This window comes from Pinus tabuliformis, chromosome 3_1 (assembly GCF_031772625.1).
Source record: "Pinus tabuliformis cultivar Carrire ecotype Pingquan chromosome 3_1, CPIR1, whole genome shotgun sequence".
Lineage (NCBI taxonomy): Eukaryota > Viridiplantae > Streptophyta > Pinopsida > Pinales > Pinaceae > Pinus > Pinus tabuliformis.
In genome coordinates this window covers 288,020,454-288,092,542 of record NC_142301.1, presented here as the reverse complement: position 1 = coordinate 288,092,542, position 72,089 = coordinate 288,020,454, and positions in this window count along the sequence as shown.

Sequence of the window (72,089 nt, the reverse complement as noted above, 5' to 3'; positions counted from 1 at the left end):
GTTCCCTAGCCACGACTTTCTTAACCCATTTTCAATTACCGATAAGGTATGAAACGGGAACAGAAATATTAACCAACTTCAAACAGACAACTGCCACCCATATATCTGATCATATACATGAGTGGCGTCGTCTTCGTAGGATGGTGAAGACATACGTTCCCGATCAGCTGTTAGCTGAATGGTTTATAAAGTCGTTACTTCCGGCTATAACGGAAGATGTGGCAAAGGGGGGAGTCGTAACAGAGGAGCAAGTTATCGCTCGTGCGCAGTATTTGGACTTAGTTTATACTCAGTCCGGCACGCTCTACGACAAAATACCTGACGCCCCTAGACCGGAATTTTCAATTCCTCCCCCTCCTAAATCCAATAGTGACTCTCATGCCGGTGATGGCGTGATTGGCACGACAAACGTGAAATCGATAAAGGCTTCGTCAAAGAAAGCCCGTAAGAATTCGGATCAAAATGCAAAAGAAGAAATTCTTGCTTCGGAAGTAAATGCCGTATCAGTAGATAAGGGCAAAGAAACCAATCAACCAGGAAGCAAGAAGAAGAAAAACAAAGGGAAGAAGAAGAAACAGGGTGAGTCATCTCCTAGGAAAAATTCTTCAAACCCTCATGGGCAAGGGAAACAAATTTATCCATGTCAAATATGTGATGAAGAGGATCATTACACAAAGAATTGCCCATTCAAAGCTGAGTTAAAGAGGTTCTTTAAAAGTTCCCAAACCTCAGCTGTGTTAACTGATCCATTTCCCAACCCAGGTCAAAATCTGGTTGATAGTGGAAATGCTTCCCTGTCTCAAGTGCTTATGTTGTCAGTTTCAAAACAGCAGAATGATGCTTTGATTTCTACAAGGAACAAAGATTATGGGAATCCTCAGCTGTCGAACGAAAAAGGTAAAGATCAACCAAGTAGTTCGACAACAACTTCGACAGAAGTTGTACCGCCCATCATTCCTGAATTAACAATAAAACCGCCAAAGGGTGTAGTACACAAGTCGACATTTAATCCTCGCGCCAGAGCGGCGCAGCATTATAACATAGTGGAAGATTTGGCACAATCGCCATCCGCTATGTCGACTCTTGAAGTATTACAAAATTGTCCATCCCAAAGGCAGGCATTGTTATCAGCAATTGGTGGGGTTGATCCTAAGGATTCCAATCTTGTATCCTTTGATCACAAAGGATACGATCCTCAGTTACCAGCTCAATTAGCTTTCCTTATTCAAGTGAAAGCCCTCAACAAAATTGTTCACAGAACGATTATTGATGAGGGAGCATCGACATGTATTATGTCGATGAGCTGCTGGAAAACGTTAGGATCTCCAACCTTGTCGCGATCTTCGACAACATTAAAAGCTTTCGACGGAAGGACTTATACCCCATACGGTATCCTTAATAACTTGAAAGTTGAACTAGGAGGAAAAACAGTAGAAATTGATGTTGAGGTCATTGATGGAAATCTTGACTATAACATCCTACTGGGTAGACCATGGATTTATGCCATGGCAGCTGTCATGTCGACTTATTTTAGGAAGATCGCATTCCCGTTTGAAGGAGGGATTACGGTCGTCGACCAACAGAACTTCCTCCCTAATGGTTCACAAGTTACAGGAAGCATCCCCATGATCCATGAGAGCAACCATTCGCTTCAAGATATCGGAGTAGGATTATTGAAAGACCCCACATTGATGGGAACTTTCGCGCTACCACCTCCTATTTATACAGGAAATGTACCGTTTGTAGCAACCTGCAACATGATATCTTCCACGAAGGTCGCAAAAGACAATGTCAACATGGATCATACAATGGTTTTGCCCCCAAGCTCTTTAGAAATATTGTAGCAATCAATGTTTCAAGCATGGGAGGCCAACCCAAATCAATGCTCGTCAAGCGTTTGGGTAGATAGGTCTAGAGAATATGGAACCCCATTAGATCATTCGTCGAAAGTACATGGGACTGACGAAGGAATCTTACAATCAATGTTGATTGAGGGGGCACCATGGAATGATCACCACCATCGTTCCCTTGTTCCGAAGTATGAAGAAGATACTCGAAGTGACCTTTATCACCCTTCAGTATTTGAATTCCTAACAAATACTGTAAATACGGTGGATTCTGAGCGAAACCTATCCAATATTGAAGAGACTATAGCCATAAATATCTCAACTAAAACAGATGTTGTAGAGAATATTTATGTCGGCAAAGGTTGTTCCCCTTCAGAACTGGAAATATATAACGCTCTTTTTCGCGAATTCAGAGATGTCTTTGCTTGGTCATATGACGAAATGCCAGGCATTGACTCGAGTATCGTTGAACATGAAATTAAAATGTATCCTGATGTCAAACCAGTAAGACAACGGCTTCGACAGGTGCACCCCAAGAAAGCCGCGGCCATTAAGGCGGAAGTTGAAAAACTTCTCCATGCTGGATTCATCTACCCGGTTCCTCTAACCGATTGGGTATCGAATATTGTCCCTGTTATGAAGAAACAAGGGACGATTAGAGTGTGTGTCAATTATAGGGATGTAAACCAAGCTTGTCCGAAGGACAACTAACCTACACCCTTCATCGACCAGATAATTGATGAATGCGCCGGATGTGAAATCTTTTCATTTATGGATGGATTTTCCGGGTATAATCAAATAAATATCCACCCACAGGACCAGTCAAAGACTGCATTTATTGTCCATGGGGCACATTCGCTTATCGAAAATTACCCTTTGGTTTGAAGAACGTAGGGGTGACATTTTAGAGGGCAATGAATTATGCCTTCCATGACATCAAGAACATCGTTCAACCTTATCTCGACGATCTTCCGGCTCATTCGCGAAAGTGGACTGATCATCCGCAGCATTTAAGAGCGATATTTCTACGTTGCCGACACTACAATATAAGACTCAATCCGCACAAATGTGTGTTTTGCGTCAGTTCTGGTTGTTTACTTGGCTTTGTAGTCTCTAAGGACGAGATTCGTCTCGACCCCTGCAAGGTTCAGGCAATCATCAATTTGCCTCCACCTTCAAATTTTCTTCAGATTCAGAAACTCCAAGGGAAAGCAAACTTTCTAAGGAGGTTCATTCCAAATTACGCAGAACTTGCTAAAGGTTATACTCGTCTTTTGAAAAAGGATGTACCTTTCGTCTGGGACTAGGTGGCGCAAGCTTCCTTTGATGCTCTGAAAGATTGTCTAGTAAAAGCATCATTAATGTACGCCCCGGACTATCAAAGAGATTTTAACCTGTATCTGGCTGCAGCGGATACGACCATTGCAATGGTTTTGGTTCAAGAAGTTGATGGAATTGAACATCCGATCTATTATTTAAGTAAAAACTTAAATGATACAGAAAGTAAATATTCTTATGTTGAAAAACTAGCGCTTGCAGCTGTTCAAGCGATTCAAAGGTTTCGACATTATGTCCTCTTTAGGAAAACTACCATCTTGTCAGATTGCAACCCCATGACTTATATACTGTCGCGACAGTTGTTGGGGGGCAAATATTCAAAATGGATAGCAATCCTTCAAGAGCTTGATCTGGAATTTGTAAAATCCAAATCAAAGAAAGCTCTAGTTTTCGCGGAATTATTATGTGATTTCCCATCATCGTCCAACGATGAAACCTCGGAAGAGTCAATCGTGGACGAAAGTTTGTTTCTGATATCTGTAAGCAATGAATGGTATGGAGATATCATAGTTTATCTCCAAACCCAAAAATTCAGGCCTAACACCTCTCGCTCCGAACAAAAACGTATACGATACCAAGCAAAAGACTACATGATCGTCGGTGATACACTTTACCGTCGTGGTATCGATACAGTTCTGAGGAGGTGCCTTACCCATGAGGAGGCCGAAAAAGCCCTGAATGAGTGTCATTCAGGCGCGTGTGGGGGGCATCAATCTGGATATGCAACAACACAAAAAATCTTACGAGCAGGATACTTCTGGCCAACCATGTTCAAAGATTGCATAACCGCAGTCAGAAGTTGCCATGCTTGTCAAATTTTTGATAGCAAAACCAGACGACCACCCGCACCTTTACAGCCGATAGTTGCTGTTGGGCCCTTCGCCAAGTGGGGCATCGATTTCATGCAATTTAACCCCACCTCGACTGGGGGGCATGGGTATATTATAGTCGCTGTTGACTATTTTACCAAATGGGCCGAGGCGATGCCTACATTGGATAACACTGGTGAAACAGCTGCCCTTTTCTTTTTCAATCATGTAGTCGCCAGGTTCGGCGTACCACAGGCTATAGTTACAGATCATGGATCGCATTTCCGCAATCACATGATGGTTGAATTAGCTGCCAAGCTAGGGCTATCTCACGACATCTCTACCCCGTATTATCCGCAAGCCAATGGACAAGTTGAAGCAATCAACAAGGTCCTGAAGCGTATGTTGCAAAGGATGATCGGAGTTCATAAAAGAAGGTGGCACGTAATCCTGTACTCAGCCTTGTGGGCTTACCGAACGTCGGTAAAGAACGCAACCGGGTTCACACCTTTTCAACTGGTGTATGGCCTGGAAGCAGTCTTGCTGATCCAGTGTGAAATTTCGTCGCTTAAACTCGCAATCGATCTTCTCCCCGGAACTTCAGAAGAAGAGGCTCGTTTCTTGGAACTAATCCAATTGGATGAAACCCGTCGTGATGCCACTTTGGCTAACGAAGCCCATAAGAAACGAGTCAAGGCTCAGTTCGACAAAAGTGTCAAACCCCGTGTCTTCTCAGAAGGTGATTTGGTCTTGCTTTATGACCAAGAATCCGATAAATTGGGAGCAGGTAAATTCAAATCCTTGTGGATGGGCCCCTATATTGTTAGAAGGGTGTTAGCAAAAGGAGCCTACGAGTTAATGGATTATGACGGAATTCCACTGGCGCAGCCCCGTAACGGGCTGTACCTTAAGCGTTACTATGCTTAAATAGTAACCTTCATGCTTTTGTTGTATTTTGTTTTCGATAAAGTATTTGTTCTGGTCGAGTGATCCACCTTTTTCATTTGTGGCAGATGTCAAACCTTCTGGAGACATGTGTTGGATACGCTGACGAAGCGAGTCGTAGTTCGCGGAACCTATCCTCCGCAGCCTGGGCCATTTTTGATCCAAGCGGCGAGTTAATAAGTTTCAGAGGTGTGTGTATTGGGAAATCAACGAATAACATCGCTAAGTATAACGCGTTGATAGAACTACTCTCTGATGCCATCACACGTGTCATATGCCGACTAATTGTCAGGCTAGACTCACAGCTCGTAATACTACAACTCAATGGTATATATTCTGTTCGCAATCCAGCTATTTATCGCATGTTCCTAAGGGTTAAGATCTTGGAAAGATAATTTGATTCAATTCAATATCAACATATTTCAAGAAATTTAAACACATTAACTGACTCATTAGCAAACTATGTGTTAGATAGACATTTGCAACATTTATAAAAAGGACGCATCATCAAAGATTGTACATATGGATCATATAACTCAAACAGAATAAAACTCGAAAATCAAAATATATATAAGCTGTTTATAGTTCATACATAATGTTCTGTAACCAAGACAAAATTGGTCATATGACCCAAAACTCAAAAAGTGCTAGGGGGCATCCTAGCCTAGTGGTGCTCATGATAGCACGTCACGGCCTGTGCAATCATGCGCAAGAGACGAGTCCATCGTCTAGGCACACCAGTGGTGTGTCGCTGCAGCTGTAAAGGTAACTCATCAATCCTCACATCGGGAATGCCGAGAGTAAGGCTCTCAACCTGCTCCTGCACGACTGTAAGGGTCTCAGTATCGTCAAGGTCGCGAAGGATAGCTCTCCTAGCAGGCTCCACTGCCGGGGCAGCAACGGGTGGTCTCGGACGAACTGCTGGACGGACAGGACCAACATGCACCCAAGAGTATGATTAAAAGTCTTGATAGAATAAATCACAACAACATTATGAATAAGAACAATAAACAATGATATGGTCAAAAAGTTTACCAATAGCGCCCCACTATTCGCCATCCGGTAGCACCAAATCCGGATCACCTCAGAAATCCATACCCACATATGGATACTCGGAGAAGACCATCTCCTAGCGCTCGAACCACCTGAAGAAGGCATCAGTAAAAGTAATCTGAGGTTGACCAGCATGCCTAGACATGTGATCGACCCACCTCTGCATGCGTGGCTCGGTCGGAGGAGGCAAGTCGAGTATAATATACTGAGGCTGCATCAGTGGGATTTTCTCCAAGGAGAAGGCAGTCAGAATAGAACCAAATCCAAAGTTCTTCAGCTTCCCATCCTTTACCTTGGTCAACTGAATTTTCATCTGAACAAGTACTGCATCACACCAGTTGAATACTTTCGGTTGGAGACACTCCAAGGCGTGCTACATATAAGATCTGTTGGCAACATGTAGAGATGCGCTACCGGCCATCCTACCTATGGTATACAGAATAGACCTGAGAGACCTGTCAGTAATCTCACGGATAACAATCTTGCCGTCTCTGCTCGGCTGGGAACCTTCCCTGCAATACTGACGGACATAATCTCTGGTGGAATCAGTCCCCCGGGCCGTACCTGACAAGGAAATGGGGGCACCTCGCCTTGACAATCCAGTCAAGAAGTACATGTCCTCTATGGTCAAGGGGATGGACTTTCCCCTAATCTGGAATACTTGGTTAATAGGATCCCAAGCATCAAGCATATACTGCAGCAAAGTGATCTGTGCTCTCATGCTAGAGATACGGAAAAAACTTCAGCAGGCCACAGTTCCGCAGCGCGTTCACCATGACCGGGTCATGGAGGGAAAATCATGTCCTCCTCTTCATGTTCTCGTTCTCGCCATGTAAGGGACATTTTGTTCAGAGTTCCCTGCAAAGCAAACAAGAGAAGGAGTAAGTTCCTGATTTTGATGAAAAACTGGCGAAAATTCATCAAAAAATGAGATGGAAACTCAGTTTTCTGAGCCCAATGCAGGCAGAGAGTGTCCCACCTGCGCTGAAGGTCAGGCTGCCCGGAGGCCAACCCAAATCAACGCTCGTCAAGCATTTGGGTAGATAGGTCTAAAGAATATGGAACCCCATTAGATCCTTGGTCGAAAGTATAACAATACACCATTGAGACACATGCATATAGAAGAACCTCAAATGCTTTATTAATGGAAGAAGTAAAGTTCAGGAAGTGATACAACCATAAAAGGCCCAATCCAGCATCACCTCCTAGCAGAAAGAAATCTCCTTTTCACCTCCTTCAAAGCAAATCACCCCCAATAGTTCTAAACTCAAACCAACAACACTTCCTTACATTCACAAGATTCCAGCCCCCCTAGACCTCATGAGAGAGCTCTATATATAGGAGTTTTGGAGAAATGATGAGTCAGCTTGAGGCTGGCATGAAGCTGACTAGTGTCCTCTCCCACTTCAGTTATTCTTCAGTTCTTGAGTCCACTTGGAGGTTCTTGCTTCCACTTGGAGATCTAGACCCTCTTACTCATCACCAGTCGAATTCCCTGATCCAAGTGTCATTTTGGAAGCTTCCTGGGCATTGACACCTTGAGGAATGACTGTGCCACTTGGCCAAACTCGCCCAGCGCAGGTAGCCTTCTTTGCAGTTGACATTCAGCGCAGGTACACAGTGGAGTAGTTGACATTCAGCGCAGATTCTCAGTGGAGCAGTTGACATGATCCAGAATTAGCTTGTTTTTGAGTGTTTTCAGGTGGAGAACTGATATTCAGTGCTGTGGTTTGCTGACCTTGTTCCTCTAGGGGTAGGAACAACATGTTTAGGGACTTTGGATCCCTTAGATTATGGACATTTCATGCTTCATGCTGTAAGGCACAAAAATGTCTATAACAGTTGCCCCCTCAAGTATGAGGTCGTTTATTGGGTGAAATGCTTTATCAGGAGGATCCGAAGTTCATTCAATCGCTGAGAGGTGACCTGTAATAAAATACAATACAATACATTATTTTTCATTCTGCTTTCATGATCTAGCTGAGGCGGGCATTCCCATGCTCAGCTTTATAAATTCATTTTAGTACATAGAACAGACGATCGTCTGATGGTAGACTGATAATTCTCTGCTGAAATTATCATCCATTGAGTAGGATGATCATCTGCTGCAATGATGTACATGTCAAATGTCTTTATATTTCCTGAATATATATCGCAGCCCGGATGGATGAAACTAGATCCGGGGTCTTCAAACTCGTTCGATCTTCACTCTAAGTACAAGTCGATCCATGTGAGAATTGCGCTGAAGTCGAACATGGAAAGACATCGCTTGATTACCGGTCAATGATGTAAACCGTTAACAAGCGCGAGAGGAATCACCGATAATGATAATGACCCTCAAGGTACTGCAGTACAATTCACGTGGTGTGAATAAAGGACTTGGTGTCGAACACCATGCAAAATCTTCTGGTCGAAGGTCATTGATGTATACCTGTCGCCGGAAGTGAGAAACTTGCCATTGAGGCATGCAAGCTTCAAAGTACTGAGGGGGGTGTTCCTAGATCAACTTCTTGGATAATGAGCTGAAGTCGACAAGAAGCGATCCATCAAAGGAGGGCCTTAATGAATCCCACATCAGTGACACGGAACGAAGCTAATGATTTTAGTGGAGGTGGAAACAATCTGTGACATATGATTCAGGGTGGCGATCATGGATGGATGAAGGATAATGTATGGCAGTGGATGGGACACGGTTGAATCTTTTTGAACAACATCTCTTGAACATATAACGACACTGATGTGATGGATCGGTAGCATTACCCCAAATGTGGATGGTTTGGCGAGACCATGGTGATGAGACCGGTGAATGAAACAACCCAACCCGATGTGGTATGGAGGAAAAGTGTCATGTTCAAGAGCGACTTGCTACCATTAAAGCTTTGAGGTTCTCCCAATTTTTCCCCAGTCATTTCTGACCAGTACCTCTTTATTTTTGTCAAGCTTGAGGAGGATAACATATGCTTGTTCTATAACCTGCCCTTCGGGCAAGCCCATCGCTATGTTTTAACGAGCTTAGCGATAGGGAAACTCGTTCTCGTCTAAAGACAAGTTTGTCGCTATTTAATCATTTTAACGAGTCTAACGACAAAGAAAACTCGGTCCTTTTCATTTTTAGAGAGTTTGAAAAGGTACAGAAAGTTAACTCCAAAATTCCTTTTTCGTCATCTAATCCCTTGAGTCCAAAAAAGTATAAAACAATACAGAAGGGATGAGTTTTCGATAATTTTAATGAGCCGAATAAAACAAGCGCTCGACCTTTTTGTGCAATAATCCCTCAGGTCCAAAAAGATTAAAATCTAGAGGAGGGATAGCTCTTCCGGTCTTTTAACGAGCTGGAAGGCCAAAACTCGGCAAACTTTTCATATTTTACGAGTCAGATGAAAAGAGCTCAAAGAAGACTCGTCTTTTGAGGAACGAGTGATAAATAGGGATAGCAGTAGATTCCAGGTACAGGTTGGAATTTTTCCAATCACGGCAGTGTCACAAGGATGGCTAGGTGAAATCACTCTTCGCAGCTGTTCCTCAAAATGGGTAAACAATCATATGGAGGTGAACGATCGGCCAAATGGAATGGAGTTGGCAGGTGCAAAACACGACCAAGGCTTTTTATGGCTGATAAATTTACGATCACAATGGTTATTTACCGGGATAGGTTCATTTTTTATTTAATGAGCTTGAATACGCCAAAACACTGCTCAATCTTATGTTTATTTTTTAACGAGCATGAACTATGTGCTAAAACTGCTCGAATCTCGCTTTTCTATTTTTTAACGAGCATAAATTCCACGGTAAAACTGCTCGATATACTAGTCATAAGATAAGAAATGTCCCCTGTAAGATCCCATTTTTTATAGAGCTCGCGCCTTACCAAAGCTATGCTCCCTCTCATCCTTTCTTTATGCAAGTTCGGACACGGCTAATCCCAAAAACAGATAAATAACCGCTCTTAGCTTGCACTCCAAAAGGTTTGCATGCCCCCGGGTATAAAGTACAATTTCAAGGCTGCCCCTACTTATTCGTTAAAACATTTGTTTTAAAGGGTGAGGCTTGCCTCTTTCTGGTTACCCAAAGATTGTCTTGTTAACTTCTTCAAACGAAAACATTTCCTCGGCACTGTCTACCGAAGTAGACAATGGTGAATGACCTTTATCAAACACGTAACCTTGACAAAAGAATCCTATTCTAGAACAACCCCTCTTCCATCCACGGACGGGGTACGGACTAGTCATATTCTCTCGCGGAAATTCTACCTTATACCCAAGGTTTCTTCTGCCCGAAGCAGACCAGGATGCATGCCCCCTGGGTTCCAGTCCCATCTTTCCGAATCACTCGCACTCATCGGGAAGGAGGACTGGGGGTGGAGACATTTCTTGATTGAATAGACCATTCAGGGTTGGTATGTGACTATTTGCGATGCGTGATCCCGGAAATGAAAAGTTGGTCTACGAGCTTGACCATTCTTCCTTCGTGTGGAAAACACATTACTCTAAAGAGTGAGGAGACTATTGCGCCCATGCAATATATATAGTCTCGTCCAAGGAGTAGGTTATAATCTAAGGGTCCTTGAATGACCATCACGTTCATTTGAACGGTCTTCCCTTTCAATGTAACAGGTACATTGGGGAGGATCCCTAATGGTCGACTGGTTCCTTTATCGAAACCCGAGAGATTTCTTATCTCAGGCAAAAGCGCCGGGGAACCCAGTGCTTTCCAAGCAACAGAGGAAAGGATACTCACAGATGCCCCTTCATCAATGATAGTGCGAGCCATTACCATTCTGTAAATTTGGACTATGATTCTGAATGGTATACTGGCTGGCAACCGGGGTCTGCCTAGTTGGTTCCAATCAAAGGACACAACCAGGTTGCTTGGTGGTGGGACCGAATACACGGCCGGATATGACCCTGACAATGTTCCTTCCTGCGATAAAGGAATGGGCGCATTGCCTTGATGCTCGTCAGAGTCTGTGTTGATGAAAAGAATCTGGATGGTGTCATCCTTATTCTCTTCAGTGAGGGTGTCATTTGAAGACGAATCTTCATTGACGGTGTCATTTGAAGATGAAACCTCTGAAGGCAGAACCGGGTCAACTGCCGTTTCGACCTTTAGACTTTCGTCTGGTCTGGATTCAGTAGGTTCATTTTCAATGACTGACGCTTCAGCTGACCACTTGAGCGGGCCAGCTGTATTTTCAACCAACGAAGGACTTGGCACGAGTTTTTTGTATCCAGGAGGAAGTCTCAACGGTGAAACCGGGCGATCTTCCAAAACTCTCTTCGCTTCGTCTAAGAAGGGACAGCGGTGGATGGCGTGATCGCCTTCACACAGTCTGTAGGGGGACCTTGTTCCCCCTCTTTGTCTTGAACCTTCACTTTCGCTGGTTGACGGTAAGCATTCAACATGGCTATCAGAGGTTGATGCCCCTGAATTGTGCAAACGAGGGGATCAGTCCCTTAGTATCCGGGGAATACAGGGACAATCTCTATGGAAGTGGTCTCCTCTACATATGACACATGGCGATTTAGGCCCGGTCTGTGCTGTGTGTGGATTTTTGTCAGATGTCTTTTGCTTGCCCCCAGTCGCCTTAGGCTCCTTCTTCTTCTTCTCTCTCTTCTTCTTCTCCTTCTTCTCCATGGGAGCTTGGCTTTTGCCGGCTCTACCTTACGAAGATGAAGGATTGGAGGAAGAGTTATAGGAAGTAGAAGGCTGGTGGGCAGCTTTAGACTGATCTAACTGTTGACTCGACTGTTCAGGAACCATGGTGTTCTGAACTACATTGGTTGAGAATAGCCAAATTGGCAGGCCAATTGTCAGTCCTGGAAGCGACAATGTGGCCATGTGGGGCGCACCAACTTCTCCCCAAGAGGAGAAAGGACTAGGATTTCCATCATGTGGAATTCCTTGGTTGGGGCGTTCCATGTTCTCAACCTACAGATCAACGCAGGAATAGGAGGTGATTATGTTCCGTTTAAAATAATTTTATAACGACGCTTTAGACACAACTTGCTTTTCACTTTTTAAGAGTCGAGGAAAAGCTAAAGATGACTCTAGTCTCCTTCGATGTTTTAACGAGCCCGAAGTGACAAATGCTCGGATGGACTTTTTCAGTTATAGAGTTTGAAAAAGGCCAAAAGAAACTACTCTGGAGTTCTAGGCAGAGGGTGTGCCAAACTTTTCGCAAAACCACAGAATACGTTTTACGGTACGAGTGGTCGATCTTCGTGAATGCTGTGTTCACTGCATTGCAATCAGTAGGGCGGGCGACACGGTTTCCTATGGATAAAGGCTTTGTTCCTATAAGGGTCTCCCAATATATACGCGACGGTACATGGGAGCACAAGTCCGTATTGATACTTATCGCTTCACCGTGGAGAATCACCCAACCACTCAACGCTAAGATATCACGTTTAACGACGCCGGAACACGTCTCTAGCTTAGACCTCTATGTGTTTGCGTTATGTTTCAATGCGTTGTTATGTAAATTCAATTTATTTTAAGGTTGATCTTGTTTAGCAGTTTGCCTTTATGGATCACCACGAGATGTATGATAACACTCCTAAATGCAGTCTAAGATGATAAGCAAGCTTTTCAATCTTTCAACTTTGAAAATCTTAACTACTGAGGAAAAGAAAAGACATCATCTTTTCACACAGATCATAGAGCACACACTAATGCACTTTTTCCTAAATCAACATGCAAACTGTCAAAATGCACATGCACAATGCAGGTATTTCTTTTCTCTTTCTTAATGTTGATGTAATACAAAAAGAAAGTTGTTGTATAACTTTGAATTCAATTTCAAGTGAAAGCAAACAAGCTTGTCCAAAATCAAAAGACACCTTAAGATTTACTTGTTTCGACACTAGAAATATATAAATTCAAACCATATGACGAAAGCAAAATCTCAATCAGCTATGAACAGCAAAAAAACTAACTCTTAAGATCAAAACGACACTTATCACAGGTCTAGATCTAAGAGGTCACAGCAAGACTAGTTCACTTTCGTTATGGGAAACTGCAAATGATGTAAGAAATACACAAAGAACAAATACAGTTTCTTTATACAATTGAGGCGGATTAGTGGCAAGGAAAGTTGGTTTCAGATAGGTACATTGACTGATAACAGGCTGCAAAAACAAGGATGAAAACAGGGCAATAAACAACAGGGAACCCCAGTAGCACAAGGCAAAACTGGTTCAGTGCAGGTGGTACACTGTCAGTTTGACATTCAGCGCAGGTAGCCCCTTCGGGATCTGTGCTGAAATGCAGACTGCCTTCACAGTGCCTGCACTGAAGAGATAAACTTTCGTTTTTCTCAGTTTCCGGGTCACAGATTGCTAAAAAATTCACAGTTTTTGGCCAAATCAGAAGCTATCAATCAAGTACACACTAAGGGATGAAAAGGAGGATGAAAAGCTATCACTAAGAGCTGTTCAGAGTCCTTGTGGATCAGCTCTTCAAATCATAAACATGCCCAGAGACTGAGCTAGAGTAGCTGCCCTCTACTTTGCATTTGAAAGATCCAAATGCAGTTCGATTCGGTACTCCCTGTGTTTATGAAAAGAATAGCAAAAACACAAACAACCAAAAAGATACGATCCCCAGTGGAGTCGCCAATTTGTTGTTGGGAAAAGTATCCAATACGGAATGACCCTATCCCACTCTAAGGGTGATAGTACCTCAGCAACAATCAAGCAAAGCTATTCGAGATTACTTCTTTATGAGATGTAAAAGAGGGGAGAAAAAGAGATCCACTAACCGATGTCTTCCGCTAATGATTGATCCAATCTTCTCTCCTTGCTGCTTGCTCCCAGCTCCTTGCTCTTTCACTGGCCCAGCTACACCAAGATCCTGCAAAATGGCAAGAGAGGGAAACTACAAGAAGCATACATTCATAATGATTCAAGGATTAGAATAAAACAAATACACAAGTATAACAATACACCATTGAGACACATGCATATAGAAGAACCTCAAATGCTTTATTAATGGAAGAAGTAAAGTTCAGGAAGTGATACAACCATAAAAGGCCCAATCCAGTATCACCTCCCAACAGAAAGAAATCTCCTCTTCACCTCCTTCAAAGCAAATCACCCAATAGTTCTATACTCAAACCAACAACACTTCCTTACATTCACAAGATTCCAGCCTCCCAAGACCCCATGAGAGAGCTCTATATATAGGAGTTTTGGAGAAAGGATGAGTCAGCTTGAGGCTGGCATGAAGCTGACTAGTGTCCTCTCCCACTTCAGTTATTCTTCAGTTCTTGAGTCCACTTGGAGGTTCTTGCTTCCACTTGGAGATCTAGACCCTTTTACTCATCACCAGTCGAATCCCCGGATCCAAGTGTCATTTTGGAAGCTTCCTGGGCATTGACACCTTGAGGAATGACTATGCCACTTGGCCAAACTCGCCCAGCGCGGGTAGCCTTCTTTGCAGTTGACATTCAGCGCAGGTACACAGTGGAGCAGTTGACATTCAGCGCAGATGCTCAGTGGAGCAGTTGACATGATCCAGAATTAGCTTGTTTTTGAGTGTTTTCAGGTGGAGAACTGATATTCAGTGCTGTGGTTTGCTGACCTTGTTCCTCTAGGGGTAGGAACAACATGTTTAGGGACTTTGGATCCCTTAGATTATGGACATTTCATGCTTCATGCTGTAAGGCACAAAAATGTCTATAACAGTTGCCCCCTAAAGTATGAGGTCGTTTATCGGGTGAAATGCTTTATCAGGAGGATCTGAAGTTCATTCAATCGCTGAGAGGTGACCTGTAATAAAATACAATACAATACGTTATTTTTCATTCTGCTTTCATGATCTAGCTGAGGCGGGCATTCCCATGCTCAGCTTTATAAATTCATTTTGGTACATAGAACAGACGATCGTCTGATGGTAGACTGATAATTCTCTGCTGAAATTATCATCCTTTGAGTAGGATGATCATCTGTTGCAATGATGTACATGTCAAATGTTTTTATATTTCCTGAATATATATCGCAGCCCGGATGGATGAAACTAGATCCGGGGTCTTCAACTCGTTCGATCTTCACTCTAAGTACAAGTCGATCCATGTGAGAATTGCGCTGAAGTCGAACATGGAAAGACATCGCTTGATTACCGGTCAATGATGTAAACTGTTAACAAGCGCGAGAGGAATCACCGATAATGATAATGACCCTCAAGGTACTGCAGTACAATTCACGTGGTGTGAATAAAGGACTTGGCGTCGAACACCACGCAAAATCTTCTGGTCGAAGGTCATTGATGTATACCTGTTGCCGGAAGTGAGAAACTTGCCATTGAGGCATGCAAGCTTCAAAGTACTGAGGGGGGTGTTCCCAGATCAACTTCTTGGATAATGAGTTGAAGTCGACAAGAAGCGATCCGTCAAAGGAGGGCCTTAATGAATCCCACATCAGTGACACGGAACGGAGCTAATGATTTTAGTGGAGGTGAAAACAATCTGTGACATATGATTCAGGGTGGCGATCATGGGTGGATGAAGGATAATGTATGGCAGTGGATGGGACACGGTTGAATCTTTCTGAACAACATCTCTTGAACATATAACGACACTGATGCGATGGATCGGTAGCATTACCCCAAATGTGGATGGTTTGGCGAAGACCATGGTGATGAGACCGGTGAATGAAACAACCCAACCCGATGTGATACGGAGGAAAAGTGTCATGTTCAAGAGCGACTTGCTACCATTAAAGCTTTGAGGTTCTCCCAATTTTTCCCCAGTCATTTCTGACCAGTACCTCTTTATTTTTGTCAAGCTTGAGGAGGATAACATATGCTTGTTCTATAACCTGCCCTTCGGGCAAGCCCATCGCTATGTTTTAACGAGCCTAGCGATAGGGAAACTCGTTCTCGTCTAAAGACAAGTTTGTCGCTATTTAATCATTTTAACGAGTCTAACGACAAAGAAAACTCGGTCCTTTTCATTTTTAGAGAGTCTGAAAAGGTACAGAAAGTTAACTCCAAAATTCCTTTTTCGTCATCTAATCCCTTGAGTCCGAAAAAGTATAAAACAATACAGAAGGGATGAGTTTTCGATAATTTTAACGAGCCGAATAAAACAAGTGCTCGACCTTTTTGTGCAATAATCCCTCAGGTCCAAAAAGATTAAAATCTAGAGGAGGGATAGCTCTTCCGGTCATTTTAACGAGCTGGAAGGCCAAAACTCGGCAAACTTTTCATATTTTACGAGTCAGATGAAAAGAGCTCAAAGAAGACTCGTCTTTTGAGGAACGAGTGATAAACAGGGATAGCAGTAGATTCCAGGTACAGGTTGGAATTTTTCCAATCACGGCAGCGTCACAAGGATGGCTAGGTGAAATCACTCTTCGCAGCTGTTCCTCAAAATGGGTAAACAATCATATGGAGGTGAACGATCGGCCAAATGGAATGGAGGTGGCAGGTGCAAAACACGACCAAGGCTTTTTATGGCTGATAAATTTACGATCACAGTGGTTATTTACCGGGATAGGTTCATTTTTTATTTAACGAGCTTGAATTCGCCAAAACACTGCTCAATCTTATGTTTATTTTTTAACGAGCATGAACTATGTGCTAAAACTGCTCGAATCTCGCTTTTCTATTTTTTAACGAGCATAAATTCCACGGTAAAACTGCTCGATATACCAGTCATAAGATAAGAAATGTCCCCTGTAAGATCCCATTTTTTATAGAGCTCAAGCCTTACCAAAGCTATGCTCCCTCTCATCCTTTCTTTATGCAAGTTTGGACACGGCTAATCCCAAAAACAGATAAATAACCGCTCTTAGCTTGCACTCCAAAAGGTTTGCATGCCCCCGGGTATAAAGTACAATTTCAAGGCTACCCCTACTTATCCGTTAAAACATTTGTTTTAAAGGGTGAGGCTTGCCTCTTTCTGGTTACCCAAAGATTGTCTTGTTAACTTCTTCAAACGAAAACATTTCCTCGGCACTGTCTACCGAAGTAGACAATGGTGAATGACCTTTGTCAAACACGTAACCGTGACAAAAGAATCCTATTCTAGAACAACCCCTCTTCCATCCACGGACGGGGTACGGACTAGTCATATTCTCTCGCGGAAATTCTACCTTATACCCAAGGTTTCTTCTGCCCGAAGCAGACCAGGATGCATGCCCCTGGGTTCAGTCCCATCTTTCCGAATCACTCGCACTCATCGGGAAGGAGGACTGGGGGTGGAGACATTTCTTGATTGAATAGACCATTCAGGGTTGGTATGTGACTATTTGCGATGCGTGATCCCGGAAATGAAAGTTGGTCTATGAGCTTGACCATTCTTCCTTCGTGTGGAAAACACATTACTCTAAAGAGTGAGGAGACTATTGCTCCCATGCAATATATATAGTCTCGTCCAAGGAGTAGGTTATAATCTAAGGGTCCTTGAATGACCATCACGTTCATTTGAACGGTCTTCCCTTTCAATGTAACAGGTACATTGGGGAGGATCCCTAATGGTCGACTGGTTCCTTTATCGAAACCCGAGAGATTTCTTATCTCAGGCAAAAGCGCCGGGGAACCCAGTGCTTTCCAAGCAACAGAGGAAAGGATACTCACAGATGCCCCTTCATCAATGATAGTGCGAGCCATTACCATTCTGTAAATTTGGACTATGATTCTGAATGGTATACTGGCTGGCAATCGGGGTCTGCCTAGTTGGTTCCAATCAAAGGACACAACCAGGTTGCTTGGTGGTGGGACCGAATACACGGCCGGATATGACCCTGACGATGTTCCTTCCTGCGATAAAGGAATGGGCGCATTGCCCTGATGCTCGTCAGAGTCGGTGTTGATGAAAAGAATCTGGATGGTGTCATCCTTATTCTCTTCAGTGAGGGTGTCATTTGAAGATGAATCTTCATTGACGGGGTCATTTGAAGATGAAACCTCTGAAGGCAGAACGGGTCAACTGCCGTTTCGACCTTTAGACTTTCGTCTGGTCTGGATTCAGTAGGTTCATTTTCAATGACTGACGCTTCAGCTAACCACTTGAGCGGGCCAGCTGTATTTTCAACCAACGAAGGACTTGGCACGAGTTTTTTGTATCCAGGAGGAAGTCTCAAAGGTGAACCGGGCGATCTTCCAAAACTCTCTTTGCTTCGTCTAAGAAGGGACAACGGTGGATGGCGTGATCGCCTTCACACAGTCTGCAGGGGGACCTTGCTCCCCCTCTTTGTCTTGAACCTTCAGTTTCGCTGGTTGACGGTAAGCATTCAACATGGCTATCAGAGGTTGATGCCCCCGAATTGTGCAAACGAGGGGACCAGTCCTTAGTATCCGGGGAATACAGGACAATCTCTATGGAAGTGGTCTCCTCTACATACGACACATGGCGATTTAGGCCCGGTCTGTGCTGTGTGTGGATTTTTGTCAGATGTCTTTTGCTTGCCCCCAGTCGCCTTAGGCTCCTTCTTCTTCTTCTCTCTCTTCTTCTTCTCCTTCTTCTCCATGGGAGCTTGGCTTTTTCCGACTCTACCTTGCGAAGATGAAGGATTGGAGGAAGAGTTATAGGAAGTAGAAGGCTGGTGATGAGACCGGTGAATGAAACAACCCAACCTGATGTGATACGGAGGAAAAGTGTCATGTTCAAGAGCGACTTGCTACCATTAAAGCTTTGAGGTTCTCCCAATTTTTCCCCAGTCATTTCTGACCAGTACCTCTTTATTTTTGTCAAGCTTGAGGAGGATAACATATGCTTGTTATATAACCTGCCCTTTGGGCAAGCCCATGGCTATGTTTTAACGAGCTTAGCGATAGGGAAACTCGTTCTCGTCTAAAGACAAGTTTGTCGCTATTTAATCATTTTAACAAGTCTAACGACAAAGAAAACTCGGTCCTTTTCATTTTTAGAGAGTCTGAAAAGGTACAGAAAGTTAACTCCAAACTTCCTTTTCGTCATCTAATCCCTTGAGTCCGAAAAAGTATAAAACAATACAGAAGGGATGAGTTTTTCGATAATTTTAACGAGCCGAATAAAACAAGCGCTCGACCTTTTTGTGCAATAATCCCTCAGGTCCAAAAAGATTAAAATCTAGAGGAGGGATAACTCTTCGGTCATTTTAACGAGCTGGAAGGCCAAAACTCGGCAAACTTTTCATATTTTACGAGTTAGATGAAAATAGCTCAAAGAAGACTCATCTTTTGAGGAACGAGTGATAAACAGGGATAGCAGCAGATTCCAGGTACAGGTTGGAATTTTTCCAATCACGGCAGTGTCACAAGGATGGCTAGGTGAAATCACTCTTCGCAGCTGTTCCTCAAAATGGGTAAACAATCATATGGAGGTGAACGATCGGCCAAATGGAATGGAGGTGGCAGGTGCAAAACACGACCAAGGCTTTTTATGGCTGATAAATTTACGATCACAGTGGTTATTTACCGGGATAGGTTCATTTTTTATTTAACGAGCTTGAATGCGCCAAAACATTGCTCAGTCGTACGTTTATTTTTCTATTTTTTAACGAGCATAAATTCGCGGTAAAGCTGCTCGATTGTATAGTCAAATTTTGATTTTTTACCATTACTAGCTTTTCTCTTTTCAAGGATAGTACCGCATTCTCAATTGCTGCAACAAACTTTGTTAGAAATGAATAATATTTGCATGAAAATGAGATTATAACCCTAATATTTCACTTTGAACTACGTAAAAAGCCATTAAAAGGTGTTTTTACCTCTCATTTACCATTTCATTTGCATTTGGTTTGTTGGAGTTCTGGAGGTGCCTCTTCCCCCTGATTTTCACTAGCTGATTCCGGGAGATTCTGCAGACGATTTTCGGTGCCGTCTGGACCAGGTAGGAGCTAAACCCTAGCTCTTTCTTTTCATGGTTTTCTTTTCCAGTTTCATGCCCGTTTTCCAGTCTTTCTGAGCCTCAGGGGTTTTGCCAGGGCGCCCTAACTTCAGCGCAGGTTCCCCATTTGAAACCTGCGCTGAATGTCAAGCTGCCTTAAGGCAGCCTGACCTTCAGCACAGGTGGGACACTTTTTGCCTGCGCTGGGCTCAGAAAACTGGGTTTCCAGCTCATTTTTTGATGAACTTTCGCCAGTTTTTCATCAAAATCAGGAACTTACTCCTTCTCTCGTTTGCTTTGCAGGGAACTTTGAACAAAATGTCCCTTACATGGCGAGAATGAGAACATGAAGAGGAGGACATGATTGCCCTCCATGACCCGGTCACGGTGAACGTGCTGCGGAACTGTGGCCTGCTGAAGTGTTTTCGTATCTCTAGCATGAGAGCACAGATCACTTTGCTGCAGTATATGCTTGATGCTTGGGATCCTATTAACCAAGTATTCCAGATTAGGGGAAAGTCCATCCCCTTGACCATAGAGGACATGTACTTCTTGACTGGATTGTCAAGGCGAGGTGCCCCATTTCCTTGTCAGGTACAGCCTGGGGACTGATTCCACCAGAGATTATGTCTGTCAGTATTGCAGGGAAGGTTCCCAGCCGAGCAGAGACAGCAAGATTGTTATCCGTGAGATTACTAACAGGTCTCTCAGGTCTATTCTGTATACCATAGGTAGGATGGCCGGTAGGGCATCTCTACATGTTGCCAACAGATCTTATATGCAGCACGCCTTGGAGTGTCTCCAACCGAAAGTATTCAACTGGTGTGATGCAGTACTTGTTCAGATGAAAAGTCAGTTGACCAAGGTAAAGGACGGGAAGCTGAAGAACTTTGGATTTGGTTCTATTCTGACTGCCTTTGCCTTGGAGAAAATCCCACTGATGCAGCCGCAGTATTTTATACTCGACTTGCCTCCTCCGACCGAGCCATGCATGCAGAGGTGGGTCGATCACATGTCTAGGCATGCTGGTCAACCTCAGATTACTTTTATGGATGCCTTCTTCAGGTGGTTCGAGCGCTAGGAGATGGTATTCTCCGAGTATCCATATGTGGGTATGGATTTCCGAGGTGATCCAGATTTGGTGCTACCGGATGGCGAACAGTGGGGCGCTATTGGTAAACTTTTTGACCATATCACTGTTTATTGTTCTTATTCATAATGTTGCTGTGCTTTATTCTATCAAGACTTTTAATCATACTCTTGGGTGCATGCAGATGTTGGTCCTGTCTGTCCAGCAGTTCGTCCGAGTTCGTCGCCCGTTGCTGCCCCGGCAGTGGAGCCTGCTAGGAGAGCTATTATTCGCTACCTTGACGATACTGAGACCTTTACAGCTGTGCAGGAGCAGGTTGAGAGCCTTACTCTCGGCATTCCTGATGTGAGGATTGATGAGTTACCTTTACACCTGCAGCGACACACTACTGGCGTGCCTAGACGATGGACTCGTCTCTTGCGCATGATTGCACAGGCCGTGACGTGCTATCATGAGCACCACTAGGCTAGGGTGCCCCCTAGCACTTTTTGAGTTTTGGGTCATATGACCAATTTTGTCTTGGTTACAGAACATTATGTATGAACTATAAACAACTTATATATATTTTGATTTTCGAGTTTTATTCTGCTTGAGTTATATGATCCATATGTACAATCTTTGATGATGTGTCCTTTTTATAAATGTTGCAAATGTCTATCTAACACATAGTTTGCTAATGAGTCAGTTAATGTGTTTAAATTTCTGGAAATATGTTGATATTGAATTGAATCAAATCGTCTTTCCAAGATCTTAACCCTTAGGAACATGCGATAAATAGCTGGATTGCGAACATAATATATACCATTGAGTTGTAGTATTACGAGCTGTGAGTCTAGCCTGACAATTAGTCGGCGTATGCCACGTGTGATGGCATCAGAGAGTAGTTCTATGAACGCGCTATACTCAGCGATGTTATTCGTTGATTGCCCAATACACACACCTCTGAAACTTACTAACTCGCCGCTTGGATCAAAAATGGCCCAGGCGCGGAGGATAGGTTCTGCGAACTACGACTCGCTCCGTCGGCATAACCAACACATGTCTCCAGAAGGTTCGACATCTGCAACAAATGAAAAAGGTGGATCACTCGACCAGAACAAACACTTTAGCGAAAACAAAATACAACAAAAGCATGAAGGTTACTATTTAAGCATAGTAACGCTTGAGGTACAGCCCGTTGCGGGGCTGCGCCAGTGGAATTCCGTCATAATCCATTAACTCGTAGGCTCCTTTTGCTAACACCCTTTTAACAATATAGGGGCCCATCCACAAGGACTTGAATTTACCTGCTCCCAATTTATCGGATTCTTGGTCATAAAGCAAGACCAAATCACCTTCTGAGAAGACACGGGGTTTGACATTTTTGTCGAACTGAGCCTTGACTCGTTTCTTATGGGCCTCGTTAGCCAAAGCGGCATCACGACGGGTTTCATCCAATTGGATTAATTCCAAGAAACGAGCCTCTTCTTCTGAAGTTCCGAGGAGAAGATCGATTACGAGTTTAAGCGACGAAATTTCGCACTGGATCGGCAAGACTGCCTCCAGGCCATACACCAGTTGAAAAGGCGTAAACCCGGTTGCGTTCTTTACCGACGTTCGGTAAGCCCACAAGGCTGAGTACAAGATTAGGTGCCACCTTCTTTTATGAACCCCGATCATCCCTTGCAACATACGCTTCAGGACCTTGTTGATTGCTTCAACTTGTCCGTTGGCTTGCGGATAATATGGGGTAGAGCTATCGTGAGATAGCCCTAGCTTGGCAGCTAATTCGACCATCATGTGATTGCGAAAATGCGACCCATGATCTGTAACTATAGCCTGTGGTACGCCGAACCTGGTGACTACATGATTGAAAAAGAAAAGGGTAGCTGTTTCACCAGTGTTATCCAATGTAGGCATCGCCTCGGCCCATTTGGTAAAATAGTCAACAGCGACTATAATATACCCATGCCCCCCGGTCGAGGTGGGGTTACATTGCATGAAATCGATGCCCCACTTGGCGAAGGGCCCAACAGCAACTATCGGCTGTAAAGGTGCGGGTGGTCGTCTGGTTTTGCTATCAAAAATTTAACAAGCATGGCAACTTCTGACTGCGATTATGCAATCTTTGAACATGGTTGGCCAGAAGTATCCTGCTCGTAATATTTTTTGTGCTGTTGCATATCCAGATTGATGCCCCCCACACGCGCCTGAATGACACTCATTCAGGGCTTTTTTGGCCTCCTCATGGGTAAGGCACCTCCTCAGAACTGTATCGATACCACGACGGTAAAGTGTATCACCGATGATCATGTAGTCTTTTGCTTGGTATCGTATACGTTTTTGTTCGGAGTGAGAGGTGTTAGGCCTGAATTTTTGGGTTTGGAGATAAACTATGATATCTCCATACCACTCATCGCTTACAGATATCAGAAACAAACTTTCGTCCACGATTGACTCTTCTGATGTTTCAAATTGGCGACTTCGCTGGGGATCGTATCTTGTTGGTTGTTTGTGTTTTTGCTATTCTTTTCATAAACACAGGGAGTACCGAATCGAACTGCATTTGGATCTTTCAAATGCAAAGTAGAGGGCAGCTACTCTAGCTCAGTCTCTGGGCATGTTTATGATTTGAAGAGCTGATCCACAAGGACTCTGAATAGCTCTTAGTGATAGCTTTTCATCCTCCTTTTCATCCCTTAGTGTGTACTTGATTGATAGCTTCTGATTTGGCCAAAAACTGTGAATTTTTGAGCAATCTGTGACCCGGAAACCGAGAAAAACGAAAGTTTATCTCTTCAGTGCAGGCACTGTGAAGGCAGTCTGCATTTTAGCGCAGATCCCGAAGGGGCTACCTGCGCTGAATGTCAAACTGACAGTGTACTACCTGCGCTGAACCAGTTTTGCCTTGTGCTACTGGAGTTCCCTGCTGTTTATTGCCCTGTTTTCATCCTTGTTTTTGCAGCCTGTTATCAGTCAATGTGCCTATCTGAAACCAACTTTCCTTGCCACTATTCCGCCTCGGTTGTATAAAGAAACTGTATTTGTTCTTTGTGTATTTCTTATATCATTTGCAGTTTCCCATAACGAAAAGTGAACTAGTCTTGCTGTGGCCTCTTAGATCTAGACCTGTGATAAGTGTCGTTTTGATCTTAAGAGTTAGTTTGTTTGCTGTTCATAGCTGATTGAGCTTTTGCTTTCGTCATATGGTTTGAATTTATATATTTCTAGTGTCGAAACAAGTAAATCTTAAGGTGTCTTTTGATTTTGGACAAGCTTGTTTGCTTTCACTTGAAATTGAATTCAAAGTTATACAACAGCTTTCTTTTTGTATCACATCAACATTAAGAAAGAGAAAAGAAATACCTGCATTGTGCATGTGCATTTTGACAGTTTGCATGTTGATTTAGGGAAAAGTGCATTAGTGAGTGCTCTTTGATTTGTGTGAAAAGATGATGTCTTTCTTTTCCCTCAGTAGTTAAGATTTTCATAAGTCGAAAAGATTGAAAAAGCTTGCTTCTCATCTTAGACTGCATTTAGGAATTTGTATCAAACATCTCGTGGTGAACCTTGAAAGGAAAACTTTAAAAAGATCAACTTAAAATATATTGAATGAACATAACAACGCTTTGAAACATAACGCAAACACATAGAGGTCTAAGCTAGAGATGTGTTCCGGCGTCGTTAAACGTAGTGACTGTCGATCTCGAAGAAGGTGGGTGATTCCTCCTGAGAGTCGGTGGCACTAATACGGACTTGTGCTCCCACGTACCGTCGCGTATATATTGGGAGACCCCTATAGGCATATATCTTTTATCCTTAGGAAGCCGTGTCGGCCGCCCTACTGATCGCAATGCAGTGAACACAGCGTTCACGAAGATCGACCACTCGTACCGTAAAACGTATTCTGTGGTTTTGCGAAAAGTTTGGCACACCCTCTGCCTAGAACTCCAGAGTAGTTTCTTTTAGCCTTTTTCAAACTCTATAACTGAAAAAGTCCATCCGAGCATTTGTCACTTCGGGCTCGTTAAAACATCGAAGGAGACTAGAGTCATCTTTAGCTTTTTCTCGACTCTTAAAAAGTGAAAAAGCAAGTTGTGTCTAAAAGCGTCTAATAAAATTCATTCAATTCGGAAACACAAATTTCCCCTTTTTATATTTTGGTTGATCGAGTAATCCGCAATCGTGGAAGAAAGTCAATTGAAACCCCGTCGTTCGCGGAGGCTTACGAGTCAACCGTCTTTGTCTCCGGAATCGAAAACAGTACGGACAAAGCGAACTCGTTTAACCGGTTCAAAATCTCCTATAAAAGTTAGAACAAGTGTTCCAACTGCATCTGAGGTTCCGGTTACTCCAAACATTTCTGGAAACCCTGCCTCTATAGAAGAAGTTCAACAGCCACAGAAGGACAGTAATACTGATCCTAGTCTGGGGGCAAATACTTGTATAACTAAACCAGTTCCATCTGTAACCGGTCCAGAGAGTTTTGTTCCTCAAACAACTGTCGCTGTCGAAACAACCACTTCTTCGGCACCAGAAATATATTACGGACCTGACGGTCTTCCTCTTCCATCGGGTTTGATTGCGATAGTGGAAATTGCAGAGGATCCGCAAGCAAGTACTCCAACCCATTTTGGAGTCGGGGTCACTCTATTTCCTTCATCAGAAGTTAATCCACCACAAGTGGAGGTTCCTGTAGAATCGCTAGGCAATCTATTGGATAGACTTAAAATGTCTGAACAACCGTCATCATCTAGGACTGTGTCAAATGACACAGCGACAACAGAAGCCCCTGCCGTCACTTCGACAATGTTTGCCGGCATACCAGCTGTCCCGACTAGCTCTCAACAGCTAGAAGGAGTCCACCAAGGGACTATTTCGACAGTATGGTCTGTTCCAGTTTGTTCATCCGGAGTAATATCCGGCAACTCTTACGTTGAAACTCGACAGATTGATCCTCATGGAGGTCAATTTGGGCCATCCAGTCCTCAAGGACTAACAATCCCTCTGAGTTCCGGATTGCTACCGTATGGGGGGCAGTATGCCCTTTCATTACCTCCTCTGGGAGGATATCCATATGGCAGTTCTCAACAGTATTCAGGTTATACTGGAATTGCATCAAGTAGTTGGGTACCTATGCTACCTCAACAACCAAGGGTTGTATATTCTATGCAACAGTGTGTACCTGTGACGAACATCCCAACCACGCCGGCTATTGTAACTATGTCACAAGTTCAAGCGATACCTGTTACATGTCAACCTCAGATTTCTCAGGTTGTAATGCAACAGCCTCTTGAACATGGGTCACAACCACAATCGCCAACTGGTGGGGCGACACAGGTCCAAACGGGTACAATTACCCCACACCTTGGTCCAACGATTAGCATAGCACAACAGAACATGGCTTCACAACCATGGCTAGTGCAATACCAACAACCACAATTCCAGCAAGTGTACCAAGGTTCTGAGCAGCAGATCTTTGCGAACAGTGGACAACCATATATCCAAAACGGTCAAAACCAACCACTTTACAGTGGTCAAGTCCACCAACCGTATCAGTCATACCAACATCAATTACATTATTCTGGTATGCAAAGGCCCACTGCTCAAGCGATTCCATCATACCCTGGTTATGCTTCGCCTAACCTGAATCAACAGTTACCATTCGTGGCGACTTTAGAGTTACCCGATTTACATCGGCTAACCAACGATCCGATTGCTTATGCCCCTTGGTGGCCAGCAATTCCTCATAAACTTCCATCTGACATTCCTAAATTCAATGGAAATCCAGGTGAAGACCCATCGAATCACGTGATGACTTTTCATCTGTGGTGTTCGTCGAACACCCTAAACAACGATTCGATAAGGCTTCGCCTTTTTCAGAGGAAATTGACAGGTCCAGCAGCTAAATGGTATATTGAATTACCTAGAGCCTCTTTCGACAATTTTAGCTCCCTAGCCACGACTTTCTTAACACATTTTCAATTACCGATAAGGTATGAAACGGGAACAGAAATATTAACCAACTTCAAGCAGACAACTGCCACCCATATATCTGATCATATACATGAGTGGCGTCGTCGTCGTAGGATGGTGAAAACATACGTTCCCGATCAGCTGTTAGCTGAATGGTTTATAAAGTCGTTACTTCCTGCTATAACGGAAGATGTGGCCAAGGGGGGAGTCGTAACAGAGGAGCAAGTTATCGCTCGTGCACAGTATTTGGACTTAGTTTATACTCAGTCCGGCACGCTCTACGACAAGATACCTGACGCCCCTAGACCGGAATTTTCAATTCCTCCCCCTCCTAAATCCAATAGTCACTCTCATGCCGATGATGGCATGATTGGCACGGAAAGTGCGAAATCGATAAAGGCTTCATCAAAGAAAGCCCGTAAGAATTCGGATCAAAATGCAAAAGAAGAAATTCTTGCTTCGGAAGTAAATGCCGTATCAACAGATAAAGGCAAAGAAACCAATCAACCAGGAAGCAAGAAGAAGCAAAACAAAGGGAACAAAAAAGAACAAGGAGAATCATCTCCTAAAAGATCTTCTTCAAACCCTCCTGGGAAAGGAAAACCAAAAAGTCCATGTTTTATATGTGACGAGGATCATTGGACAGCAGACTATCCATACAAAGCTGAGTTGAAAAGATTCTTAATGAATTCACAAACCCCAGCTGTGTTAACTGATCCGTTTCCGAATCCAGGTCAAAATCTGGTTGATAGTGGAAATGCTTCCCCGTGCCAGGTGCTGATGTTGTCGACCTCCAAGCAACAGAATGATGCTTTGATTTCGACAAGAAACAAAGATTACGGGAATCCGCAGTTGTCGAACGGCAAGGAAAAAGATCAACCAAGCAGTTCGACGACAACTTCAACAGAAGTTGTGCCACCATTTATGACGGGAAGCATTCCAATGATCCATGGAAGCAATCATTCCCTCCAAAATATCGGAGTAATTTTCCTAAAAGACCCCACTTTAATGGTACTTTCGCCCTACCGCCTCCCAGTAATCCGGCGGAAATGGCCACAGTGGAATATGAAACCTTCTATTTTTGATGGATCTAAAACTTCGAGGATAGTTCCTATCTCATGTCAACCTCGTTAAAAAATGAAATAAGGAATCAAGAGGATAGTTCTTTACTGTGTCAACCTCATTAAAAAATGAAACGACCCCCTGGAGTCTAGGGGGCATATGCCTTGTCTGCATTATTATGCTGGGGGCATGCAAAATTAATCGAGCAATTTTACCGCAGAATTTATGCTCGTTAAAAAATAGAAAAGCGAGATCCGAGCAGTTTTAGCACATAGTTCATGCTCGTTAAAAAATAAAAATAAGATTGAGCAGTGTTTTGGCGCATTCAAGCTCATTAAAAAAAAATGAACCTATCCCGGTAAATAACCATTGTGATCGTAAATTTATTAGCCATAAAAAGCCTTGGTCGTGTTTGCACCTGCCACCTCCATTCCATTTGGCCGATCGTTCACCTCCATATGATTGTTTACCCATTTTGAGGAACAGCTGCGAAGAGTGATTTCACCTATCCATCCTTGTGACACTGCCGTGATTGGAAAAATTCCAACCTGTACCTGGAATCTACTGCTATCCCTGTTTATCACTCGTTCCTCGAAAGACGAGTCTTCTTTGAGCTCTTTTCATCTGACTCGTAAAATATGAAAAGTTTGCCGAGTTTTGGCCTTCCAGCTCGTTAAAATGACCGGAAGAGCTATCCCTCCTCTAGATTTTAATCTTTTTGGACCTGAGGGATTATTGCACAAAAAGGTCGAGCGCTTGTTTTATTCGGCTCGTTAAAATTATCGAAAACTCATCCCTTCTGTATTGTTTTATACTTTTTCGGACTCAAGGGATTAGATGACGAAAAAGGAATTTTGGAGTTAACTTTCTGTACCTTTTCAGACTCTCTAAAAATGAAAAGGACCGAGTTTTCTTTGTCGTTAGACTCGTTAAAATGATTAAATAGCGACAAACTTGTCTTTAGACGAGAACGAGTTTCCCTATCGCTAAGCTCGTTAAAACATAGCGATGGGCTTGCCTGAAGGGCAGGTTATAGAACAAGCATATGTTATCCTCCTCAAGCTTGACAAAAATAAAGAGGTACTGGTCAGAAATGACTGGGGAAAAATTGGGAGAACCTCAAAGCTTTAATGGTAGCAAGTCGCTCTTGAACATGACACTTTTCCTCCGTATCACATCGGGTTGGGTTGTTTCATTCACCGGTCTCATCACCATGGTCTTCGCCAAACCATCCACATTTGGGGTAATGCTACCGATCCATCGCATCAGTGTCGTTATATGTTCAAGAGATGTTGTTCAGAAAGAGTCAACCGTGTCCCATCCACTGCCATACATTATCCTTCATCCACCCATGATCGCCACCCTGAATCATATGTCACAGATTGTTTTCACCTCCACTAAAATCATTAGCTCCGTTCCGTGTCACTGATGTGGGATTCATTAAGGCCCTCCTTTGACGGATCGCTTCTTGTCGACTTCAACTCATTATCCAAGAAGTTGATCTAGGAACACCCCCCTCAGTACTTTGAAGCTTGCATGCCTCAATGGCAAGTTTCTCACTTCCGGCGACAGGTATACATCAATGACCTTCGACCAGAAGATTTTGCGTGGTGTTCGACGCCAAGTCCTTTATTCACACCACGTGAATTGTACTACAGTACCTTGAGGGTCATTATCATTATCGGTGATTCCTCTCGCGCTTGTTAACGGTTTACATCATTGACCGGTAATCAAGCGATGTCTTTCCATGTTCGACTTCAGCGCAATTCTCACATGGATCGACTTGTACTTAGAGTGAAGATCGAACGAGTTTGAAGACCCCGGATCTAGTTTCATCTATCCGGGCTGCGATATATATTCAGGAAATATAAAAACATTTGACATGTACATCATTGCAACAGATGATCATCCTACTCAAAGGATGATAATTTCAGCAGAGAATTATCAGTCTACCATCAGACGATCGTCTGTTCTATGTACCAAAATGAATTTATAAAGCTGAGCATGGGAATGCCCGCCTCAGCTAGATCATGAAAGCAGAATGAAAAATAACGTATTGTATTGTATTTTATTACAGGTCACCTCTCAGTGATTGAATGAACTTCGGATCCTCCTGATAAAGCATTTCACCCGATAAATGACCTCATACTTTAGGGGGCAACTGTTATAGACATTTTTGTGCCTTACATCATGAAGCATGAAATGTCCATAATCTAAGGGATCCAAAGTCCCTAAACATGTTGTTCCTACCCCTAGAGGAACAAGGTCAGCAAACCACAGCACTGAATATCAGTTCTCCACCTGAAAACACTCAAAAACAAGCTAATTCTGGATCATGTCAACTGCTCCACTGAGCATCTGCGCTGAATGTCAACTGCTCCACTGTGTACCTGCGCTGAATGTCAACTGCAAAGAAGGCTACCTGCGTTGGGCGAGTTTGGCCAAGTGGCACAGTCATTCCTCAAGGTGTCAATGCCCAGGAAGCTTCCAAAATGACACTTGGATCAGGGAATTCGATTGGTGATGAGTAAGAGGGTCTAGATCTCCAAGTGGAAGCAAGAACCTCCAAGTGGAAGCAAGAACCTCCAAGTGGACTCAAGAACTGAAGAATAACTGAAGTGGGAGAGGACACTAGTCAGCTTCATGCCAGCCTCAAGCTGACTCATCCTTTCTCCAAAACTCCTATATATAGAGCTCTCTCATGGGGTCTAGGGAGGCTGGAATCTTGTGAATGTAAGGAAGTGCTGTTGGTTTGAGTATAGAACTATTGGGTGATTTGCTTTGAAGGAGGTGAAGAGGAGATTTCTTTCTGCTGGGAGGTGATGCTGGATTGGGCCTTTTATGGTTGTATCACTTCCTGAACTTTACTTCTTCCATTAATAAAGCATTTGAGGTTCTTCTATATGCATGTGTCTCAATGGTGTATTGTTATACTTGTGTATTTGATTTATTCTAATCCTTGAATCAATTATGAATGTATGCTTCTTGTAGTTTCCCTCTCTTGCCATTTTGCAGGATCTTGGTGTAGCTGGGCCAGTGAAAGAGAAAAGAGCTGGGGGCAAGCAGCAAGGAGAGAAGATTGGATCAATCATTAGCGGAAGACATCGGTTAGTGGATCTCTTTCTCCCCTCTTGTACATCTCATAAAAAAGTAATCTCGAATAGCTTTGCTTTGATTGTTGTTGTTGGGAAAAGTATCCAATACGGAATGACCCTATCCCACTCTAAGGGTGATAGTACCTCAGCAACAATCAAAGCAAAGCTATTTGAGATTACTTCTTTATGAGATGTAAAAGAGGGGAGAAAGAGATCCACTAACCGATGTCTTTCGCTAATGATTGATCCAATCTTCTCTCTTTGTTGCTTGCTCCCAGCTCCTTGCTCTTTCACTGGCCCAGCTACAACAAGATCATGCAAAATGGCAAGAGAGGGAAACTACAAGAAGCATACATTCATAATTGATTCAAGGATTAGAATAAATCAAATACACAAGTATAGCAACACATCATTGAGACACATGTATATAGAAGAACCTCAAATGCTTTATTAATGGAAGAAGTAAAGTTCAGGAAGTGATACAACCATAAGAGGCCCAATCCAGCATCACCTCCCAGCAGAAAGAAATCTCCTCTTCACCTCCTTCAAGCAAATCACCCAATAGTTCTAAACTCAAACCAACAGCACTTCCTTACATTCACAAGATTCCAGCCCCCTTAGACCTCATGAGAGAGCTCTATATATAGGAGTTTTGGAGAAAGGATGAGTCAGCTTGAGGCTGGCATGAAGCTGACTAGTGTCCTCTCCCACTTCAGTTATTCTTCAGTTCTTGAGTCCACTTGGAGGTTCTTGCTTCCACTTGGAGATCTAGACCCTCTTACTCATCACCAGTCGAATTCCCTGATCCAAGTGTCATTTTGGAAGCTTCCTGGGCATTGACACCTTGAGGAATGACTGTGCCACTTGGCCAAACTCGCCCAGCGCAGGTAGCCTTCTTTGCAGTTGACATTTAGCGCAGGTACACAGTGGAGCAGTTGACATTCAGCGCAGATGCTCAGTGGAGCAGTTGACATGATCCAGAATTAGCTTGTTTTTGAGTGTTTTCAGGTGGAGAACTGATATTCAGTGCTGTGGTTTGCTGACCTTGTTCCTCTAGGGGTAGGAACAACATGTTTAGGGACTTTAGATCCCTTAGATTATGGACATTTCATGCTTCATGCTGTAAGGCACAAAAATGTCTATAACAGTTGCCCCCTAAAGTATGAGGCCGTTTATCGGGTGAAATGCTTTATCAGGAGGATCCGAAGTTCATTCAATCGCTGAGAGGTGACCTGTAATAAAATACAATACAATACATTATTTTTCATTCTGCTTTCATGATCTAGCTGAGGTGGGCATTCCCATGCTCAGCTTTATAAGTTCATTTTGGTACATAGAACAGACAATCGTCTGATGATAGACTGATAATTCTCTGCTGAAATTATCATCCTTTGAGTAGGATGATCATCTGCTGCAATGATGTACATGTCAAATGTCTTTATATTTCCTGAATATATATCGCAGCCCGGATGGATGAAACTAGATCCGGGGTCTTCAAACTCGTTCGATCTTCACTCTAAGTACAAGTCGATCCATGTGAGAATTGCGCTGAAGTCGAACATGGAAAGACATCGCTTGATTACCGGTCAATGATGTAAACCGTTAACAAGCGCGAGAGGAATCACCGATAATGATAATGACCCTCAAGGTACTGCAGTACAATTCACGTGGTGTGAATAAAGGACTTGGCGTCGAACACCACGCAAAATCTTCTGGTCGAAGGTCATTGATTTATACCTGTCGCCGGAAGTGAGAAACTTGCCATTGAGGCATGCAAGCTTCAAAGTACTGAGGGGGGTGTTCCTAGATCAACTTCTTGGATAATGAGTTGAAGTCGACAAGAAGCGATCCGTCAAAGGATGGCCTTAATCAATCCCACATCAGTGACACGGAACGGAGCTAATGATTTTAGTGGAGGTGAAAACAATCTGTGACATATGATTCAGGGTGGCGATCATGGGTGGATGAAGGATAATGTATGGCAGTGGATGGGACACGGTTGACTCTTTCTGAACAACATCTCTTGAACATATAACGACACTGATGCGATGGATCGGTAGCATTACCCCAAATGTGGATGGTTTGGCGAAGACCATGGTGATGAGACCGGTGAATGAAACAACCCAACCCGATGTGATACGGAGGAAAAGTGTCATGTTCAAGAGCGACTTGCTACCATTAAAGATCTGAGGTTCTCCCAATTTTTCCCCAGTCATTTCTGACTAGTATCTCTTTATTTTTGTCAAGCTTGAGGAGGATAACATATGCTTGTTCTATAACCTGCCCTTCGGGCAAGCCGGTCGCTATGTTTTAACGAGCTTAGCGATAGGGGAACTCGTTCTCGTCTAAAGACAAGTTTGTCGCTATTTAATCATTTTAACGAGTCTAACGACAAAGAAAACTCGGTCCTTTTCATTTTTAGAGAGTCTGAAAAGGTACAGAAAGTTAACTCCAAAATTCCTTTTTCGTCATCTAATCCCTTGAGTCCGAAAAAGTATAAAACAATACAGAAGGGATGAGTTTTCGATAATTTTAACGAGCCGAATAAAACAAGCGCTCGACCTTTTTGTGCAATAATCCCTCAGGTCCAAAAAGATTAAAATCTAGAGGAGGGATAACTCTTCCGGTCATTTTAACGAGCTGGAAGGCCAAAACTCGGCAAACTTTTCATATTTTACGAGTCAGATGAAAAGAGCTCAAAGAAGACTCGTCTTTTGAGGAAAGAGTGATAAACAGGGATAGCAGCAGATTCCGGGTACAGGTTGGAATTTTTCCAATCACGGCAGTGTCACAAGGATGGCTAGGTGAAATCACTTTTCGCAGCTGTTCCTCAAAATGGGTAAACAATCATATGGAGGTGAACGATCGGCCAAATGGAATGGAGGTGGCAGGTGCAAAACACGACCAAGGCTTTTTATGGCTGATAAATTTACGATCACAGTGGTTATTTACCGGGATAGGTTCATTTTTTATTTAACGAGCTTGAATGCGCCAAAACACTGCTCAATCTTATGTTTATTTTTTAACGAGCATGAACTATGTGCTAAAACTCCTCGGATCTCGCTTTTCTATTTTTTAACGAGCATAAATTCCGCGGTAAAACTGCTCGATTATACCAGTCATAAGATAAGAAATGTCTCCTGTGAGATCTCTATTTTTTATAGAGCTTCATCTTCACTAAGCTTTGCTCCTTCTCATCCTTTCTTTATGCAAGTTCGGAAACGGCTAACCCCAAAAACAAATAAATAACCGCTCTTAGCTCGCACTCCAAAAGGTTTGCATGCCCCCGGGTATAAAGTACAATTTCAAGGCTGCCCCTACTTATCCGATAAAACATTTGTTTTAAAGGGTGAGGCTTGCCTCTTTCTGGTTACCCAAAGATTGTCTTGTTAACTTCTTCAAACGAAAACATTTCCTCGGCACTGTCTACCGAAGTAGACAATGGTGAATGACCTTTGTCAAACACGTAACCTTGACAAAAGAATCCTATTCTAGAACAACCCCTCTTCCATCCACGGACGGGGTACGGACTAGTCATATTCTCTCGCGGAAATTCTACCTTATACCCAAGGTTTCTTCTGCCCGAAGCAGACCAGGATGCATGCCCCCTGGGTTCCAGTCCCATCTTTCCGAATCACTCGCACTCATCGGGAAGGAGGACTGGGGGTGGAGACATTTCTTGATTGAATAGACCATTCAGGGTTGGTATGTGACTATTTGCGATGCGTGATCCCGGAAATGAAAGTTGGTCTACGAGCTTGACCATTCTTCCTTCGTGTGGAAAACACATTACTCTAAAGAGTGAGGAGACTATTGCTCCCATGCAATATATATAGTCTCGTCCAAGGAGAAGGTTATAATCCAAGGGTCCTTGAACGACCATCACGTTCATTTGAACGGTCTTCCCTTTCAATGTAACAGGCACATTGGGGAGGATCCCTAATGGTCGACTGGTTCCTTTATCGAAGCCCGAGAGATTTCTTATCTCAGGCAAAAGTGCCGGGGAACCCAGTGCTTTCCAAGCAATAGAGGAAAGGATACTCACAGATGCCCCTTCATCAATGATAGTTCCAGCCATTACCATTTCGTATATTTGGACGATGATTCTGAATGGTATACTGGCTGGCAACCAGGGTCTGCCTAGTTGGTTCCAATCAAAGGACACAACCAAGTTGCTTGGTGGTGGGACCGAATACACGGCCGAATATGACCCTGACGATGTTCCTTCCTGTGATAAAGGAATGGGCGCATTGCCCTGATGCTCATCAGAGTCGGTGTTGATGAAAAGAATCTGGATGGTGTCATCCTTATTCTCTTCAGTGAGGGTGTCATTTGAAGATGAATCTTCATTGACGGTGTCATTTGAAGATGAAACCTCTGAAGGCGGAACCGGGTCAACTGCCGTTTCGCCTTTGGACTTTCGTCCGGTCTGGATTCAGTAGGTTCATTTTCAATGAATGACTCTTCAGCTGACCAATTGAGTGGGCCAGCTGTATTTTCAACCAACGAAGGACTTGGCACGAGTTTTTTGTATCCAGGAGGAAGTCTCAACGGTGAAACCGGGCGATCTTCCAAAACTCTCTTCGCTTCGTCTAAGAAGGGACAACGGTGGATGGCGTGATCGCCTTCACACAGTCTGCAGGGGGACCTTGCTCCCCCTCTTTGTCTTGAACCTTCACTTTCGCTGGTTGACGGTAAGCATTCAACATGGCTATCAGAGGTTGATGCCCCCGAATTGTGCAAACGAGGGGACCAGTCCCTTAGTATCCGAGGAATACAGGGACAATCTCTATGGAAGTGGTCTCCTCTACATATGACACATGGCGATTTAGTCCCGGTCTGTGCTGTGTGTGGATTTTTGTCAGATGTCTTTTGCTTGCCCCCAGTCGCCTTAGGCTCCTTCTTCTTCTTCTCTCTCTTCTTCTTCTCCTTCTTCTCCATGGGAGCTTGGCTTTTTCCGGCTCTACCTTGCGAAGATGAAGGATTGGAAGAAGAGTTATGGGAAGTAGAAGGCTGGTGGGCAGCTCTAGACTGATCTAACTGTTGACTCGACTGTTCAGGAACCATGGTGTTCTGAACTACATTGGTTGAGAATAGCCAAATTGGCAGGCCAATTGTCAGTCCTGGAAGCGACAATGTGGCCATATGGGGCGCACCAACTTCTCCCCAAGAGGAGAAAGGACTAGGATTTCCATCTTGTGGAATTCCTTGGTTGGTGCGTTCCATGTTCTCAACCTACAGATCAACGCAGGAATAGGAGGTGATTATGTTCCGTTTAAAATAAATTTTATAACGACGCTTTAGACACAACTTGCTTTTTCACTTTTTAAGAGTCGAGAAAAAGCTAAAGATGACTCTAGTCTCCTTCGATGTTTTAACGAGCCCGAAGTGACAAATGCTCGGATGGACTTTTTCAGTTATAGAGTTTGAAAAAGGCCAAAAGAAACTACTCTGGAGTTCTAGGCAGAGGGTGTGCCAAACTTTTCGCAAAACCACAGAATACGTTTTACGGTACGAGTGGTCGATCTTCGTGAATGCTGTGTTCACTGCATTGCGATCAGTATGGCGGCCGACACGGTTTCCTATGGATAAAGGCTTTTGTTCCTATAGGGGTCTCCCAATATATACGCGACGGTACGTGGGAGCACAAGTCCGTATTGATACTTATCGCTTCACCGTGGAGGAATCACCCAACCACTCAACGCTAAGATATCACGTTTAACGATGCCGGAACACGTCTCTAGCTTAGACCTCTATGTGTTTGCGTTATGTTTCAATGCGTTGTTATGTAAATTCAATTTATTTTAAGGTTGATCTTGTTTAGCAGTTTGCCTTTATGGATCACCACGAGATGTATGATAACACTCCTAAATGCAGTCTAAGATGATAAGCAAGCTTTTCAATCTTTCAACTTTGAAAATCTTAACTACTGAGGGAAAAGAAAGACATCATCTTTTCACACAGATCATAGAGCACACACTAATGCACTTTTCCCTAAATCAACATGCAAACTGTCAAAATGCACATGCACAATGCAGGTATTTCTTTTCTCTTTCTTAATGTTGATGTAATACAAAAAGAAAGTTGTTGTATAACTTTGAATTCAATTTCAAGTGAAAGCAAACAAGCTTGTCCAAAATCAAAAGACACCTTAAGATTTACTTGTTTCGACACTAGAAATATATAAATTCAAACCATATGACGAAAGCAAAATCTCAACCAGCTATGAACAGCAAACAAACTAACTCTTAAGATCAAAACGACACTTATCACAGGTCTAGATCTAAGAGGCCACAACAAGACTAGTTCACTTTTCGTTATGGGAAACTGCAAATGATATAAGAAATACACAAAGAACAAATACAGTTTCTTTATACAACCGAGGCGGAATAGTGGCAAGGAAAGTTGGTTTCAGATAGGCACATTGACTGATAACAGGCTGCAAAAACAAGGATGAAAACAGGGCAATAAACAGCAGGGAACTCCAGTAGCACAAGGCAAAACTGGTTCAGCGCAGGTAGTACACTGTCAGTTTGACATTCAGTGCAGGTAGCCCCTTCGGGATCTGCGCTGAAATGCAGACTGCCTTCACAGTGCCTGCACTGAAGAGATAAACTTTCGTTTTTCTCAGTTTCCGGGTCACAGATTGCTCAAAAATTCACAGTTTTTGGCCAAATCAGAAGCTATCAATCAAGTACACACTAAGGGATGAAAAGGAGGATGAAAAGCTATCACTAAGAGCTGTTCAGAGTCCTTGTGGATCAGCTCTTCAAATCATAAACATGCCCAGAAACTGAGCTAGAGTAGCTGCCCTCTACTTTGCATTTGAAAGATCCAAATGCAGTTCGATTCGGTACTCCCTGTGTTTATGAAATGAATAACAAAAACACAAACAGCCAACAAGATACGATCCCCAGCGGAGTCGCCAATTTGTTGTTGGGAAAAGTATCCAATACGGAATGACCCTATCCCACTCTAAGGGTGATAGTACCTCAGCAACAATCAAAGCAAAGCTATTTGAGATTACTTCTTTATGAGATGTAAAAGAGGGGAGAAAGAGATCCACTAACCGATGTCTTTCGCTAATGATTGATCCAATCTTCTCTCTTTGTTGCTTGCTCCCAGCTCCTTGCTCTTTCACTGGCCCAGCTACAACAAGATCCTGCAAAATGGCAAGAGAGGGAAACTACAAGAAGCATACATTCATAATTGATTCAAGGATTAGAATAAATCAAATACACAAGTATAGCAACACATCATTGAGACACATGTATATAGAAGAACCTCAAATGCTTTATTAATGGAAGAAGTAAAGTTTAGGAAGTGATACAACCATAAGAGGCCCAATCCAGCATCACCTCCCAGCAGAAAGAAATCTCCTCTTCACCTCCTTCAAGCAAATAACCCAATAGTTCTAAACTCAAACCAACAGCACTTCCTTACATTCACAAGATTCCAGCCCCCTTAGACCTCATGAGAGAGCTCTATATATAGGAGTTTTGGAGAAAGGATGAGTCAGCTTGAGGCTGGCATGAAGCTAACTAGTGTCCTCTCCCACTTCAGTTATTCTTCAGTTCTTGAGTCCACTTGGAGGTTCTTTCTTCCACTTGGAGATCTAGACCCTCTTACTCATCACCAGTCGAATTCCCTGATCCAAGTGTCATTTTGGAAGCTTCCTGGGCATTGACACCTTGAGGAATGACTGTGCCACTTGGCCAAACTCGCCCAGCGCAGGTAGCCTTCTTTGCAGTTGACATTCAGCGTAGGTACACAGTGGAGCAGTTGACATTCAGCGCAGATGCTTAGTGGAGCAGTTGACATGATCCAGAATTAGCTTGTTTTTGAGTGTTTTCAGGTGGAGAACTGATATTCAGTGCTGTGGTTTGCTGACCTTGTTCCTCTAGGGGTAGGAACAACATGTTTAGGGACTTTGGATCCCTTATATTATTGACATTTCATGCTTCATGCTGTAAGGCACAAAAATGTCTATAACAGTTGCCCCCTAAAGTATGAGGTCATTTATCGGGTGAAATGCTTTATCAGGAGGATCCAAAGTTCATTCAATCGTTGAGAGGTGACCTGTAATAAAATACAATACAATACATTATTTTTCATTCTGCTTTCATGATCTAGCTGAGGCGAGCATTCCCATGCTCAGCTTTATAAATTCATTTTGGTACATAGAACAGACGATCGTCTGATGGTAGATTGATAATTCTCTGCTGAAATTATCATCCTTTGAGTAGGATGATCATCTGCTGCAATGACGTACATGTCAAATGTCTTTATTTTTCCTGAATATATATTGCAGCCCGGATGGATGAAACTAGATCCGGGGTCTTCAAACTCATTCGATCTTCACTCTAAGTACAAGTCGATCCATGTGAGAATTGCGCTGAAGTCGAAAATGGAAAGACATCGCTTGATTACCGGTCAATGATGTAAACCGTTAGCAAGCGCGAGAGGAATCACCGATAATGATAATGACCCTCAAGGTACTGCAATACAATTCACGTGGTGTGAATAAAGGACTTGGTGTCGAACACCACGCAAAATCTTCTGGTCGAAGGTCATTGATGTATACCTGTCGCCGGAAGTGAGAAACTTGCCATTGAGGCATGGAAGCTTCAAAGTACTGAAGGGGTTTGTTCCTAGATCAACTTCTTGGATAATGAGCTGAAGTCGACAAGAAGCGATCCGTCACAGGAGGGCCTTAATGAATCCCACATCAGTGACACGGAACGGAGCTAATGATTTTAATGGAGGTGAAAAAAATCTGTGAAATATGATTCAGGGTGGCGATCATGGATGGATGAAGGATAATGTATGGCAGTGGATGGGACACGGTTGACTCTTTCTGAACAACATCTATTGAACATATAACGACACTGATGCAATGGATCGGTAGCATTACCCCAAATGTGGATGGTTTGGCGAGATAACATATGCTTGTTCTATAACTTGCCCTTCGGGCAAGCCCATCGCTATATTTTAACGAGCCTAGCAATAGGGAAACTCGTTCTCGTCTAAAGACAAGTTTGTCGCTATTTAATCATTTTAACGAGTCTAACGACAAGGAAAACTCGGTCCTTTTCATTTTTAGAGAGTCTGAAAAGGTACAGAAAGTTAACTCCAAAATTATTTTTTCGTCATCTAATCCCTTGAGTCCGAAAAAGTATAAAACAATACAGAAGGGATGAGTTTTCGATAATTTTAACGAGCCGAATAAAACAAGCGCTCGACCTTTTTGTGCAATAATCCCTCAGGTCCAAAAAGATTAAAATCTAGAGGAGGGATAGCTCTTCCGGTCATTTTAACGAGCTGGAAGGCCAAAACTCGGCAAACTTTTCATATTTTACGAGTCAGATGAAAAGAGCTCAAAGAAGACTCGTCTTTTGAGGAACGAGTGATAAACAGGGATAGCAGTAGATTCCAGGTACAGGTTGGAATTTTTCCAATCACGGCAGTGTCACAAGGATGGCTAGGTGAAATCACTCTTCGTAGCTGTTCCTCAAAATGGGTAAAAATTCATATGGAGGTGAACGATCGGCCAAATGGAATGGAGGTGGCAGGTGCAAAACACGACCAAGGCTTTTTATGGCTGATAAATTTACGATCACAGTGGTTATTTACCGGGATAGGTTCATTTTTTATTTAACGAGCTTGAATGCGCCAAAACACTGCTCAATCTTATGTTTATTTTTTAACGAGCATGAACTATGTGCTAAAACTGCTCGAATCTCGCTTTTCTATTTTTTAACGAGCATAAATTCCGCGGTAAAACTGCTCGATTATATAGTCAAATTTTGATTTTTTACCATTACTAGCTTTTCTTTTTTCAAGGATAGTACCGCATTCTCAATTGCTGCAACAAACTTTGTTAGAAATGAATAATATTTGCATGAAAATGAGATTATAACCCTAATATTTCACTTTGAACTACGTAAAAAGCCATTAAAAGGTGTTTTTACCTCTCATTTACCATTTCATTTGCATTTGGTTTGTTGGAGCTCTGGAGGTGCCTCTTCCCCCTTGATTTTCACCAGCTGATTCCGGGAGATTCTGCGGACGATTTTCGGCGCCGTCTGGACCAGGTAGGAGCTAAACCCTAGCTCTTTCTTTTCATGGTTTTCTTTTCCAGTTTCATGCCTGTTTTTCAGTCTTTCTGAGCCTCAGGGGTTTTGCCAAGGCGCCCTAACTTCAGCACAGGTTCCCCATTCGAAACCTGCGTTGAATGTCAAGTTGCCTTAAGGCAGCCTAACCTTCAGCGTAGGTAGGACACTTTCTGCCTGCGCTGGGCTCAGAAAACTGGGTTTCCAGCTCATTTTTTGATGAATTTTCGCCAGTTTTTCATCAAAATCAGAAACTTACTCCTTCTCTCATTTGCTTTGCAGGGAACTTTGAACAAAATGTCCCTTACATGGCGAGAATGAGAACATGAAGAGGAGGACATGATTGCCCTCCATGACCCGGTCACGGTGAACGCGCTGCGGAACTGTGGCCTGCTGAAGTTTTTCCGTATCTCTAGCATGAGAGCACAGATCACTTTGCTGCAGTATATGCTTGATGCTTGGGATCCTATTAACCAAGTATTCCAGATTAGGGGAAAGTCCATCCCCTTGACCATAGAGGACATGTACTTCTTGACTGGATTGTCAAGGCGAGGTGCCCCCATTTCCTTGTCAGGTACGGCCCGGGGGACTGATTCCACCAGAGATTATGTCCGTCAGTATTGCAGGGAAGGTTCCCAGCTGAGCAGAGACGGCAAGATTGTTATCCGTGAGATTACTGACAGGTCTCTTAGGTCTATTCTGTATACCATAGGTAGGATGGCCGGTAGCGCATCTCTACATGTTGCCAACAGATCTTATATGCAGCACGCCTTGGAGTGTCTCCAACCGAAAGTATTCAACTGGTGTGATGCAGTACTTGTTCAGATGAAAAGTCAGTTGACCAAGGTAAAGGACGGGAAGCTGAAGAACTTTGGATTTGGTTCTATTCTGACTGCCTTCGCCTTGGAGAAAATCCCACTGATGCAGCCTCAGTATATTATACTCGACTTGCCTCCTCCGACCGAGCCACGCATGCAGAGGTGGGTCGATCACATGTCTAGGCATGCTGTTCAACCTCAGATTACTTTTACTGATGCCTTCTTCAGGTGGTTCGAGCGCCAGGAGATGGTCTTCTCCGAGTATCCATATGTGGGTATGGATTTCCGAGGTGATCCGGATTTGGTGCTACCGGATGGCGAACAGTGGGGCGCTATTGGTAAACTTTTTGACCATATCACTGCTTATTGTTCTTATTCATAATGTTGCTATGCTTTATTCTATCAAGACTTTTAATCATACTCTTGGGTGCATGCAGATGTTGGTCCTGTCCGTCCAGCAGTTCGTCCGAGACCGCCCGTTGCTGCCCCGACAGTGGAGCCTGCTAGGAGAGCTATCCTTCGCGACCTTGACGATACTGAGACCCTTACAGCCGTGCAGGAGCAGGTTGAGAGCCTTACTCTCGGCATTCCCGATGTGAGGATTGATGAGTTACCTTTACAGCTGCAGCGACACACCACTGGTGTGCCTAGACGATGGACTCGTCTCTTGCGCATGATTTCACAGGCCGTGATGTGCTATCATGAGCACCACTAGGCTAGTGTGCCCCCTAGCACTTTTTGAGTTTTGGGTCATATGACCAATTTTGTCTTGGTTACAGAACATTATGTATGAACTATAAACAACTTATATATATTTTGATTTTTGAGTTTTATTCTGCTTGAGTTATATGATCCATATGTACAATCTTTGATGATGTGTCCTTTTTATAAATGTTGCAAATGTCTATCTAACACATAGTTTGCTAATGAGTCAGTTAATGTGTTTAAATTTCTGGAAATATGTTGATATTGAATTGAATCAAACCGTCTTTCCAAGATCTTAACCCTTAGGGACATGCGATAAATAGCTGGATTGCGAACAAAATATATACCATTGAGTTGTAGTATTACGAGCTGTGAGTCTAGCCTGACAATTAGTCGGCGTATGCCACGTGTGATGGCATCAGAGAGTAGTTCTATCAACGCACTATACTCAGCGATGTTATTCGTTGATTGCCCAATACACACACCTCTGAGACTTACTAACTCGCCGCTTGGATCAAAAATGGCCCAGGCCGCGGAGGATAGGTTCCGCGAACTACGACTCGCTCCGTCGGCATAACCAACACATGTCTCCAGAAGGTTCGACATCTGCAACAAATGAAAAAGGTGGATCACTCGACTAGAACAAACACTTTAGAGAAAACAAAATACAACAAAAGCATGAAGGTTACTATTTAAGCATAGTAATGCTTGAGGTACAGCCCGTTGCGGGGCTGTGCCAGTGGAATTCCGTCATAATCCATTAACTCGTAGGCTCCTTTTGCTAACACCCTTTTAACAATATAGGGGCCCATCCACAAGGACTTGAATTTACCTGCTCCCAATTTATCGGATTCTTGGTCATAAAGCAAGACCAAATCACTTTATGAGAAGACACGGGGAGAAGATCGATTACCAGTTTAAGCGACGAAATTTCGCACTGGATCGGCAAGACTGCCTCCAGGCCATACACCAGTTGAAAAGGCGTGAACCCGGTAGCGTTCTTTACCGACGTTCGGTAAGCCCACAAGGCTGAGTACAGGATTAGGTGCCACCTTCTTTTATGAACCCCGATCATCCTTTGCAACATACGCTTCAGGACCTTGTTGATTGCTTCAACTTGTCCGTTGGCTTGCGGATAATATGGGGTAGAGCTGTCGTGAGATAGCCCTAGCTTGGCAGCTAATTCGAACATCATGTGATTGCGAAAATGCGACCCATGATCTGTAACTATAGCCTGTGGTACGCCGAACCTGGCGACTACATGATTGAAAAAGAAAAGGGCAGCTTTTTCACCAGTGTTATCCAATGTAGGCATCGCCTCGGCCCATTTGGTAAAATAGTCAACAACGACTATAATATACCCATGCCCCCCGGTCAAGGTGGGGTTACATTGCATGAAATCGATGCCCCACTTGGCGAAGGGCCCAACAGCAACTATCGGCTGTAAAGGTGCGGGTGGTCGTCTGGTTTTGCTATCAAAAATTTGACAAGCATGGCAACTTCTGACTGCGATTATGCAATCTTTGAACATGGTTGGCCAGAAGTATCATGCTCGTAAGATTTTTTGTGCTGTTGCATATCCAGATTGATGCCCCCCACACGCGCCTGAATGACACTCATTCAGGGCTTTTTCGGCCTCCTCATGGGTAAGGCACCTCCTCAGAACTGTATCGATACCACGACGGTAAAGAGTTATAGGGATTATTGCACAAAAAGGTCGAGCACTTGTTTTATTCGGCTCGTTAAAATTATCGAAAACTCATCCCTTCTGTATTGTTTTATACTTTTTCGAACTCAACCAGGAAGCAAGAAGAAGCAAAACAAAGGGAAGAAGAAGAAACAGGGTGAGTCATCTCCTAGGAAAAATTCTTCAAACCCTCCTGGGCAAGGGAAACAAATTTATCCATGTCAAATATGTGATGAAGAGGATCATTACACAAAGAATTGCCCATTCAAAGCTGAGTTAAAGAGGTTCTTTAAAAGTTCCCAAACCTCAGCTGTGTTAACTGATCCATTTCCCAACCCAGGTCAAAATCTGGTTGATAGTGGAAATGCTTCCCCGTCTCAAGTGCTTATGTTGTCAGTTTCAAAACAGCAGAATGATGCTTTGATTTCGACAAGGAACAAAGATTATGGGAATCCTCAGCTGTCGAACGAAAAAGGTAAAGATCAACCAAGTAGATCGACAACAACTTCGACAGAAGTTGTACCGCCCATCATTCCTGAATTAACAATAAAACCGCCAAAGGGAGTAGTACACAAGTCGACATTTAATCCTCGCGCCAGAGCGACGCAGCATTATAACATAGTGGAAGATTTGGCACAATCGCCATCCGCTATGTCGACTCTTGAAGTACTACAAAATTTTCCAACCCAAAGGCAGGCGTTGTTATCAGCAATTGGTGGGGTTGATCCTAAGGATTCCAATCTTGTATCCTTTGATCACAAAGGATACGATCCTCAGTTACCGGCTCAATTAGCCTTCCTTATTCAGGTGAAAGCCCTCAACAAAACTGTTCACAGAACAATTATTGATGAAGGAGCATCAACATGTATTATGTCGATGAGTTGCTGGAAAACTTTAGGATCTCCAACCTTGTCGCGATCTTCGACAACATTAAAAGCTTTCGACGGAAGGACTTACACCCCGTACGGTATCCTTAATAACTTGAAGGTTGAACTAGGAGGAAAAACAGTAGAAATTGATGTTGAGGTCATTGATGGAAATCTTGACTATAACATCCTACTGGGAAGACCATGGATTTATGCCATGGCAGCTGTCGTGTCGACTTATTTTAGGAAGATCGCATTCCCGTTTGAAGGAGGGATTACGGTCGTCGACCAACAGAACTTCCTCCCTAATGGTTCACAAGTTACAGGAAGCATTCCCATGATCCATGAAAGCAACCATTCGCTTCAAGATATCGGAGTAGGATTATTGAAAGACCCCACATTGATGGGAACTTTCGCGCTACCACCTCCTATTTATATAGGAAATGTACTGTTTGTAGCAACCTGCAACATGATATCTTCCACGAAGGTCGACATGGATCGTGCAATTGTTCTGCCCCCGAGCCCTTTAGAAATATTGTAGCAATCAATGTTTCAAGCATGGGAGGCGAACCCAAATCAACGCTCGTCAAGCGTTTGGGTAGATAGGTCTAGAGAATATGGTACCTCATTAGATCCTTGGTCGAAAGTACATGGGACTGACGAAGGAATCTTACAATCAATGTTGATTGAGGGGGCACCATGGAATGATCACCACCATCGTTCCCTTCTTCCGGAATTTGAAGAAGATACTCAAAGTGACCTTTATCACCCTTAAGTTTTTGAATTCCTAACAAATACTGTAAACACGGTGGATTCCGAGCGAAACTTATCCAATATTTAAGAGACTATAGCCATAAATATCTCGACTAAAACAGATGTTGTAGAGAATATTTATGTCGGCAAAGGTTGTTCCCCTTCAGAACTGGAAATATATAACGCTCTTTTTCGCGAATTTAGAGATGTCTTTGCTTGGTCATATGATGAAATGCCAGGCATTGACTCGAGTATCGTTGAACATGAAATTAAAATGTATCCTGATGTCAAACCAGTAAGACAACGGCTTCGGCAGGTGCACCCCAAGAAAGCCGCTGCCATTAAGGCGGAAGTTGAAAAACTTCTCCATGTTGGATTCATCTACCCGGTTCCTCTAACCGATTGGGTATCGAATATTGGCCGGATGTGAAATCTTTTCATTTATGGATGGATTTTCCGAGTATAATCAAATAAATATCCGCCCACAGGACCAGTCAAAGACTGCATTTATTTGTCCGTGGGGCACATTCGCTTATCGAAAAATACCCTTTGGTTTGAAGAACGTAGGGGCAACGTTTCAGAGGGCAATGAATTATGCCTTCCATGACATCAAGAACATCGTTCAACCTTATCTCGACGATCTTCCGGCTCATTCGCGAAAGCGGACTGATCATCCGCAGCATTTAAGAGCGATATTTCTACGTTGTCGACACTACAAGATAAGACTCAATCCGCACAAATGTGTGTTTTGCGTCAGTTCTGGTCGTTTACTTGGCTTTGTAGTCTCTAAGGATGGGATTCGTCTCGACCCCTGCAAGGTTCAGGCAATCATCAATTTGCCTCCACCTTCAAATTTGCTTCAGATTCAGAAACTCCAAGGGAAAGCAAACTTTCTGAGGAGGTTCATTCCAAATTACGCAGAACTTGCTAAAGGTTATACTCGTCTTTTGAAAAAGGATGTACCTTTCGTCTGGGACCAGGTGGCGCAAGCTTCCTTTGATGCTCTGAAAGATTGTCTAGTAAAACCATCATTAATGTACGCCCCGGACTATCAAAGAGATTTTAACCTGTATCTGGCTGCAGCGGATACGACCATTGCAATGGTTTTGGTTCAAGAAGTCGATGGAATTGAACATCCGATCTATTATTTAAGTAAAAACTTAAATGATACAGAAAGTAAATATTCTTATGTTGAAAAACTAGCGCTTGCAGCTGTTCAAGCGATTCAAAGGTTTCGACATTATGTCCTCTTTAGGAAAACTACCATCTTGTCAGATTGCAACCCCATGACTTATATACTGTCGCGACAGTTGCTGGGGGGCAAATATTCAAAATGGATAGCGATCCTTCAAGAGTTTGATCTGGAATTTGTAAAATCCAAATCAAAGAAAGCTCTAGTTTTCGCGGAATTATTATGTGATTTCCCATCATCGTCCAACGATGAAACCTCGGAAGAGTCAATCGTGGACGAAAGTTTGTTTCTGATATCTGTAAGCAATGAATGGTATGGAGATATCATAGTTTATCTCCAAACCCAAAAATTCAGGCCTAACACCTCTCGCTCCGAACAAAAACGTATACGATACCAAGCAAAAGACTACATGATCGTCGGTGATACACTTTACCGTCGTGGTATCGATACAGTTATGAGGAGGTGCCTTACCCATGAGGAGGCCGAAAAAGCCCTGAATGAGTGTCATTCAGGCGCGTGTGGGGGGCATCAATCTGGATATGCAACAGCATAAAAAATCTTACGAGCAGAATACTTATGGCCAACCATGTTCAAAGATTGCATAACCGCAGTCAGAAGTTGCCATGCTTGTCAAATTTTTGATAGCAAAACCAGACGACCACCCGCACCTTTACAGCCGATAGTTGCTATTGGGCCCTTCGCCAAGTGGGGCATAAATTTCATGCAATGTAACCCCACCTCGACCGGGGGGCATGGGTATATTATAGTCGCTGTTGACTATTTTACCAAATGGGCCGAGGCGATGCCTACATTGGATAACACTGGTGAAACAGCTGCCCTTTTATTTTTCAATCATGTAGTCGCCAGGTTCGGCGTACCACAGGCTATAGTTACAGATCATGGATTGCATTTCCGCAATCACATGATGGTTGAATTAGCTGCCAATCTAGGGCTATCTCACGACAGCTCTACCCCGTATTATCCGCAAGCCAATGGACAAGTTGAAGCAATCAACAAGGTCCTGAAGCGTATGTTGCAAAGGATGATCGGAGTTCATAAAAGAAGGTGGCACCTAATCCTGTACTCAGCCTTGTGGGCTTACCGAACATCGGTAAAGAACGCAACCGGGTTCACACCTTTTCAACTGGTGTATGGCCTGGAAGCAGTCTTGCCGATCCAGTGTGAAATTTCGTCGCTTAAACTTGCAATCGATCTTCTCCCCGGAACTTCAGAAGAAGAGGCTCGTTTCTTGGAACTAATCCAATTGGATGAAACCCGTCGTGATGCCGCTTTGGCTAACGAAGCCCATAAGAAACGAGTCAAGGCTCAGTTCGACAAAAGTGTCAAACCCCGTGTCTTCTCAGAAGGTGATTTGGTCTTGCTTTATGACCAAGAATCCGATAAATTGGGAGCAGGTAAATTCAAATCCTTGTGGATGGGCCCCTATATTGTTAGAAGGGTGTTAGCAAAAGGAGCCTACGAGTTAATGGATTATGACGGAATTCCACTGGCGCAGCCCCGTAACGGGCTATACCTTAAGCGTTACTATGCTTAAATAGTAACCTTCATGCTTTTGTTGTATTTTGTTTTCGCTAAAGTATTTGTTCTGGTCGAGTGATCCACCTTTTTCATTTGTGGCAGATGTCAAACCTTCTGGAGACATGTGTTGGATACGCCGACGGAGCGAGTCGTAGTTCGCGGAACCTATCCTTCGCAGCCTGGGCCATTTTTGATCCAAGTGGCGAGTTAGTAAGTTTCAGAGGTGTGTGTATTGGGAAATCAACGAATAACATCACTGAGTATAGCGCGTTGATAGAACTACTCTCTGATGCCATCACACGTGGCATATGCCGACTAATTGTCAGGCTAGATTCAGAGCTCGTAATACTACAACTCAATGGTATATATTCTGTTCGCAATCCAGCTATTTATCGCATGTTCCTAAGGGTTAAGATCTTGGAAAGACGATTTGATTCAATTCAATATCAACATATTTCCAGAAATTTAAACACATTAACTGACTCATTAGCAAACTATGTGTTAGATAGACATTTGCAACATTTATAAAAAGGACACATCATCAAAGATTGTACATATGGATCATATAACTCAAACAGAATAAAACTCGAAAATCAAAATATATATAAGCTGTTTATAGTTCATACATAATGTTCTGTAACCAAGACAAAATTGGTCATATGACCCAAAACTCAAAAAGTGCTAGGGGGCATCCTAGCCTAGTGGTGCTCATGATAGCACGTCACGGCCTGTGCAATCATGCGCAAGAGACGAGTCCATCGTCTAGGCACACGAGTGGTGTGTCGCTGCAGCTGTAAAGGTAACTCATCAATCCTCACATCGGGAATGCCGAGAGTAAGGCTCTCAACCTGCTCCTGCACGGCTGTAAGGGTCTCAGTATCGTCAAGGGCGTGAAGGATAGCTCTCCTAGCAGGCTCCACTGCCGGGGCAGCAACGAGCGGTCTCGGACGAACTGCTGGACGGACAGGACCAACATCTGCATGCACCCAAGAGTATGATTAAAATTCTTGATAGAATAAAGCACAACAACATTATGAATAAGAACAATAAACAGTGATATGGTCAAAAAGTTTACCAATAGCGCCCCACTGTTCGCCATCCGGTAGCACCAAATCCGGATCACCTCGGAAATACATACCCACATATGGATACTCAGAGAAGACCATCTCCTGGCGCTCGAACCACCTGAAGAAGGCATCAGTAAAAGTAATCTGAGGTTGACCAGCATGCCTAGACATGTGATCGACCCACCTCTGCATGTGTGGCTCGGTTGGAGGAGGCAAGTCGAGTATAATATACTGAGGCTGCATCAGTGGGATTTTCTCCAAGGCGAAGGCAGTCAGAATAGAACCAAATCCAAAGTTATTTAGCTTCCCGTCCTTTACCTTGGTCAACTGACTTTTCATTTGAACAAGTACTGCATCACACCAGTTGAATACTTTCGGCTCGAGACACTCCAAGGCGTGCTGCATATAAGATCTGTTGGCAACATGTAGAGATGTGCTACCGGCCATCCTACCTATGGTATACAGAATAGACCTGAGAGACCTGTCAGTAATCTCACGGATAACAATCTTGCCATCTCTGCTCGGCTGGGAACCTTCCCTGCAATACTGACGGACATAATCTCTGGTGGAATCAGTCCCCCGGGCCGTACCTGACAAGGAAATGGGGGCACCTCGCCTTGACAATCCATTCAAGAAGTACATGTCCTCTATGGTCAAGGGGATAGACTTTCCCCTAATCTGGAATACTTGATTAATAGGATCCCAAGCATCAAGCATATACTGCAGCAAAGTGATCTGTGCTCTCATGCTAGAGATACGGAAAAACTTCAACAGGCCACAGTTCCGCAGCGCGTTCACCGTGACCGGGTCATGGAGGGAAATCATGTCCTCCTCTTCATGTTCTCATTCTCGCCATGTAAGGGACATTTTGTTCAAAGTTCCCTGCAAAGCAAACGAGAGAAGGAGTAAGTTCCTGATTTTGATGAAAAACTGGCGAAAATTCATCAAAAAATGAGCTGGAAACCCAATTTTCTGAGCCCAGCACAGGCAGAAAGTGTCCCACCTGCGCTGAAGGTCAGGCTGCCTTAAGGCAGCTTGACATTCAGCGCAGGTTTCGAATGGGGAACCTGCGCTGAAGTTAGGGCGCCCTGGCAAAACCCCTGAGGCTCAGAAAGACTGAAAAACAGGCATGAAACTGGAAAAGAAAACCATGAAAAGAAAGAGCTAGGGTTTAGCTCCTACCTGGTCCAGACGGCGCCGAAAATCGTCCGCAGAATCTCCCGGAATCAGCTGGTGAAAATCAAGGGGGAAGAGGCACCTCCAGAGCTCCAACAAACCAAATGCAAATGAAATGGTAAATGAGAGGTAAAAACACCTTTTAATGGCTTTTTACGTAGTTCAAAGTGAAATATTAGGGTTATAATCTCATTTTCATGCAAATATTATTCATTTCTAACAAAGTTTGTTGCAGCAATTGAGAATGCAGTACTATCCTTGAAAAGAGAAAAGCTAGTAATGGTAAAAAATCAAAATTTGACTATACAATCGAGCAGTTTTACTGCGAAATTTATGCTCGTTAAAAAATAGAAAAGCGAGATCCGAGCAGTTTTAGCACATAGTTCATGCTCGTTAAAAAATAAACATAAGGTTGAGCAGTGTTTTGGCGCATTCAAGCTCGTTAAATAAAAAATGAACCTATCCCGGTAAATAACCATTGTGATCGTAAATTTATCAGCCATAAAAAGCCTTGGTCGTGTTTTGCACCTGCCACCTCCATTCCATTTGTCCGATCGTTCACCTCCATATGATTGTTTACCCATTTTGAGGAACAGCTGCGAAGAGTGATTTCACCTAGCCATCCTTGTGACACTGCCATGATTGGAAAAATTCCAACCTGTACCTGGAATCTACTGCTATCCCTGTTTATCACTCGTTCCTCAAAAGACGAGTCTTCTTTGAGCTCTTTTCATCTGACTCGTAAAATATGAAAAGTTTGCCGAGTTTTGGCCTTCCAGCTCGTTAAAATGACCGGAAGAGCTATCCCTCCTCTAGATTTTAATCTTTTTGGACCTGAGGGATTATTGCACAAAAAGGTCGAGCGCTTGTTTTATTCGGCTCGTTAAAATTATCGAAAACTCATCCCTTCTGTATTGTTTTATACTTTTTCGGACTCAAGGGATTAGATGATGAAAAAGGAATTTTGGAGTTAACTTTCTGTACCTTTTCAGACTCTCTAAAAATGAAAAGGACCGAGTTTTCTTTGTCGTTAGACTCGTTAAAATGATTAAATAGCGACAAACTTGTCTTTAGACGAGAACGAGTTTCCCTATCGCTAAGCTCGTTAAAGCATAGCGATGGGCTTGCCCGAAGGGCAGGTTATAGAACAAGCATATGTTATCCTCCTCAAGCTTGACAAAAATAAAGAGGTACTGGTCAGAAATGACTGGGGAAAATTGGGAGAACCTCAAAGCTTTAATGGTAGCAAGTCGCTCTTGAACATGACACTTTTCCTCCGTATCACATCGGGTTGGGTTGTTTCATTCACCGGTCTCATCACCATGGTCTTCGCCAAACCATCCACATTTGGGGTAATGCTACCGATCCATCGCATCAGTGTCGTTATATGTTCAAGAGATGTTGTTCAGAAAGAGTCAACCGTGTCCCATCCACTGCCATACATTATCCTTCATCCATCCATGATCGCCACCCTGAATCATATTTCACAGATTGTTTTCACCTCCACTAAAATCATTAGCTCCGTTCCGTGTCACTGATGTGGGATTCATTAAGGCCCTCCTGTGACGGATCGCTTCTTGTCGACTTCAGCTCATTATCCAAGAAGTTGATCTAGGAACAAACCCCTTCAGTACTTTGAAGCTTGCATGCCTCAATGGCAAGTTTCTCACTTCCGGCAACAGGTATACATCAATGACCTTCGACCAGAAGATTTTGCGTGGTGTTCGACGCCAAGTCCTTTATTCACACCACGTGAATTGTACTGCAGTACCTTGAGGGTCATTATCATTATTGGTGATTCCTCTCGCGCTTGTTAACGGTTTACATCATTGGCCGGTAATCAAGCGATGTCTTTCCATGTTCGACTTCAGTGCAATTCTCACATGGATAGACTTGTACTTAGAGTGAAGATCGAACGAATTTGAAGACCCCGGATCTAGTTTCATCCATCCGGGCTGCGATATATATTCAGGATATATAAAGACATTTGACATGTACATCATTACAGCAGATGATCATCCTACTCAAAGGATGATAATTTCAGCAGAGAATTATCAGTCTACCATCAGACGATCGTCTGTTCTATGTACCAAAATGAATTTATAAAGCTGAGCATGGGAATGCCCGCCTCAGCTAGATCATGAAAGCAGAATGAAAAATAATGTATTGTATTGTATTTTATTTCAGGTCACCTCTCAGCGATTGAATGAACTTCGGATCCTCTTGATAAAGCATTTCACCCGATAAACGACCTCATACTTTAGGGGGCAACTGTTATAGACATTTTTGTGCCTTACAGCATGAAGCATGAAATGTCCATAATCTAAGGGATCCAAAGTCCCTAAACATGTTGTTCCTACCCCTAGAGGAACAAGGTCAGCAAACCACAGCACTGACTATCAGTTCTCCACCTGAAAACACTCAAAAACAAGCTAATTCTGGATCATGTCAACTGCTCCACTGAGCATCTGCGCTGAATGTCAACTGCTCCACTGTGTACCTGCGCTGAATGTCAACTGCAAAGAAGGCTACCTACGCTGGGCGAGTTTGGCCAAGTGGCACAGTCATTCCTCAAGGTGTCAATGCCCAGGAAGCTTCCAAAATGACACTTGGATCAGAGAATTCGACTGGTGATGAGTAAGAGGGTCTAGATCTCCATGTGGAAGCAAGAACCTCCAAGTGGACTCAAGAACTGAAGAATAACTGAAGTGGGAGAGGACACTAGTCAGCTTCATGCCAGCCTCAAGCTGACTCATCCTTTCTCCACTGGGGATCGTATCTTGTTGGTTGTTTGTGTTTTTGCTATTCATTTCATAAACACAGGGAGTACCGAATCGAACTGCATTTGGATCTTTCAAATGCAAAGTAGAGGGCAGCTACTCTAGCTCAGTTTCCGGGCATGTTTATGATTTGAAGAGCTGATCCACAAGGACTCTGAATAGCTCTTAGTGATAGATTTTCATCCTCCTTTTCATCCCTTAGTGTGTATTTGATTGATAGCTTCTGATTTGGCCAAAAACAGTGAATTTTTTAGCAATCTGTGACCCGGAAACTGAGAAAAACGAAAGTTTATCTCTTCAGTGCAGGCACTGTGAAGGCAGTCTGCATTTCAGCGCAGATCCCGAAGGGGCTACCTGCGCTGAATGTCAAACTGACAGTGTACTACCTGCGCTGAACCAGTTTTGCCTTGTGCTACTGGGGTTCCCTGCTGTTTATTGCCCTGTTTTCATCCTTGTTTTTGCAGCCTGTTATCAGTCAATGTGCCTATCTGAAACCACCTTTCTTTGCCACTATTCCGCCTCGGTTGTATAAAGAAACTGTATTTGTTCTTTGTGTATTTCTTATATCATTTGCAGTTTCCCATAACGAAAGTGAACTAGTCTTGCTGTGGCCTCTTAGATCTAGACCTGTGATTAAGTGTCGTTTTGATCTTAAGAGTTAGTTTGTTTGCTGTTCATAGCTGATTGAGCTTTTGCTTTCGTCATATGGTTTGAATTTATATATTTCTAGTGTCGAAACAAGTAAATCTTAAGGTGTCTTTTGATTTTGGACAAGCTTGTTTGCTTTCACTTGAAATTGAATTCAAAGTTATACAACAGCTTTCTTTTTGTATTACATCAACATTAAAGAAAGAGAAAAGAAATACCTGCATTGTGCATGTGCATTTTGACAGTTTGCATGTTGATTTAGGAAAAAGTGCATTAGTGTGTGCTCTTTGATCTGTGTGAAAAGATGATGTCTTTCTTTTCCCTCAGTAGTTAGGATTTTCAAAGTTAAAAGATTGGAAAAGCTTGCTTCTCATCTTAGACTGCATTTAGGAATTTTTATCATACATCTCGTGGTGAACCTTGAAAGGCAAACTTTAAAAAGATCAACTTAAAATATATTGAATGAACATAACAACGCTTTGAAACATAATGCAAACACATAGAGGTCTAAGCTAGAGACGTGTTCCGGCGTCGTTAAACGTAGTGACTGTCGATCTCGAAGAAGGTGGGTGATTCCTCCTGAGAGTCGGTGGCACTAATACGGACTTGTGCTCCCACGTACCGTCGCGTATATATTGGGAGACCCCTATAGGCATATATCTTTTATCCTTAGGAAGCCGTGTCGGCCGCCCTACTGATCGCAATGCAGTGAACACAGCATTCACGAAGATCGACCACCCATACCATAAAACGTATTCTGTGGTTTTGCGAAAGGTTTGGCACACCTCTGCCTAGATCTCCAGAGTAGTTTCTTTTGGCTTTTTTCAAACTCTATAACTGAAAAAGTCCATCCGAGCATTTGTCACTTCGGGCTCGTTAAAACATCGAAGGAGACTAGAGTCATCTTTAGCTTTTTCTCGACTCTTAAAAAGTGAAAAAGCAAGTTGTGTCTAAAAGCGTCTAATAAAAATTCATTCAATTCAGAAACACAAATTTTCCCTTTTAATATTTTGGTTGATCGAGTAATCTGCAATCGTGGAAGAAAGTCAATTGAAACCGTCGTTCGCGGAGGCTTACGAGTCAACCGTCTTTGTCTCCGGAATCGAAAACAGTACGGACAAAGCGAACTCGTTTAACCGGTTCAAATCTCCTATAAAAGTTAGAACAAGTGTTCCAACTGCATCTGAGGTTCCGGTTACTCCAAACATTTCTGGAAACCTTGCCTCTATAGAAGAAGTTCAACAGCCACAGAAGGACAGTAATACTGATCCTAGTCTGGGGGCAAATACTTGTATAACTGAACCAGTTCCATCTGTAACCGGTCCAGAGAGTTTTGTTCCTCAAACAACTGTCGTTGTCGAAACAACCACTTTCTTCGGCACCGGAATATTTTACGGACCTGACGGTTTCCTCTTCCACCGGGTTTGATTGTGATAGAGGAAATTGCAGAGGATCCGCAAGCAAGTACTCCAACTCATTTTGGAGTCGGGGGTCACTCTATTTCCTTCATCAGAAGTTAATCCACCACAAGTGGAAGTTCCTGTAGAATCGCTAGGAATCTATTGGATAGACTTAAGTTGTCTGAACAACCGTCATCATCTAGGACTATGTCAAATGACACAGCGACAGCAGAAGCCCCTGCCGTCACTCCGACAATGTTTGCCGGCATACCAGCTGTCCCAACTAGCTCTCAACCGCTAGAAGGAGTCCACCAGGGACTATTTCGACAGTATGGTTGTTCAGTTTGTTCATCCAGAGTAATATCCGGCAACTCTTACGTTGAAACTCGACAGATTGATCCTCATGGAGGTCAATTTGGGCCATCTAGTCCTCAGGACTAACAATCCCTCTGAGTTCCAGATTGCTACCATATGGGGCGCAGTATGCCCTTTCATTACCTCCTCCGGGAGGATATCCATATGGCAGTTCTTCAACAGTATTCAGGTTATACTGGAATTGCATCAAGTAGTTGGGTACCTATGCGACCTCAACAACCAAGGGTTGTATTTCTATGCAACAGTGTGTACCTGTGACGAACATCCAACCACACTGGCTATTGTAACTGTGCCACAAGTTCAAGCGATACCTGTTACATGTCAACCTCAGATTTCTCAGGTTTGTAATGCACAGCCTCTTGAACATGGGTCACAACCACAATCGCCAACTGGTGGGGTGACACGGTCCAAACGGGTACAATTACCCCACACCTTGGTCCAACGGTTAGCATAGCACAACAGAAATGGCTTCACAACCATGGCTAGTGCAATACCAACAACCACATTCCAGCAAGTGTACCAGGTTCTGAGCAGCAGATCTTTGCGAACAGTGGACAACCTTATATCCAAAACGGTCAAAAACCAACCACTTTTCAGTGGTCAAGTCCACCAACCGTATCAGTCATACCAACATCAATTACATTATGCTGGTATGCAAAGGCCCACTGCTCAAGCGATTCCATCATACCCTGGTTATGCTTCGCCTAACCTGAATCAACACTTACCATTCGTGGCGACTTTAGAGTTACCCGATTTAACCGACTAACAACGATCCGATTGCTTATGCCCCTTGGTGGCAGCGATTCCTCATAAACTTCCAACTGACATTCTAAATTTAATGGTAAATCCAGTGAAGACCCATCGAATCACGTGATGACTTTTCATCTGTGGTGTTCGTCGAACACCCTAAACGACAATTCGATAAGGCTTCACCTTTTTAGAGGACATTGACAGGTCCAGCAGCTAAATGGGTATATTGAATTACCTAGAGCTCTTTCGACAATTTTAGCTCCTAGCCACGACTTTCTTAACACATTTTCAATTACGATAAGGTATGAAACGGGAACAGAAAATATTAACCAACTTCAAGCAGACAACTGCCACCCTTATCTGATCATATACATGAGTGCGTCGTCGTCATAGGATGGTGAAAACATACGTTCCCGATCAGCTGTTAGCTGAATGGTTTATAAAGTCGTTACTTCCTGCTATAAACGGAAGATGTGGCCAAGGGGGGAGTCATAACAGAGGAGCAAGTTATCGCTCTCGTGCACGTATTTGGACTTAGTTTATACTCAGTCCGGCACGTCTCTACGACAAGATACCTGACGCCCCTAGACCGGAATTTTCAATTCCTCCCCCTCTAAATCCAATAGTGGACTCTCATGCCGGTGATGGCGTGATTGGCATGGCAAACGCGAAATCGATAATGGCTTCATCATAGAAAGCCCGTAAGAATTCGGATCAAAATGCAAAGAAGAAATTCTTGCTTCGGAAGTAAATGCCGTATCAATAGATAAAGGCAAAGAAACCAATCAACCAGGAAGCAAGAAGAAGCAAAAACAAAGGGAAGAAGAAAGAACAAGGAGAATCATCTCCTAAAGATCTTCTTCAAACCCTCCTGGGAAGGAAAACAAAAAGTCCATGTTTTATATGTGACGAGGATCATTGGACAGCAGACTGTCCATACAAAGCTGAGTTAAAAAGATTCTTAAAGAATTCAAAAACCCAGCTGTGTTAACTGATCCGTTTCCGAATCCAGGTCAAAATCTGGTTGATAGTGGAAATGCTTCCCGTGCCAGGTGCTGATGTTGTCGACCTCCAAGCAACATAATGATGCTTTGATTTCGACAAGAAACAAAGATTACGGGAATCCGCAGTTGTCGAACTGCAAGGAAAAAGATCAACCAAGCAGTTCGACGACAACTTCAACAGAAGTTGTGCCACCATTTATGACGGGAAGCATTCCAATGATCCATGGAAGCAATCATTCCCTCCAAAATATTGGAGTAATTTTCCTAAAAGACCCCACTTTAATGGGTACTTTCGCCCTACGCCTCCCAGTAATCCGGCGGAAATGGCCACAGTGGAATATGAAACCTTCTATTTTTGATGGATCTAAAACTTCGAGGATAGTTCCTATCTCATGTCAACCTCGTTAAAAAATGAAGAGCCGAGGACGGTTCTTATCTCGTGTCAACCTCGTTAAAAAATGAAACAAGGAGTCATGAGGATAGTTCTTTTACTGTGTCAACCTCATTAAAAAATGAAACAAACCCCCTTTCCAAATCTCAAAGGTAAACCTTCATTCCAACCACCGAGTTGAATGCAATGAAGCTTGGGGGGCCTGCATCTCGTTTGCGTTATTATGCTGGGGGCATGCAACTTATCATCGAGCAGTTTATAGCACATAGTTCATGCTCGTTAAAAAAATAAACATAAGATTCAAGCAGTTTTACCACGGAATTTATGCTCGTTAAAAAATAGAAAGCGAGATCCGAGCAGTTTTAGCACATAGTTCATGCTCATTAAAAAATAAACATAAGATTGAGCAGTGTGTTTTGGCGCATTCAAGCTCGTTAAATAAAAAATGAAACCTATCCCGGTAAATAACCACTGTGATCATAAATTTATCAGCCATAGAAAGCCTTGGTCGTGTTTTGCACCTGCCACCTCCATTCCATTTGGCCGATCGTTCACCTCCATATGATTGTTTACCCATTTTGAGGAACAGCTGCGAAGAGTGATTTCACTAGCCATCCTTGTGACACTGCCGTGATTGGAAAAATTCCAACCTGTACCTGGAATCTACTGCTATCCCTATTTATCACTCGTTCCTCAAAAGACGAGTCTTCTTTGAGCTCTTTTCATCTGACTCGTAAAATATGAAAAGTTTGCCGAGTTTTGGCCTTCCAGCTCGTTAAAATGACCGAAGAGCTATCCCTCCTCTAGATTTTAATCTTTTTGGACCTGAGGGATTATTGCACAAAAAGGTCGAGCGCTTGTTTTATTCGGCTCGTTAAAATTATCGAAAACTCATCCCTTCTGTATTGTTTTATACTTTATCGGACTCAAGGGATTAGATGACGAAAAAGGAATTTTGGAGTTAACTTTCTATACCTTTTCAGACTCTCTAAAAATGAAAAAGGACCGAGTTTACTTTGTCGTTAGACTCGTTAAAATGATTAAATAGCGACAAACTTGTCTTTAGACGAGAACGAGTTTCCCTATCGCTAAGCTCGTTAAAACATAGCGATGGCTTGCCCGAAGGGCAGGTTATAGAACAAGCATATGTTATCGTCCTCAAGCTTGACAAAAATAAAGAGGTACTGGTCAGAAATGACTGGGGAAAAATTGGGAGAACCTCAAAGCTTTAATGGTAGCAAGTTGCTCTTGAACATGACACTTTTCCTCCGTACACATCGGGTTGGGTTGTTTCATTCACCGGTCTCATCACCATGGTCTCGCCAAACCATCCACATTTGAGGTAATGCTACCGATACATCGCATCAGTGTCGTTATATGTTCAAGAGATGTTGTTCAGAAAGAGTCAACCGTGTCCCATCCACTGCCATACATTATCCTTCATCCATCCATGATCGCCACCCTGAATCATATGTCACAGATTGTTTCCACCTCCACTAAAATCATTAGCTCCGTTCTGTGTCACTGATGTGGGATTCATTAAGGCCCTCCTTTGACGGATCGCTTCTTGTCGACTTTAGCTCATTATCCAAGAAGTTGATCTAGGAACACCCCCCTCAGTACTTTGAAGCTTGCATGCCTCAATGGCAAGTTTCTCACTTCCGGCGACAGGTATACATCAATGAGCTTCGACCAGAAGATTTTGCGTGGTGTTCGACACCAAGTCCTTTATTCACACCACGTGAATTGTACTGCAGTACCTTGAGGGTCATTATCATTATCGGTGATTCCTCTCGTGCTTGTTAACGGTTTACATCATTGACCGGTAATCAAGCGATGTCTTTCCATGTTCGACTTCAGCGCAATTCTCACATGGATCGACTTGTACTTAGAGTGAAGATCGAACGAGTTTGAAGACCCCGGATCTAGTTTCATCCATCCGGGCTGCGATATATATTCAGGAATATAAAGACATTTGACATGTACATCATTGCAGCAGATGATCATCCTACTCAATGGATGATAATTTCAGCAGAGAATTATCAGTCTACCATCAGACGATCGTCTGTTCTATGTACTAAAATGAATTTATAAAGCTGAGCATGGGAATGCCCGCCTCAGCTAGATCATGAAAGCAGAATGAAAAATAATGTATTGTATTGTATTTTATTACAAGTCACCTCTCAGCGATTGAATGAACTTCGGATCCTCCTGATAAAGCATTTCACCCGATAAACGACCTCATACTTTAGGGGGCAACTGTTATAGACATTTTTGTGCCTTATAGCATGAAGCATGAAATGTCCATAATCTAAGGGATCCAAAGTCCCTAAACATGTTGTTCCTACCCCTAGAGGAACAAGGTCAGCAAACCACAGCACTGAATATCAGTTCTCCACCTGAAAACACTCAAAAACAAGCTAATTCTGGATCATGTCAACTGCTCCACTGAGCATCTGCGCTGAATGTCAAATGCTCCACTGTGTACCTGCGTTGAATGTCAACTGCAAAGAAGGATACCTGCGTTGGCCGAGTTTGGCCAAGTGGCACAGTCATTCCTCAAGGTGTCAATGCCCAGGAAGCTTCCAAAATGACACTTGGATCAGGGAATTCGACTGGTGATGAGTAAGAGGGTCTAGATCTCCAAGTGGAAGCAAGAACCTCCAAGTGGACTCAAGAACTGAAGAATAACTGAAGTGGGAGAGGACACTAGTCAGCTTCATGCCAGCCTCAAGCTGACTCATCCTTTATCCAAAACTCCTATATATAGAGCTCTCTCATGGGGTCTAAGGAGGCTGGAATCTTGTGAATGTAAGGAAGTGTTGTTGGTTTGAGTTTAGAACTATTGGGTGATTTGCTTTGAAGGAGGTGAAGAGGAGATTTCTTTCTGCTGGGAGGTGATGCTGGATTGGGCCTTTTATGGTTCTATCACTTCCTGAACTTTACTTCTTCCATTAATAAAGCATTTGAGGTTCTTCTATATGCATGTGTCTCAATGGTGTATTGTTATACTTGTGTATTTGATTTATTCTAATCCTTGAATCAATTATGAATGTATGCTTCTTGTAGTTTCCCTCTCTTGCCATTTTGCAGGATCTGGTGTAGTTGGGCCAGTGAAAGAGCAAGGAGCTGGGAGCAAGCAACAAGGGGAGAAGATTGGATCAATCATTAGCAGAAGACATCGGTTAGTGGATCTCTTTCTCCCTCTTTTACATCTCATAAAGAAGTAATCTCGAATAGCTTTGCTTGATTGTTGTTGAGGTACTATCACCCTTAGAGTGGGATAGGGTCATTCCGTATTGGATACTTTTCCCAACAACACCTTACATGGCGAGAACGAGAACAGAAGAGGAGGACATGATTGCCCTCCATGACCCGTCACGGTGAACGCGCTGCGGAACTGTGGCCTACTGAAGTTTTTCCGTATCTCTAGCATGAGAGCACAGATCACTTTGCTGCAGTATATGCTTGATGCTTGGGATCCTATTAATCAAGTATTCCAGATTAGGGGAAAGTCTATCCCCTTGACCATAGAGGACATGTACTTCTTGACTGGATTGTCAAGGCAAGGTGCCCATTTCCTTGTCAGGTACGGCCGGGGGGCTGATTCCACCAGAGATTATGTCCGTCAGTATTGCAGGGAAGGTTCCCAGCCGAGCAGAGACGGCAAGATTGTTATCGTGAGATTACTGACAGGTCTCTCAGGTCTATTCTGTATACCATAGGTAGGATGGCCGGTAGCGCATCTCTACATGTTGCCAACAGATCTTAGATGCAGCACGCCTTGGAGTGTCTCCAACGAAAGTATTCAACTGGTGTGATGCAGTACTTGTTCAAATGAAAAGTCAGTTGACCAAGGTAAAGGAAGGAAGCTGAAGAACTTTGGATTTGGTTCTATTCTGACTGCCTTCGCCTTGGAGAAAATCCCACTGATGCAGCCTCAGTATATTATACTCGACTTGCCTCCTCCGACCGAGCCACACATGCAGAGGTGGGTCGATCACATGTCTAGGCATGCTGGTCAACCTCAGATTACTTTTACTGATGCCTTCTTCAGGTGGTTCGAGTGCCAGGAGATGGTCTTCTCCGAGTATCCATATGTGGGTATGGATTTCCGAGGTGATCCGGATTTGGTGTACCGGATGGCGAACAGTGGGGCGCTATTGGTAAACTTTTTGACCATATCACTGTTTATTGTTCTTATTCATAATGTTGTTGTGCTTTATTCTATCAAGACTTTTAATCATACTCTTGGGTGCATGCAGATGTTGGTCCTATCCGTCCAGCAGTTCGTCCGAGACCACCCGTTGCTGCCCCGGCAGTGGAGCCTGCTAGGAGAGCTATCCTTCGCGACCTTGACGATACTGAGACCCTTACAGCCGTGCAGGAGCAGGTTGAGAGCCTTACTCTCGGCATTCCCGATGTGAGGATTGATGAGTTACCTTTACAGCTGCCGCGACACACCACTGGTGTGCCTAGAGATGGACTCGTCTCTTGCGCATGATTGCACAGGCCGTGACGTGCTATCATGAGCACCACTAGGCTAGGATGCCTCCTAGCACTTTTTGAGTTTTGGGTCATATGACCAATTTTGTCTTGGTTACAGAACATTATGTATGAACTATAAACAACTTATATATATTTTGATTTTCGAGTTTTATTCTGTTTGAGTTATATGATCCATATGTACAATCTTTGATGATGTGTCCTTTTTTAAATGTTGCAAATGTCTATCTAACACATAGTTTGCTAATGAGTCAGTTAATGTGTTTAAATTTCTGGAAATATGTTGATATTTAATTGAATCAAATCGTCTTTCCAAGATCTTAACCCTTAGGAACATGCGATAAATAGCTGGATTGCGAACAGAATATATCCATTGAGTTGTAGTATTATGAGCTGTGAGTCTAGCCTGACAATTAGTCGGCATATGCACGTGTGATGGCATCAGAGAGTAGTTCTATCAACGTGCTATACTCAGCGATGTTATTCGTTGATTTCCCAATACACACACCTCTGAAACTTACTAACTCGCCGCTTGGATAAAAAATGGCCCAGGCTGCGGAGGATAGGTCCGCGAACTACGACTCGCTCCGTCGGCGTATCCAACACATGTCTCAGAAGGTTTGACATCTGCCACAAATGAAAAAGGTGTATCACTCGACCAGAACAAATACTTTAGCGAAAACAAAATACAACAAAAGCATGAAGGTTACTATTTAAGCATAGTAACGCTTAAGGTACAGCCCGTTACGGGGCTGCGCCAGTGGAATTCCGTCATAATCCATTAACTCGTAGGCTCCTTTTGCTAACACCCTTCTAACAATATAGGGGCCCATCCAAGGATTTGAATTTACCTGCTCCAATTTATCGGATTCTTGGTCATAAAGCAAGACCAAATCACCTTCTGAGAAGACACGGGGTTTGACACTTTTTTCGAACTGAGCCTTGACTCGTTTCTTATGGGCTTCGTTAGCCAAAGCGGCATCACGACGGGTTTCATCCAATTGGATTAGTTCCAAGAAACGAGCCTCTTCTTCTGAAGTTCCGGGGAGAAGATCGATTGTGAGTTTAAGCGACGAAATTTCACACTGGATCGGCAAGACTGCTGCCAGGCCATACACCAGTTGAAAAGGTGTGAACCCGGTTGCGTTCTTTACCGACGTTCGGTAAGCCCACATGCTGAGTACAGGATTAGGTGCCACTTTCTTTTATGAACCCCGATCATCCTTTGCAACATACGCTTCAGGACTTTGTTGATTGCTTCAACTTGTCCATTGGCTTGCGGATAATACAGGGTAGAGCTGTTGTGAGATAGCCCTAGCTTGGCAGCTAATTCGACCATCATGTGATTGCGAAAATGCGACCATGATCTGTCACTATAGCCTGTGGTACGCCGAACCTGGCGACTACATGATTGAAAAAGAAAAGGGCAGCTGTTTCACCAGTGTTATCCAATGTAGGCATCGCCTCGGCCCATTTGGTAAATAGTCAACAGCGACTATAATATACCCATGCCCCGGTCGAGGTGGGGTTACATTGCATGAAATCGATGCCCCACTTGGCGAAGGGCCAACAGCAACTATCGGCTGTAAAGGTGCGGGTGGTCGTCTGGTTTTGCTATCAAAAATTTGACAAGCATGGCAACTTCTGACTGTGGTTATGCAATCTTTGAACATGGTTGGCCAGAAGTATCCTGCTCGTAAGATTTTTGTGCTGTTGCATATCCAGATTGATGGCCCCCACACGCGCCTGAATGACATTCATTCAGGGCTTTTTTGGCCTCCTCATGGGTAAGGCACCTCCTCAGAACTGTATTGATACCGCGACGGTAAAGTGTATCACCGACGATCATGTAGTCTTTTGCTTGGTATCGTATACGTTTTTGTTCGGAGCGAGAGGTGTTAGGCCTGAATTTTTGGGTTTGGAGATAAACTATGATATCTCCATACCACTCATCGCTTACAGATATCAGAAACAAACTTTCGTCCACGATTGACTCTTCCGATGTTTCATCATTGGACAACGATGGGAGATCGCACAATAATTCTGCGAAAACTAGAGCTTTCTTTGACTTGGATTTTACAAATTCCAGATCAAACTCTTGAAGGATCGCTATCCATTTTGAATATTTGCCCCCCAGCAACTGTCGCGACAGTATATAAGTCATGGGGTTGCAATCTGACAAGATGGTAGTTTTCCGAAAGAGGACATAATGTCGAAACCTTTGAATCGCTTGAACAGCTGCAAGCGCTAGTTTTTCACATAAGAATATTTACTTTCTGTATCATTTAAGTTTTTACTTAAATAATAGATAGGATGTTCAATTCCATCGACTTCTTGAGCTAAAACCATCGCAATGGTCGTATCCGCTGCAGCAGATACAGGTTAAAATCTCTTTGATAGTCCGGGGCGTACATTAATGATGCTTTTACTAGACAATCTTTCAGAGCATCAAAGGAAGCTTGCGCCACCTGGTCCCAGACAAAAGGTACATCCTTTTTCAAAAGACGAGTATAACCTTTAGCAAGTTCTGCGTAATTTGGAATGAACCTCCTCAGAAAGTTTGCTTTCCCTTGGAGTTTCTGAATCTGAAGCAAATTTGAAGGTGGAGGCAAATTAATGATTGCCTGAACCTTAAGGGGTCGAGACGAATCCCATCCTTAGAGACTACAAAGCCAAGTAAACGACCAGAACCGACGCAAAACACACATTTGTGTGGATTGAGTCTTATCTTGTAGTGTCGGCAACGTAGAAATATCGCTCTTAAATGCTGCGGATGATCAGTCCGCTTTCGCGAATGAGCCGGAAGATCGTCGAGATAAGGTTGAACAATGTTCTTGATGTCATGGAAGGCATAATTCATTGCCCTCTGAAACGTCGCCCCTGCGTTCTTTAAACCAAAGGGTAATTTTCGATAAGCGAATGTGCCCACGGACAAATAAATGCAGTCTTTGACTGGTCCTGTGGGCGGATATTTATTTGATTATACCCGGAAAATCCATCCATAAATGAAAAGATTTCACATCCGGCGCATTCATCAATTATCTGGTCGATGAAGGGTGTAGGGTAGTTGTCCTTCGGACAAGCTTGGTTTACATCCCTATAATCACACACACTCTAATCGTCCCTTTTTTTTTTCATAACAGGGACAATATTCGATACCCAATCGGTTAGAGGAACCGGGTAGATGAATCTAGCATGGAGAATTTTTCAACTTCCGCCTTAATGGCAGTGGCTTTCTTGGGGTGCACCTGCCGAAGCCGTTGTCTTACTGGTTTGACATCAGGATACATTTTAATTTCATGTCAACGATACTCGAGTCAATGCCTGGCATTTCATCATATGACCAAGCAAAGACATCTCTAATTCGCGAAAAAGAGCGTTATATGTTTCCAGTTCTGAAGGGGAACAACCTTTGCCGACATAAATATTCTCTACAACATCTGTTTTAGTCGAGATATTTATGGCTATAGTCTCTTCAATATTGGATAAGTTTCGCTCGGAATCCACCGTGTTTACAGTATTTGTTAGAATTCAAAAACTGAAGGGTGATAAAGGTCACTTTGAGTATCTTCTTCAATTCCGGAAGAAGGGAACGATGGTGGTGATCATTCCATGGTGCCCCTCAATCAACATTGATTGTAAGATTCCTTCGTCAGTCCATGTACTTTCGACCAAGGATCTAATGAGGTACCATATTCTCTAGACCTATCTACCCAAACGCTTGACGAGCGTTGATTTGGGTTCGCCTCCCATGCTTGAAACATTGATTGCTACAATATTTCTAAAGGGCTCGGGGGCAAAACAATTGCACGATCCATGTCAACCTTCGTGGAAGATATCATGTTGCAGGTTGCTACAAATGGTACATTTCCTATATAAATAGGAGGTGGTAGTGCAAAAGTTCCCATCAATGTGGGGTCTTTCAATAATCCTACTCCGATATCTTGAAGCGAATGGTTGCTTTCATGGATCATGGGAATGCTTCCTGTAACTTGTGAACCATTAGGGAGGAAGTTCTGTTGGTCGACGACCGTAATCCCTCCTTCAAACGGGAATGCGATCTTCCTAAAATAAGTCGACACGACAGCTGCCATGGCATAAATCCATGGTCTTCCCAGTAGGATGTTATAGTCAAGATTTCCATCAATGACCTCAACATCAATTTCTACTGTTTTTCCTCCTAGTTCAACCTTCAAGTTATTAAGGATACCGTACGGGGTGTAAGTCCTTCCATCGAAAGCTTTTAATGTTGTCGAAGATCGCGACAAGGTTGGAGATCCTAAAGTTTTCCAGCAACTCATCGACATAATACATGTTGATGCTCCTTCATCAATAATTGTTCTGTGAACAGTTTTGTTGAGGGCTTTCACTTGAATAAGGAAAGCTAATTGAGCTGGTAACTGAGGATCGTATCCTTTGTGATCAAAGGATACAAGATTGGAATCCTTAGGATCAACCCCACCAATTGCTGATAACAACGCCTGCCTTTGGGTTGGACAATTTTGTAGTACTTCAAGAGTCGACATAGCGGATGGCGATTGTGAAAATCTTCCACTATGTTATAATGCTGCGCCGCTCTGGCGCGAGGATTAAATGTCGACTTGTGTACTACTCCCTTTGGCGGTTTTATTGTTAATTCAGGAATGATGGGCGGTACAACTTCTGTCGAAGTTGTTGTCGAACTACTTGGTTGATCTTTACCTTTTTCGTTCGACAGTTGAGGATTCCCATAATCTTTGTTCCTTGTCGAAATCAAAGCATCGTTCTGCTGTTTTGAAACTGACAACATAAGCACTTGCGACGGGGAAGCATTTCCACTATCAACCAGATTTTGACCTGGGTTGGGAAATGGATCAGTTAACACAGCTGAGGTTTGGGAACTTTTAAAGAACCTCTTTAACTCAGCTTTGAATGGGCAATTCTTTGTGTAATGATCCTCTTCATCACATATTTGACATGGATAAATTTGTTTCCCTTGCCCAGGAGGGTTTGAAGAATTTTTTCCAGGAGATGACTCACCCTGTTTCTTCTTCTTCCCTTTGTTTTGCTTCTTCTTACTTCCTGGTTGATTGGTTTCTTTGCCTTATCTGCTGATACGGCATTTACTTCCGAAGCAAGAATTTCTTCTTTTGCATTTTTATCCGAATTCTTACAGGCTTTCTTTGACGAAGCCTTTATCGATTTCGCGTTTGCCGTGCCAATCACGCCATCACCGGCATGAGAGTCACTATTGGATTTAGGAGGGGGAGGAATTGAAAATTCCGGTCTAGGGGCATCAGGTATTTTGTCGTAGAGCGTGCCGGACTGAGTATAAACTAAGTCCAAATACTGCGCACGAGCGATAACTTGCTCCTCTGTTACGACTCCCCCCTTTGCCACATCTTCCGTTATAGCCGGAAGTAACGACTTTATAAACCATTCAGCTAACAGATGATCGGGAACGTATGTCTTCACCATCCTACGACGACGATGCCACTCATGTATATGATCAGATATATGGGTGGCAGTTGTCTGTTTGAAGTTGGTTAATATTTCTGTTCCCGTTTCATACCTTATCGGTAATTGAAAATGGGTTAAGAAAGTCGTGGCTAGGGAACTAAAATTGTCGAAAGAGGCTCTTGGCAATTCAATATACCATTTAGCCGCTGGACCTGTCAATGTCCTCTGAAAAAGGCAAAGCCTTATCGAATCGTCGTTTAGGGTGTTCGACGAACACCACAGCTGAAAAGTCATCACGTGATTCGATGGGTCTTCACCTGGATTTCCATTGAATTTAGGAATGTCAGATGGAAGTTTATGAGGAATCGCTGGCCACCAAGGGGCATAAGCAATCGGATCGTTGGTTAATTGGTGTAAATCGGGTAACTCTAAAGTTGCCACGAATGGTAACTGTTGATTCAGGTTAGGCGAAGCGTAACCAGGGTACGATGGAATCGCTTGAGCAGTGGGCCTTTGCATACCAGCATAATGTAATTGATGTTGGTATGAATGATACGGTTGGTGGACTTGACCATTGTAAAGTGGTTGGTTTTGACCGTTTTGGATATACGGTTGTCCACTGTTCGCAAAGATCTGCTGCTCAGAACCTTGGTACACTTGCTGGAATTGCGGTTGTTGGTATTGCACAAGCCATGGTTGTGAAGCCATGTTCTGTTGTGCTATGCTAACCGTTGGACCGAGGTGTGGGGTAATTGTACCCGTTTAGACCTGTGTCGCCCCACCAGTTGGCGATTGTGGTTGTGACCCATGGTCAAGCGGCTGTTGCATTACAACCTGAGAAATCTGAGGTTGACATGTAACAGGTATCACTTGAACTTGTGACACTGTTACAATAGCTGGTGTGGTTGGGATGTTCGTCACAGGTACACACTGTTGCATAGAATATACAACCTTGGTTGTTGAGGTAACATAGGTACCCAACTACTTGATGCAATTCCAGTATAACCTGAATACTGTTGTGAACTCACGTATGGGTACCTCCCGAAGGGGGTAATGAAAGGGCATACTGCCCCCCATACGGTAGCAATCCGGAACTCAGGGGATTGATTGTCCTTGGGACTGGATTGCCCAAATTGACCTCCAAATGGATCAATTTGGCGAGCCTCAACATAAGAGTTGCTGGGTATTACTCCAGATGAACAAACTGGAACAGACCATACTGTCGAAATAGTCCCTGGTGGTATGCTAGCAAACATTGTCGGAGTGACGGCAGGGGCTTCTGATGTCGCTGTGTCATTTGACACAGTCCTAGATGATGACGGTTGTTCAGACATCTTAAGTCTATCCAATAGATTGCCTAGCGATTCTACAGGAACTTCCACTTGTGGTGGATTAACTTCTGATGAAGGAAATAGAGTGACCCCGACTCCAAAATGGGTTGGAGTACTTGCTTGCGTATCCTCTGCAATTTCCTCTATTGCAATCAAACCCGGTTGAAGAGGAAGACCGTCAGGTCCGTAATATATTTCTGGTGCCGAAGAAGTGGTTGTTTCGACAGCGACAGTTGTTTGAGGAACAAAACTCTCTGGACCGGTTACAGATGGAACTGGTTCAGTTATACAAGTATTTGCCCCCAGACTAGGATCAGTATTACTGTCCTTCTGTGGCTGTTGAACTTCTTCTATAACCACCATCGTTCCCTTCTTCCGGAGTATGAAGAAGATACTCGAAGTGACCTTTATCACCCTTTAGTATTTGAATTCCTAACAAATACTGTAAATACGGTGGATTCCGAGCGAAACTTATCCAATATTGAAGAGACTATAGCCATTAAATATCTCGACTAAAACAGATGTTGTAGAGAATATTTATGTCGGCAAAGGTTGTTCCCCTTCAGAACTGGAAATATATAACGCTCTTTTTCGCGAATTCAGAGATGTCTTTGCTTGGTCATATGATGAAATGCCAGCATTGACTCGAGTATCGTTGAACATGAAATTAAAATGTATCCTGATGTCAAACCAGTAAGACAACGGCTTCGGTAGGTGCACCCCAAGAAAGCTGCGGCCATTAAGGCGAAAGTTGAAAAACTTCTCCATGCTGGATTCATCTACCCGGTTCCTCTAACCGATTGGGTATCGAATATTGTCCCTGTTATGAAGAAACAAGGACGATTAGAGTGTGTGTCGATTATAGGGATGTAAACCAAGCTTGTCCGAAGGACAACTACCCTACACCCTTCATCGACCAGATAATTGATGAATGCGCCGGATGTGAAATCTTTTCATTTATGGATGGATTTTCCGAGTATAATCAAATAAATATCCGCCCACAGGACCAGTCAAAGACTGCATTTATTTGTCCGTGGGGCACATTCGCTTATCGAAAAATACCCTTTGGTTTGAAGAACGCAGGGGCAACGTTTCAGAGGGAAATGAATTATGCCTTCCATGACATCAAGAACTTCGTTCAACCTTATCTCGATGATCTTCCGGCTCATTCGCGAAAGCGGACTGATCATCCGCAGCATTTAAGAGCGATATTTCTACGTTGTCGACACTACAAGATAAGACTCAATCCGCACAAATGTGTGTTTTGCGTCAGTTCTGGTCGTTTACTTGGCTTTGTAGTCTCTAAGGATGGGATTCGTCTCGACCCCTGCAAGGTTCAGGCAATCATCAATTTGCCTCCACCTTCAAATTTGCTTCAGATTCAGAAACTCCAAGGGAAAGCAAACTTTCTGAGGAGGTTCATTCCAAATTACGCAGAACTTGCTAAAGGTTATACTCGTCTTTTGAAAAAGGATGTACCTTTCGTCTGGGACCAGGTGGCGCAAGCTTCCTTTGATGCTCTGAAAGATTGTCTAGTAAAACCATCATTAATGTACGCCCCGGACTATCAAAGAGATTTTAACCTGTATCTGGCTGCAGCGGATACGACCATTGCAATGGTTTTGGTTCAAGAAGTCGATGGAATTGAACATCCGATCTATTATTTAAGTAAAAACTTAAATGATACAGAAAGTAAATATTCTTATGTTGAAAAACTAGCGCTTGCAGCTGTTCAAGCGATTCAAAGGTTTCGACATTATGTCCTCTTTAGGAAAACTACCATCTTGTCAGATTGCAACCCCATGACTTATATACTGTCGCGACAGTTGCTGGGGGGCAAATATTCAAAATGGATAGCGATCCTTCAAGAGTTTGATCTGGAATTTGTAAAATCCAAATCAAAGAAAGCTCTAGTTTTCGCGGAATTATTATGTGATCTCCCATCATCGTCCAACGATGAAACATCGGAAGAGTCAATCGTGGACGAAAGTTTGTTTCTGATATCTGTAAGCAATGAGTGGTATGGAGATATCATAGTTTATCTCCAAACCCAAAAATTCAGGCCTAACACCTCTCGCTCCGAACAAAAACGTATACGATACCAAGCAAAAGACTACATGATCGTCGGTGATACACTTTACCGTCGTGGTATCGATACAGTTCTGAGGAGGTGCCTTACCCATGAGGAGGCCGAAAAAGCCCTGAATGAGTGTCATTCAGGCGCGTGTGGGGGGCATCAATCTGGATATGCAACAGCACAAAAAATCTTACGAGCAGGATACTTATGGCCAACCATGTTCAAAGATTGCATAACCGCAGTCAGAAGTTGCCATGCTTGTCAAATTTTTGATAGCAAAACCAGACGACCACCCGCACCTTTACAGCCGATAGTTGCTGTTGGGCCCTTCGCCAAGTGGGGCATCGATTTCATGCAATGTAACCCCACCTCGACCGGGGGGCATGGGTATATTATAGTCGCTGTTGACTATTTTACCAAATGGGCCGAGGCGATGCCTACATTGGATAACACTGGTGAAACAGCTGCC